Here is a 72089-nt window from a genome sequence, read left to right on the forward strand (position 1 = left end):
ATAAGTAAAGGGCCGGCTAGCTTGACCGTTAAAGGGTGCTGTAACCCCCAAAGTACACTCCAGTCCAAACCAAAAAAAAAATATTTTCTGTGTTTGTGGATTGTGTGCGCAGTAGCCGCACGTGCATCAACAAAGTAGTGCCAAGAGTGCGCCTGTGTCATAAGTAAAGGGCCGGCTGGCTTGACCATTAAAGGGTGCTGTAACCCCCAAAGTACACTCCAGTCCAAACTAAAAAAAAATTATTTTCTGTGTTTGTGAATTGTGTGCGCAGTAGCCGCACGTGCATCAACAAAGTAGTGCCAAGCGTGCGCCTGTGTCATAAGTAAAGGGCCGGCTGGCTTGACCGTTAAAGGGTGCTGTAACCCCCAAAGTACACTCCAGTCCAAACCAAAAAAAAATTATTTTCTGTGTTTGTGAATTGTGTGCGCAGTAGCCGCACGTGCATCAACAAAGTAGTGCCAAGCGTGCGCCTGTGTCATAAGTAAAGGGCCGGCTGGCTTGACCGTTAAAGTGTGCTGTAACCCCCAAAGTACACTCCAGTCCGAACTAAAAAAAAAATTATTTTCTGTGTTTGTGAATTGTGTGTGCAGTAGCCGCACGTGCATCAACAAAGTAGTGCCAAGCGTGCGCCTGTGTCATAAGTAAAGGGCCGGCTGGCTTGACCGTTAAGGGTGCTGTAACCCCCGAAAGTACACTCCAGTCCAAACCAAAAAAAAAATACTTTCTGTGTTTGTGACTTGTGTGCACTGTGGCTGCACGTGCATCAACAAAGGAGCAGCGCGAAGCGTGCGCCTGTGTTCCATAAGTAAAGAGCCGGCTGGCTCATTTCTTAAAGGGTGGTGTAACCCACAAAGTGCACTACTCTCCAGCAAAAATAAAAAAATATTTTCTGTGTTTGTGTGCGCTTTAGCCGCACGTATATATCAATATAACATAAATGGAGGACCAAACTTTCTCCGATAAAAATAAAATAGGGAAAGATCAAGAACCACTTCCTCCTAGTGCTGTTGCTGCTGCTGGGAGTTGTTCATCATCCCAGAGAGGAAGTAGGAACATCACTACTTTTACTAAACAATTGACCCTCCAACAGTCCCTAGCGATGAGGATGAAGTACGACAGCAGTCATCCTGAAGCAAAACGTATAACTGAGGCCTTGACTGCTATGTTGGTGTTAGACGTGCGTCCGGTATCCGCCATTAGTGCAGTGGGATTTAGACAATTGATGGAGGTAGTGTGTCCCCGGTTCCAAATCCCGTCTAGATTCCACCTGCATCCTCAAAGCAGCAGCAACAAGCGTGCGTCTGTCTGTTAAAGGGTGGTGACACCCTCAAAGTGTGCTACACAAACAATAAAAATATTGTTCTTTTTTTTCTGTCTTTGTGAAATGTGTGGGCTGTAGCCGCACCTGCATCCTCAAAGCAGCAGCGACAAGCGTGCGTCTGTCTGTTAAAGGGTGGTGACACCCTCAAAGTGTGCTACACAAACAATAAAAATATTCTTCTTTTTTCTGTCTTTGTGAATTGTGTGTGCTGTAGCCGCACTTGCATCCTCAAAGCAGCAGCGACAAGCGTGCGTCTGTCTGTTAAAGGGTGGTGTAACCTCAAAGTGCTCCAAAAACTAAAAAACTATTTTTTTAATGTGTTTGTGACTTGTGTGCGATGTAGCCGCACGTGCATCAACATAGTAGCAGCGCCAAGTGTGCGCCTGTGTCATAAGTCAAGGGCTGGTTTGGACATCTGGTCCGGACTGAAGGACGTGCCAACAATTTCTGACAAGTCTACTGTCACTGCATATGATACTGTCCTCAAAGCAGCAGCGACAAGCGTGCGTCTGTCTGTTAAAGGGTGGTGACACCCTCAAAGTGTGCTACACAAACAATAAAAATATTGTTCTTTTTTTTCTGTCTTTGTGAATTGTGTGGGCTGTAGCCGCACTTGCATCCTCAAAGCAGGAGCGACAAGCGTGCGTCTGTCTGTTAAAGGGTGGTGTAACCCTCAAAGTGCTCCAAAAAATAAAAAACTATTTTTTTAATGTGTTTGTGACTTGTGTGCGATGTAGCCGCACGTGCATCAACATAGTAGCAGTGCCAAGCGTGCGCCTGTGTCATAAGTCAAGGGCTGGTTTGGACATCTGGTCCAGACTGAAGGACGTGCCAACAATTTCTGACAAGTCTACTGTCACTGCATATGATACTGTCCTCAAAGCAGCAGCGACAAGCGTGCGTCTGTCTGTTAAAGGGTGGTGACACCCTCAAAGTGTGCTACACAAACAATAAAAATATTGTTCTTTTTTTTTCTGTCTTTGTGAATTGTATGGGCTGTAGCCGCACTTGCATCCTCAAAGCAGCAGCGACAAGCGTGCGTCTGTCTGTTAAAGGGTGGTGTAACTCTCAAAGTGCTCCAAAAAATAAAAAACTATTTTTTTAACGTGTTTGTGACTTGTGTGCGATGTAGCCGCACTTGCATCCTCAAAGCAGCAGTGACAAGCGTGCGTCTGTCTGTTAAAGGGTGGTGACACCCTCAAAGTGTGCTACACAAACAATAAAAATATTCTTCTTTTTTTTTCTGTCTTTGTGAAATGTGTGGGCTGTAGCCGCACCTGCATCCTTAAAGCAGCAGCGACAAGCGTGCGTCTGTCTGTTAAAGGGTGGTGACACCCTCAAAGTGTGCTACACAAACAATTAAAATATTGTTCTTTTTTTTCGGTCTTTGTGAAATGTGTGGGCTGTAGCCGCACTTGCATCCTCAAAGCAGCAGCGACAAGCGTGCGTCTGTCTGTTTAAGGATTACATCGGTGACAGCATCCAAGTAGGCATGTCAGACAGTCCGTACCTGTACTGGCAGGAAAAAGAAGCAATTTGGAGGTCCCTGTACAAACTGGCTCTATTTTACCTGAGTTGCCCCCCCTCCAGTGTGTACTCCGAAAGAGTGTTTGGTGCAGCCGGGAACCTTGTCAGCGAAAGGCGTAGGAGGTTGCTTCCACAAAATGTGGAGAAGATGTTCATAAAATGAATTATCAACTCTTCCAGGGAGACCAGCCTCCAGAACGTACAGAGGGACCTGTGGTTCCAGCAGGGACGAATTAATACTCTGTGAGGATGAGGATGTACACACTGAAGAGGGTGAGGAATCGGTGGATGAGGAGGATGAGGATGACATCTTGCCTCCGTAGAGCCAGTTTGTGCAGGGACAGATTAATTGCCAGCTTGTTTTGTGGGGGCCCAAACGAACCAATCATTTCAGCCACAGTTGTGTGGCAGACCCTGGCGCTGAAATGATTGGTTTGTTAGTGTGCATGTCCTGTTTATACAACATAAGGGTGGGTGGGAGGGCCCAAGGACAATTCCACCTTGCACCTCTTTTTTTTCTTTGCATTATGTACAGTTTGGGGCCTAGTTTTTCAAACTACCATTCTGTCTGCCTCTGCAGTTTCATGCCTAGATGGGTCACGTGTTTGTGCCGCCCACTCGTGTCGCTTAGCATAGTCATCCAGCTACCTCGGTGCAACCTTTTGGACATAAAAACACTATTGTGAGGTGTGAGGTGTTCAGAATAGACTGGAAATGAGTGGAAATTAAGGTTATTGAGGTTAATAATAGCATAGGAGCAGAAAAACCTACAAATTCTGTGATTTTAGCTGTTTTTATGCTTTTTTTCAAAAAAATACAGATCCAAAACACAAAACCCAGAACCCAAAACACGGAAGGGTGGTTTTGGCAAAACCAATCCAGATCCAAAACACGAAGAAAGATCCAGATCCAAAACCAAAACACAAAACACGAAAAGTGGCCGGTGCACACCCCTAGTAAATATACATGGTTTTATGGATGTAACAGCGCATGCGCAGCACTGATTACAGTTGCGGTAAGGTAGAGTAGAGAGGGAAAAGTATCTATTTCCTGAAAAGCTGTCATCACAAAAATTACAGCTTTTTGAAATAGTTATGTAGAGGAGGAATGATGAATTCCTTCTGTAATTAGGTAGAACTCCATGTGAGTTCTACCTAATTACCTCAAGGGAAGTTTTAGTTATGGTGAATAGGCCCACCAGTATGAGGGAGAAGAGAATAGAAGAGAGATAGTGGGGAATACATGTAGAAAGATTTGTCAAGGAAGATTGAGAAGAGAGACAGGTAAAATTAGGCTATTCATCAAATTCCAAAAATTATGTATTTTCGGAATTTGATGGTGTTACTATATGCCACTCTCAGGAGGCGTATAGCGGGTTACACTTACCTGCTGTCAGCTGGGCAGGTCCTCCTCCGGCTCGCTCTGTCGCTCCCTTGTTCCTCCTCCGGCTCCGGCTGCTGCTCTGACTGTGTTCTCCCAGCAGAACACAGTAAAGTTTAAAAAAATATTAATAATAATATTTATTTTTAACTTTACTGTTTTCTCATCTTCAGACGGGAGGTCGGGGTCCGTGTTTGCAGCGGCCAGATAGGTGGGGGACAGGGAGGTGAGCAGAGGGAAGGAAGGGGTTACAGAATTACCGCAGCTGTAGGTAGTGCTGTGCATGCGCTGATTTTGTGAATGTAACGGTGCATGCACAGCACTGATTACAGCTGCGGTAAGTTAGAGCAGGGAGGGAAAAGTATCTATTTCCTGAAAAGCTGTCATTGCAAAAATGACAGCTTTTCGGAATAGATAGTGATGGAGAGGAGGAATGATGAATTTCTCCGGTAATTAGGTAGGACTCCATGCGAGTTCTAAACCTAATTACCTCCATCTACTTTTTAGTTATGATGAATAGGCCCCATAGTCCAGATTTTACTATCACTTAGATTTTCCCTTCACTTATATATTGGGGTACTCTGTACAACATTGCCTTATAGTTCTTTTTCTACTTTATTCTCTTTTTTTTTACTGAAAGTTCATGTAAATCCAGTTATAATTGATGTATATGTATGATAGCTGTAACTCAGCAGCATTGCTATGGTTACTGTGACATCATACACCTATCCTGTGACATCACAGACAGTGCCTCCTCCTGTAACATTCTGTCTGCAGTTGCTGCAGATTACAGTCACTGGCCAGGAAGGAGGAAGGTAAGTCCTACATAGCAGGGTATGATGGAGGTGGGTAAGTCCTACATAGCAGGGTATGATGGAGGTGGGTAAGGAAAGCAGGGTGCAGTGTATTAGGGTGAAAGATAGGATAATATAGAACAGGGAATATATGTACAAGGAAACATAATTAGGATAAGTACAGGAAGGAATAACACATTTAGGAATGAATATTCATAATGTAGTATTAGAGAAATCAAGAGGGCAGTATGGATGATAAACACACATAAAGTAGCTGGTAGAACAGGAACTTATAGCATGGACGAGGAGACAGGAGAACTATCCACGTGAGACAGTAACAGAGGACGGTGCAGAGTGAGGAGGGCTGGCAGAGGGATCACTAGTAATACAATGGGATGTGAGGGGGGACAGGGTGATGGAGTGAGAGACAGACAGGGGAAGATAAATGTATTTGTATCGGTGGGGTGTGGGGGTGTGATGAGAGCACAGTATAAAACATAGAGACTCAGGTGGGGGAGAGTGGACAATGTAAAACATGTAGATGGGTAGATGGGGGCCAGCACATATAGATGTGGGGGCACAATGCAAAAACATAAATGGGGGAATTAAAAACCGAAGCACAATACAGGATACACAGATTGGGGGGAGGGGGACACAATATTGGACATACAGGATAGGGGTGCATAAAGCAGGACATACAGATTGGGAGCATATGGGGCATCTGATAGGCCTTTATAAGGACCACATGAGAAGCACCTGTACCTGGGGAGACTATTTTTCTCTGTTCGCTCCCCCTAAGCCACTGATCTGTCTTCTCCTCTCTTTCCCCTAACTCTACTCAACAACTGCTGATCTTTGGTAAGTATTGGAAAATATTGAACCTCTCCCTTTATCTATTAATACACCTCTTAATGCCCAGAGGGAAGGGCAATCCTGAAGCCATGGTTCCCCATAGGTTTCCTCCACAGGGGTTTTTTCCTCTCCTGAGTGCTGAAGGATGACTCTTCGTGAGTCCAGAGGTTGCCCAAGTATGTGGCTGTTATGCCATTATGATCACCATCATTCACCTATCTCTCCAGCTCACACCCCTGCATCTCTCTGGCTCACATCCCTGTGTCTCTCCAGCTCACACTCCTGCGTCCCTCCACTTCACACCCCTGCGTCCCTCCACCTCGCACCCCTGCGTCCCTCCACCTCGCACCCCTGCGTCTCTCCACCTCAAATCCCTGCATCTCTCCCCTCTCCGGCTCACACCTCTGCATATCTCAATTTCACACCTCTGTGTCTCCCCAGCTCACACCCCTGTGTCTTTTTAGCTCACACCCTGCGTTTCTTTAGTTCACGTCCCAGGGCGTCCCAGGCAGGGTGCGACCCTTCTGGGTGCTTCGAGAATAGCTAGGGTCGGCGCGTCCCAGGCAAGGTGCAACCATGCTGGGTGCTACGAGAGTAGCTAAAGCTTATGCGTCCCAGGCAGGGTGCAGCCACTCTGGGTGCTGCGAGACTAGCTAGGGCCGGCGCATCCCAGGCAGGGTGCGGCCACTCTGGGTGCTGTGAGACTAGCTAGGGCCGGCACGTCTTTCCAGCGTACACTTCTGCGTTTCTTCAGCTCACACACCTTCATCTCTCCAGCTCAGGCCCCTGCATCTCTCCAGCTTAGCCCTCTGCATCTCTCCAGTTCACACTTCTGTGTCATAATAAATTGTTTTTATAGATTAACAAATGATAAAAAATGTTTTATGTATTCATTGACAGAGTCTCTATTCTTTACTACCACTTTCACAGAGTTCACAAATTACTACTGATATGATTGATATTCTACTGTGCTGCTGGTGCTCCTGAGCTGATATATAACAGCCAGACACATTTATATTCTATATTTAGCAGCCTTGTGGGTTCATTTAATAAGTGTCAGGTTGTACCTACACTTTTGTTCATGCTTATACCCGATATATATAAGATCAGTGCCCTTTTACTTATCGGACATAAACAGGAACAGAATTGTCGGATTGTAAAATTCGCAAATAAACCCCTTGAACAGAGATACAGTGTAGAAGTTGTCCAAAGCAACCAATCAGCTTCTGTCATTTATCTAGCACAATATTTGAAAAGACAGTTAAAAGCTGATTGGTTGCTTTGGATAAGTGAACCATTTTATCTCTCTCCAAGGCTTGATGCATCTCCCCGACAGTTTGACGTCCCTCTGTCACTTAATTAGCAAGTTCAAATATTATTATTAACAATGTCATTGTCCTGGGAAATTCACAGTATAAAATAATGTAAACATAATAATAATAATAATTTTATTTATACAGCTCTGTTCTTCAATAGGTCTCAAGGAGCTTAAATAGGGGTTTCCATCTTCAGATAACTTTGCTTTATGATTCAGGGGCCTATTCATCATCACTTTATTTAAACAAAAGCTGGTGCAAATTAACATTTTCACCTACTTTTGTAAAATTAAGTGTCAGGGCCATTCATCATTGCTGTAACGCAGAAGATATCACTCATATCTCGTGGTTACAAATCTGCCCCTATAATTTCCACAGTCCCCATACTATAATATGGGGATATAGAAATTATGTCATTCATCAAGTTTCGAAAATGCATTTTTTTTCTGAATTTTACAGTGAAGCTGTATGTCACCCAGAGATGGCGTACAGCCCCCGAATCTCTTCACAAGTTGCAGTGTACGTGGCAACTTATGCAGCAGAGGGATCTTTTCAGATCCCTCCCTGCTGTGTCCCCACTGCCTCCGGCTCAGTGCACACTCCGCTGGCTGCCGCTGCTGCCCCCCTCCCTGCTGCCCAGCAAACTGCGGCCGGGCAGGTAGTCAAGCGGTACAAGATAGCAGTGAGTGCCCAGAGTCTGCTCATCTGTGCCCACCCTACTTCCTGCCCACAGCCTTCATTCCCCACTGCACACAGCATCTCACCTGGATGAAGACCCTGCAGGACACTCCTCCAGCTGGCACACACCAAGCAGCAGCCGCAGACAGGAGCCAGGACCCCGCCGGCTATTATCATCCCTCCCCGCTGTCTTCGATTCTCCAGCACCACCTCAGTCCCTTCTTCCCTACGTCCTTGGTACCCGCAGCCTGCATGCCGAATTAAACACTGGCAGGCTAGGAAGAGAGGGCTATGGTCACACTGGTAGGGGGGTACAGTGATGGGACTGTGGGGACACTGGCAGGGGGATACGGGAGAGAGGGCTGTGGGACTCTAAGAAGCTCCCCTCCACTGCTTCTGTCCGGCGTCCGCAGCGGCTCCTCTCCTCGGTGGATCACCAACATTGGTCTATCCTCCCCTCCAAGCTCCCCAACACACATTATGGCCACTTGAACAGCATAGCACACACTCTGGCCTCATAACACTTGCTGTGTAATGAAATGTGTATTTAAAGTGTATATATATATATATATATATATATGTTCTTATATAATATATATATTTTAAATACACCATTCACTGTACTGCAAGTGTGTAGTCAGACTAATCAGCTCATGCGCAGTGTGATGTAGTCCTTACAGACACCTCAGCTGCAGAGGAAAAGGATCATTTTTATGAAAAGCTGAATTCGGAAAAATAGCTCTTCGGAAGTGATACTTTTCTCAAAGAGGCATGATGATAAGTGATAATTATGTAATGATGAATGCCTCCAAAAAAATTTTTAAACTCGCAGCGAGTTTAAAACATAATTATCACAAGTGATCATTATGTAATGATAAATAGGCCCCTATGAACCATATCCCAGTAGTAATTATCCAACAACGCCATCGGCCACAATTCAGCAACATCTAGGATCAGCATTAGGAAGTATCCTATTTACTGAATTTGGGGAATGTTACCATCTTTCATTTTTATAGAAGGTATCCTTTATTTTAGTTAAAATCAAGTTGTTTTTTTACAATTTCCTTCCCCATGTCTACTCTTCTAGGGTAGGGACAAGTGATTCCAGGAATAGGCCGCTTAGTCCTTACATAAGCCCATGATTTCACAACTATCTATAGCAAGATAATTAGGTTATAACTCACATCAATTTGGTGTGTGGTGCAAAGGTATAAAGTGTTGAATTTATATAAATTCAGATAGTCTGAGGGTATGTGAAAGACATTTTGGTTGGTGGTCTTCCAAAGAAAGCAACTGATCTTGTTTGGCAAAACCAACAGGAAGACCAAGACCTGATCGGATCCAGCAATAGGATCCACTAGGGAGTTCACAGTGTCACATCTGAGGTTAGGAGTTGGTTGGAACAGGCGTAGGAGGCTCAAGAGGAGACTTTGGAGGCGTGGATAAAACTAGTTGGCTTGAGCCAGGACTTCCTCATGTATGATATGAGGAGTAATATTAACTGTAGAGGATGATGGGTCCAAAGGCGAGGAGGGTAAAGTAAATGTCTATTGAGGAGCAGGTTGGAATGGGAACTAAATACAGTATATAATGCTGAAGAGATGGGCAGAATCGGCTTTCAAACTGGATCTGTTTGAGACCGATATTGATAAATTGAAGAACTTGATTGGTTTGATACCGATGTTGATGAATTGAAGAATCTGATGGGTAAGAGACCGATGTTGATTAATTGCAGTACTGGATCAGTTTTGGACCGATGATAATTTGCAGTACTGGGTCGGTTAGGAACTGATGATGGAAGTATGGAAGTATCGTAGGGGACCGATGGTTGGATGTATCGGCTGGAACCGATAGAGGTTAATGTTAACAAGTGTCTGTGGTAAAACTAGACTGGAATGTTAGATGGACTAGGAGACTCAATAACCAGACTTGGAACTGGAATATAACGGACTGGGACCTGGGAGCTCAGCACAGAGCTGTAACTTCAGCAGAAGCGACGATGTACAGGCAGCAGAGGCCAGTTAAGAAAATTTAATTTATAGGGGAGGATCCCCAGGGATTGGACATTGGCATAGAGAGCCCTGACGGGCCCAGGTAAAGATGAGGCATGGCCTAATCGTGGGAGACACGGCAAAAAAAAAAGCACGCATTTGCAGCGCCGCAAAGGGAGGGGGCGCTATAAGCCTCTCAGCCCGGCGCAAAGCCAGGGGGTGTGCGATCAGTGTGATCGCTCCCCCCACAGGCATAGGAGACTGCTGTGGCTGCTTCTCAGCAGCTGTGAGCAGTCTCCCACTGCAGCTCAGTACACGCTGTGTGCTGGGCTGCTGTGAGGGGGGTGGGGGCAGCGCCGGACCCGGGCCCCTGCCGGGTCCCTCAGGAAACCCTGGCCCTGGTAAATAGTACCCGCTTCCCCCCCCCCCCTCTTGGCGCCCCTGGGATTGGATCCTGAGTTTGGTCTGATGCGGATGTAGACGAGGTGGGAAGAGAGGGAGCAGGTGTTGATGGCGGGGTAGCAGGATCATGATGGTGAAGTGAATGAAAATAGAGTAATTGGAGGGGTGGGAGATGGAAGCCGATTAGTGGAAGGGAGGCAAGGAGAGGAGAGAGGAGGAGGTGGAGGATACTAGAAGGGGGAGGATAGAGGTGAGAACAGGGGTAGAATAAAAGATAATGTTGATAATGAGTGAAGGGGGATTAGAAGAAATGTTTAGTAGCCATTCATGTACACTTACCTCTCCGACGTCTTCGGGCGCTGTCTGTCCCCTCCGCAATGCCTGTATGCAGCAACTATACAGACATATTGAGAGCCTGATTTGCCTGCTCCTCACTGTGCATACGCCGGCGTCCAAGAGCAGCTGGTCAGACCTTCTGCAATGGATGCTGGCGCCGGGTGCCGGAGAGCAAGGAAGTATGCAGCTTCTCTGCTCTGTACAGCTTGCGGTACAGATTACGCCATCCTCAGATGGTGAATCTGTACCACAGCTGAGCTTTACGTTCCTTCATGAATCACACTCACCATACAGAAGTATGGTGATGCGATGCAGGCCTGGAGCATGGGTGCCTGTGGAGAAGTAATACACTTCTCCATGGTAAACTAGGTCCATGAGTAGCACAAAGTAGAGAAGACCCCAGATTTCAGCTACACAGGGCTCTTCTCTACTTCATGAATAGACCCCATAATATAATTACATTTATTGTCAACATTATACACATTTTTATTTACGTTTTTATTATAGGGCAGTTATAATAGGCACACACTAGTTAAGTCTACAGTAGGTGGTGAAGCAACAGATAATTAATGAATATGAAAGTTAGGCCTCTGTATTGTATGTTAAAATGTACCTGGCACCTATTCACATTCACAGTAACTGCAAGCATTGTGTGGCCTAAATTTCAGGATACAGGATGTCACCAGATACTAGAATTGTTGCCTGAAATGTGTCTATATGTACACAACCGTTATACTACTGTATAACACGGTGTTTTCCAAACTCTAGGGTCTATTTATCAAGCAGTGAAAAGAGTAGAGAAGTGGACCAGTGGACCAGTGGAGAAGTTGCCCATAGCAACCAATCAGCTTTGAAGTAGGGGTGAGTGGTTTCGGTTTTGCTCGGATTTACTCGGATCTTTAAACGGCATTTTATTGGCTATCGCCTATCATGTGTTTTGGATAGCCAATATAATAAATCCGAATTTGCGGTAAAGTGGCGATAAGAACCAAGTAAATCCAAGTAAAACCGAGCCTGCACATCCCTACTTTGAAGTAGCATTTATCAAGTACAGTCTATAAAATAATAGGTAGGAGCTGATTGGCCGCTATGGGCAACTTCTCCACTGGTCCACTTCTCCACGCTTTTCACTGCTTGATAAATAGTCCCTAGAGTTTAAATAAATAGTTTGATAAATAGACCCTAGAGTCCTCACAGCTCACTTAGCAGGGGCGTATTTATAATGGGTGCAGGGTGTGCGGTGCACACGGGCCCCTGTGTCCAGGGGTGCCAATACCGCACACGCTGCACCCATATTATACATACCACTCTGGAGTCGGCGCCGGTGTCAGCGCTGTAAAAAACTCCTGGAAACTGGCCACCGCAGCCATTTTCCCGCATTTTGCGCATGCAAAGTATGGAACACACTGGCAAAATGGCTGTGCCATTTTCCCGGTGTCCTACACATGTGCTGTAGACTCTGGGCACAGACTAGTGCCCAGAGTCTACCACTGCGGCGCTGCGCTCAGTGCGCTGCTGGCTGCCAGAGAGAGAGGAGGGGGCCCCGGGCGGAGACTGCACACGGGTCCCCTCCTCTCTTGTGCAGGTGTATTTACTAATGTTTTTAGAAGTGGAGATGTTGCCCATAGCAACCAATCAGATTGACTTAGTACCAACCAATGGAGGTGTGATGCAGCATTGCATCATTGTGACTCCTCCCCCACTACACAATGCCTCTATTACTGGCATTGTGTAGTAAAGGGCGGATCCACAATGACGCAATGCAGTGCAAATTGATTCATTGGCTACCCAGACCGCCAGCATCACTCGGGAAGGGGGCTAGAATAATTGCACAACTTATGAAATAGATGCATTTTGTATACACAGTCTTAACCTACCAGCTGATCTGCATTTTATGAAAATTGCTCATGACTCAATAAGCCATTATAAGGCTTGTACAAGATGTTTCATTGTACTTAAATATTTATTTATTTATTTATAGTTGAGATTTTTTTTTTTTGATGTCCAAAATGTTAACGTTTGAGAGAGAGAATTTTTATAGTAAAAGAATGCAGGCACTATTTATCAAACCCTATCAATGCGATAAAACATCTATCAGAGCCATTTCTTTGCTCTTTTTATTCGACCTGTTATCACAATCGAATGGTCCTCCTGCAAGGGAGACATTATTTGTCAAGTAGTGTGGCAGTAATATCACTGCTGCCCTACTTGGTTACTGCTGCTCCCTTCAGCCCTGTTACACTATGCAGCCTCTGGCAGCATGCCTTCCGTACACAGGGCCTGATTCAGACACGCTCGCGAGCGCTGAGCGATCGCAAGCGGGTCAATGGTGGCCCAGTGTGCATGCACACGACGGAGCCGGCTCCGTTGTGCGCATGCGTGAGACCCGGATAGCAACGGGCAAACCGTCGCTCCAGGTCTCGTACCAAAGGGGGCATGCTGTCGATGTTGAGTGACAGCATGCCCCCTTTGGTGGGTGTGCCGGGGGCGTGGCTGCCCAGACAGAGGCGTTCCCTACCACAAGGGTCTCGTCGCAAGCCCAATGGTCGCGATGGTCTTGACCATCGTGACCATCTTCCTGGCCTCTCGCTATAGCTATGTGTGGTCACCCATAGCTATACGAGGCCGCTCTAAAAATCAAGAAGGACGGCCCTGATTCAGAGCGAGCGCTCTGTCAGAGCGTCCGGTTCTGAATCAGGGCCACAGACCCCCCCCTGGTGGTATATTGCGCACAGAACTATGGGTTCCAACTGGTGGTGCTGGATACATAGTAGTACTTGCGTAAGGTGCCTGAAATTATTTTAGGCTAGTAGGCTTTTACATATCTGTGGCAATTTTCAATTAAATTATTATTATTATTAGTGCTTTTTGTATGACAAAAAGATACCAATACTACTACCAATAAAAATAATAATAATAGGTACTGACACTCTCCTAAAGTTACACTTTAATACAAGATCTATATGAGCCTCCATAGGCTGGACAAATCTTGACACTCACTTTGTTCACTTCCGAAATTATTTCACAGATTTTTTTCTTGTTTGTGACACTAGTTAGAAGAATTATAAATTATACCAAAAGAAGGTGCCGGTACAGTGTAATGCTGGGTCCACACTGGCAGATATATTGGCCAATCAATTAATCGGCCAATATATCTCGTGTATATCGGCCAGTGTGTACCAGCGAAATGTCTGTGAATCAGTGGCGGATCTAGACTTTACTTTTATGGGGGGTGGTTTAAGAAATATTACTGACTCCTCCCCTCTCTATTAGTTACTCCTCCCACTTACAGATCTGCCCCTCCCACTGTCAACAAATGTAAAAAATAAAACAGAATATTCATTAACAAGAAAAATATTATTTCTTGTAAATATTATGCACCAGAGACAGCCCCCAGTAATAACATGCTCCAGCCCCCCCAATATATGCTCCACACCCCTCCCCCCTAACATAATATGCTCCAGACCCCCCTTGTAATAATATGCTCCACACACCAGACCCTCTCCCCCGCCCAACCCCGCACAGTAATAATATGCTCCAGACCCTCCGTACCATGCTACGTTGTTGATAATTGCGCAAGTGGATGGGCTTTGTGTACGGGTGGGGGGTATTGCCCCCCCCGGATCCGCCACTGCTGTGGATGACGACGTTCATAGACATATCGCGTTGGCTATGCTGCACAGCTGATGCCAAATATATCTGCAGATATATTGGGGCAACATGCTGTGTGTACGGACGGTCAGACGACCGTCCGTACACTTAAATCAGAGGTCACGGGGAGGGGGCGTGACAGATGATGGTTATTCAGTGTGTATGAACAACCATCATCTGCAGATATATCTGTTAGGTGTGTACCCAGCTTAAGTTGAACACCAAACGTTTATTACCAGCTATTTATATAGCGCACACATATTCCGCAGCGCTTTACAGAGAATATTTGGCCATTCACATCAGTCCCTGCCCCAGTAGAGTTTACAATCAGTTAAAAACGTTTCGGCCAATCCAATTAGGTATGAATTGCGAGTAGCGAGTTTGTTTCATGAAACTCGACGGCTGAATGCGCGCACCCGAGAATTCTCCAATTTAATTAAAAATGCCTATTCGCGGTACTCGCAGCGGAGGTTTGCAAAATGACTGCCAAATGCGATGTGAGAGAAGTGCATGAAAAAGTGGGGATCCCCTCCTGGACCCCCCAAAATTTATAATTTCGTTAGCAGGACCGTAAAGAAGGTTGTTTGTGGGCATTAGGAAAGTACTGAAGGTTTTTAATTAGTGTCAAACGTGCTTTTTTTAAAAAAAAGGAAAAATAAAATTATAAAAAGCTAATTTTTTTCATTTAATCTCAAACGAATTAAACGAAAAATGCAAAAAAAAAAGTAGGAAAAAGTTATTTTGGGGTACTATGAGGGCACTTTGAAATTTAAAAAAAAAAAGTGATAAAAAAATACAATATTTTTAAATTGAAAAATTATTTTAATTACATTTGGGGTGTCTAAACTAACGAAAAAGTTGAGTTTGGGATAATTTGAGGTGAACTTTTTTTTTACCCCCAAAAATTACATGTAATCATTACACTAATTAAGCTAATTGGATACTTCCAATGACCTAATTATTCATTTGGGGGGTGTCCAAGGAGTTCAGCACGGTGTCTCGACATTTTAACCTTAAAATTCAGGGAGGTGTGAATGGAAAAATACGAATTCAGTCTAGTTCAGTGCGAGTCACTAATTAGATTGCAAAATTAATTTGCTATGTGAATTCACAAAGAAAATAGCAACTCGCACCTAATTAGATTGAAGCCTTTGATTATGATGATGATTATTATTATTATTATTATTAATAATAATAATAATAATAATAATAATAATAATAATAATAACACAATAATGTTGCCAGTCTTGGCACCAGATGGCGCTGTTACCCTAACTATACCTCGGCTTGTCTACACGCCCCTGCCACACTCTGTTGTAGAAGACGGAATGACGTCACTTCGCGCTGTGATTGGCTGAATTTAAAAAATACACTGCGCGGGAAGGGGAAGTCCAACAGCTGCCGTGCTTGATTGACCGACACCGGAGACAGTGGTCCGGGAGTTACGGGCCCGGAGCGGGCAGAGGCTGAGCCACCCGAGCAGCAGCAGCAGCAAGCGGTCCAGACATGATGAAGCCGGCGTAAGTGCATGGGGTCACCCGGAGCCCTGCTCCTAGCCCATGGGGTGTCATGGATGGGACTGCAGCTTTCAGGGGGCTCAGCTATGGGTGCGGGACCTGGAGAAGGTGCCTGTGGATTCTGGGGAGGGGGGCGCTGTTTTTGATGCGGTTGGGTGGGGGGCTCTGACGGAGATAGAGGAAATCATAGGTTGGGGGACAGGTATCCAGGGAGCTGCAGGTGCCTGGGCATGGCAGCGTGATGTCCTGCAGAAGCACCTACAATCCCATTTGAATGAAAACTGTTTGGTTGCAGTCATCTGTGAAGTAAATCTTATTTATTTAAAACTCAATTTGTGAGTCATGGAGATGCCCCCCACCTCCCCTAACTAGTGGCCCAGGCTGGAGCAGGTTAATGCCACCTCAGTGCCAGCATTAGGTAATGGATCTTCATGTCACCTGGTGGGGCAGATGGAGCAGGTTAATGCCACTTCAGTGCCAGCATTAGGTAATGGATCTGCATGTCACCTGGTGGGGCAGATGGAGCAGGTTAATGCCACTTCAGTGCCAGCATTAGGTAATGGATCTGCATGTCACCTGGTGGGGCAGATGGAGCAGGTTAGTGCCACCTCAGTGCCAGCATTAGGTAATGGATCTTCATGTCACCTGGTGGGGCAGAGGGAGCAGGTTAATGCCACTTCAGTGCCAGCATTAGGTAATGGATCTGCATTTCACCTGGTGGGGCAGATGGAGCTTTTAGGAAGATATTGTAGTGATTGTCTTATCCAGCTCATTTCTGCTACTATGTATCTCATATCGCATTGTAGCCACTAGTGTTACTCCAATGTAAGCTTTGACGCAGGGGATGGATTGTTGGGTTCTAGGAAAATACTGAGTGGCATGAGGTTTTATTTAGTTTTTTTTTCAGATTTGAGTTTATTTTGGCTATTTGCAGTACAAGATTAACTTCTGCTATTGTTAAGTGTTCTTAATCCTTTCTAAACAACTTTGGCCTGTATTCAATTGCCGGCAAAAATCCCAGACTTTTCTCCGTCATCGCCAGTTTTGCCTCCGGAAAAGTGTTGTGCTCGTCCCAACGATTCGCCCTGTTCAATTGCAAAGGATGCAAAAACGCGTCTCGGCGCAAAGTCCTGTCAGATTTCGGGAAATCAACCTGACACCCCCAAAAAGATGCGCTGACATGGGGGATCACTATGGATGCCCCTGAATAGCCCTGCTGAAGGTATTTGGGGTACTTAAATGGTCTCAATAGGTGCTATTTAGTGTATTTGCATATGGGATGAAGAATAGCATTTAGCAATATTTTTTCCTCAAAATAACTAGTCCCTGCAAATTTGGGGTACCTGAAATGGGGGCTAGCATATTTAAAAGTTACTAAAGTGAAGTTTTAAAAATCATGGATAAACCACCTGCTGCAAAGAAAAAAACACCTGGGGCATACTTGGGGACCCCCCTGGAGTCTATTTTGCTAGTTTGTTTGTCCCCCAACTTTACACTTTTTTGCTTTGATGCAGTTTATCTTTGGGCGACTGCCCTAACACTGCATGGGGGTTCCCGCAACTTAGCACCCCAAAACTGTACTTTTTTTCCGCCTCCATTCAGATGCGAATCTTTTCCGCCTAACTGACTGCATTGACTTTCCGCTTAGGCGAAAAGTCATTGCAGTTGAATTGGGCGGAAAGTTTCTGACAGGCGAAATTATGTCATTGGCGAAAACTTTTTGCTGAGAACGGTTTTTCGCCTGCAAATGAATAATCTGTCTGGAGAACTGTTATGGGCCTAATTATTAAAATATCAAGTACTCCCCTGGAAACTGGCAGTCCTTATAACCGCAAATTGCAGCGATAAGGAATATTTTGGGGGTTATTTACCATTGTGAAGTTGCCGAGACATGGGCTCAGATAAGAGCACGTCCCTGCGATCAATAAGACTTAAACTGATAACCTACACTATCCCTTTATATCTTGGTTCAGCCACAGCAGTCCATGTGCAGAGAACATAACTTACACTGGCTATAGCAGTCACTCCAAACCACCGGAAAGGGACCACAAGATCTCACTCCAGCCTGACTTCCTCCATAGGAAATGGCATAGCTTAAGTTGCGCTCCCATAGAAAACTATGGGGATGATTGTTGATTGAAAAACAAGGGAAATCCCTTTATAGCTCAGATCTGTCTGTGTGAAACTAACTTCTTACATGCGGCAACATATGTTATTGCGTGTTTTAAGGTCAGAATTAGTTTGATGAATAGACCCCTTTAGGCTGGTTAGTCACTGGCATTAAGGAAACACCAATGACGTAAAGTTTGGAATGAAACCAGACCTTTTTGATGTAATTGATGGTATGCCATTAACCCTCTTGTGAGTAAACTGAGCAGGAAGGGTCTTGAAGGTGCCAACATGTTTCCTCTGCTCCTGATGGAAATGAATTGTGGGCATTTGAAGCAATAGTGATTAAAAACATTGTTTTATATGGGATAGTTGCAATGGGGTAGATGTATTATAGCAGCACTTAACGTGCCGCTGTAACGCTTCCCGCTTTGCCTCTTTACCGAGCGTTAACTTCCCCCTCCGTCGCTACCCGTTAGAGACCACAGCGCATCAGCCTAGTACTGATGCGCTGTGTCTCTTCTACAAGATAGCAGCGCCGATAATGACAAAGGCACATAGCGCCTCTGTCATTTACCGCCCAGACCCCTGATCATACATCGGGGAGAAGCGGTGTCAGCGCACATAACGTGCGCTTATACTGCTTCTGGGCTTCATACATCTACCCCATTGTATCCTGCCAACCACACATCCATTCATTTGATTCTCAGCAACTGGGTCTATCCATGAGCTGTCAGATTTAGGCTTGATTTTTTTTTTCTTTTTTTTTTTTTAATGGGGGGGTGCATCTCAGCCAAAAGGGAACCAATGAATGGTATTTTTCTATGTAATTCATGAACTGATTGTTCATCACAACCTTTGTCTAAATCTAGTTTCAATAGGTGGAAGTGATTTTGCACTTTAACATGACAGAAGGACAGTAAATTTGACATCGCCATATCCCCCAAAGTAATGACAGATCTGCATGTTAACTTCTCATTTTAGTAACTGTTAATGGACCTTTCTAATCAAGGAAATCTTTCAATCTAAACAATGTATTTAATTGGCTTCTTATGTAAAGAGAACTTTTAGTACATGCAGAAAATTTGTCTTGTCTGTAATGAGTTTTGTTTTCACAATCAAATACTGTAATGTGTCTGGATCAAAGGTCCTTATGTTTTAAAACCTCCAAGACTATCGATCTGGTGTGGAGCAATATATTTACTGTGTAACAGACTGGCAAATCCTTTGCATCTATTTCCAGTAGAGGAATTTTGGCAGACTGCCCATTCTCTGATGCGCACACAAAGCATTTGTCTCTGAACTGTAAAGTAAACCTATCTTGTGTGCAATAGATGGTTTATGAAGTGGTATACTGTTCAGAGCACACTCCTACACCCCTGTCGTTAGAGGTAATGAAGGTATTTGTTTTGTAACCAGTTGTCTCATGGCACAGGAATGTGCTGTCTATGGGTGTATACAGGGAAAAATCCTTTACGGCTCTTTTGATTTGACTTAAAACATGTTCCAAGTCAGTTTTTGCACAAGAAAAAGCAGTGTCCTGGATATTCAGCGGAGGCTTTGCCTGTTCTTGTGGCACACAGTTGCTCTCATACTTGATACTTGTCAATGGTCCATGTTTGCAGGCTTTTACTGGTACTTTATCACGTCTTATCCTTTAGAGCAAAGGAAATGACTCCATACCTCTTTTACCAGGGAGGTATAGTTTCTGGTTGCAGACAAAATGGGGGATATGCAGGTGCACACTATAATCACTAAGAATTCCAATGATCAAATGTTTATAATAAACCCCAACAACTGACATGGTTTTTAAAGTAAGGTTTCTTAGTACATGTTTGGCCAAAGATGTTTGCCCATCTACCACATCACGGTGAACCTTATAAGGTGTCCCTAACGTTCTTAATACTGACACTTTAATGTGTCAGTATTAGGGATGTTAAGGACCCACCTTATAAGGTTCACTGTGACTTGGTAGGTGGGCAAACATCTTTGGCCAAACAGTTTCTAATTGAGCAGTGTAGCTTTCTGTATGAGTGTCTTAACATTTGTAGCAAAGTCGCATCTGTACACTCGGGACAAATTTGAGACCAATTGTATAGTTTAACTGTCACTTGATGAACTACATGACGCTTAAGCTGTTGATACACTGGACGATTGTTTAGATCTGGTTGATGCACAACTGTTCCAAACGATTATCTGTCAGTGTATGCACACAAATGATCATTCAGTTTGATCCTTGTTGCCAAATCTGTGCAGTGAACTGCCATTTATGTCCATACATCGCTCAGTAAATCGAGGCTCGGGGATATTGTTGAATCTTGTAGTGTACAGGTTCTCAAACTCTGTCCTCAGGAACCCAGACAGTGCATGTTTTCCAGGTGGTCTCACATAATCACAAGTGAAATAATTAGCTCCACCTGTGAATCTTTTAAAATGTGTCAGTGGGTAATGAATACACCTGTGCACCTGCTGGGTGACCTGGAAAATGTGAACGTGACCTGTGTGGGTTCCTGAGTACCGAGTTTGAGAACCACTGCTGTAGTGTAAGGGCAGCATGAGTATCAAGACTCATTCAGCCTTTCGCCCACAACTACTTGTCTATTTCTGTTTTAATTGCTGAAGCTAAATTAAAAAACATATTGGCTTGTGATGGTCTATGGCAGTGTTTCCCAACCTTGCTCTTCAAGGCACACTTAAGGGGGCGATTAATTTGTTTTACTGCACCCTAGCTCCCATCTAAAGTGACGGGAGATTGAGGGGCGATCTTCAATTGTCTTTGGGTTTAGCCATGTAAAGTGGCTAAACTCGTCTAAAGTCCTGGTTACGGCGCCCAAAACCAGGACTTATCGCACATTTTCTGCTCGCCACCTCAGGAGGGTGCGAGCAGAAACGTCAGCGCCGGCGGCTATCTCGTCCGAAAGGATCAGCAATTGAATTGCTTTATCGAGTTCCCACTAGGGAGAGACTCTGTCGAAAGTATTTGAATTTCCCTAACAGTCCAGGGGCTCCATTCAATTTAGCGCAATTCTGGATAGCCCCTGGAGGGAGCTCCTGGAGCTTTTCAATTCAGCGCGCTGTTTAGTTTGGCAGTTTTGTCGGAGAATGCCGGCTTTAGTGACTCAAGTGCCGGCCGCAATGCTGTTGGCGCTGTGCTAAGCCAGAAAACAGCCTCGCGACCTGCACTTTATTCGGATTTCTCCTAATCTCAGGAGGGTGCAAGAAGAAATCCTTTTAGTCAGGCCAAACTGCGCTGAATTGAATAGCTCCAGGAGCTCCCTCCCGGGGCTATTCAGTATCTTGCTGAACCCAGCCCCAGGTTTTTAGGACATGCATGCTTGAGCACAGATGGCTAAGTCAAAATAACTGAGGTTAAGTCATCTGTGCTCAAGTATGGCTGTCCTTAAAACCTTGACTATTAGTGTTCCTTGAGGACTGAGGTTGGTAAACACTGGTCTACTGGATTGGAATTTGACACATATTTTTATTTTTTTTACCTGCTCTCATTTTTAACGTATTTCTTGATTTATAGGTGTCTATTTAACAAGACCCTGCGGTATCGGTTATTCTATATCGCTGTATAATACAGCGATGTCCTGCTGCAATTTAACAAGCCAGGGCTCCCAAATCCTGCTTCTCAAGGAGGGTTTCTTTCTCAATGGCAGCTTAACAATGCAAGAGAAGGGCTAAAGGGATATTCACAGCTATCATCCATGCCATTGCATTGTGACTGTACCCAGAGGGGATCCAGCACAGCCGGTCAGGCTTCCCTGGGTCCTAATCGCCAGATATAGTTAATCCTGAGATTGTGTCATCTGGAGTCTGCTAAATTAGTGTGGATGCCATCCTCTGGAGACGTTTGGGGTCGGAAATATGTACCAGTGCTCTTTACCTCTTGGTAGTGAAGCAAAGATAAACCTCTATTTGCCCAAGTGGCCCTGATGTGTAGATCTTGTTGATCTTTTTATCAGTCAACCTTGGTGTGTCTCTCGTCAGTGGAACCTGTCATTTTGGCTCCTCTTTGGACTTGTGCTCACAATGTGGTTCTAAGCCATAGTGCTTATGCTGAAGAGCTGTGGTGGATGTTATTGGTAAACTCCATATTTGTTTGCGTTTCTCAAACTTGTCAGCTTCTCTCACTAAAGTCCTTGGCACATGGTATTCCTAATCTATCTAATGAGCGATCTGGAGATTTCACCTCACCTAACCTGGGCAAGGGAGTTTGAAGACATAAGCTGAGCCTTTGCATCATGCAATGATCAAACAGGATATACTTTGCAGTGCGTCTTAAGGCCCCTACACACTAGATGATATTTTGAAACATTTGACCGATTCCGACGCATCGGAAAAACAAATAATCGTCAAGTGTGTATGCCGGTGGTTCCCAAATTTTTTTCTAATCTAGAGTATCAGCATATTTTCCACGGCACCCCTGGGCCAAAAATTTTAATGAGAAATGCAGCAAAAATTAAATTAAGTAAAGTGTGCTTATGTCACCCTGAGGTTCAGTTATGTGCTGGTGCACAGGGCTGTGCTTCTTTTTGTCTTTTTTTTTTTTTCGATAAGCAAACCAGTGCTAATGACTGCCCATCATACTGACTAAAAATGATTTCGTCTGGTACTGGACCACCAACCCGAAGCACCCCTGCAAGTGCCCTGATGCACCCAGTTTGGGAACCACTGGTGTATGCCACTTCAGCTGCGTCGTTTGTCACAACTTTTGTACATGCAGGAAGATCTCTCAATCTCTTTAACAAATCCCCACAGATTGTGTAGTGTGTCTATCAAACGACCAGACAATATGGTTACATTATATAGTTAACAATCTATTGTTTGGTCGTTTTAGATTGCACAATGTGTATGCACTAGATCGTTTGACCGGGAGCTCATGGGAAATCATTGACTATAGTGTTCACTCTAAGAAGACTGGACCTAGAGAAAGGGCACATTGGCGCGCGCTTCCGAAAAGGTGGTGTGGCCAATGAAAAGGGGCCTGTCTTTATGAAGCGTGCCCATTTTCGCCAGTCTTAAGGGCATGCCCGGCACTTAGAGAGGCCGGCAGCCGCCAAGTGCTGCTGTCACTGTGAATGGATCCAGTGGTGCATCCATTCACTGGCGGTGACCGCTGCACCGCCGTTTTCCCCACCCACGGGACACTGCAGCCCGCGGGAGGGGACAAAACCCACAGGCTGTTCCAAACTACCCTTGTGCACACCACCGTCTTGTAGTGAATGGGAAATGGAGAGGGTTGCAGAAGTACGCACTATTATAATACTGTGACGTATGTCGGCTAGAATGTGCATATCAGTAAATGTAGGTAACCTCTTTCTATTCAGCGTATTAAGCAGGTTGAAGTGTTCTTATGTAATATTTAGATCTTTACAAATACATCTGTAGAGGCCTAGTAATGCCGTCACACATGGACAAGTGCCCTTAGGTATTTCCTATGTCGAAATCTGTCGGTAAGCATAACGTCATAGAGGGCGATTGAATTGTTTTCACCCACAGTTGTGACTAATAGTCGGCCGATAGAGCCATTCAATTGTTACTCCATATGGCAGCGAATAGCTGCAGGTGGACACATTTCTGTTGGCACCCTCCTGAGATGGCGAGCAGGAATGTGCAATAAATCTGTGGTTTGGGCATCTTACCTGCAGTGTGGGCACACTAACCAGGACTTGAGTGGTTTTATGTGTGACATATGTGATAAGGCACGGGCGCCAAAATCAATTGAATTTCGCACCCTGATCTCATATCATTTTAGACGGATCAGGTGCAATAAATGAATTCTCTTCCCCATAGAGCTAATCTCATGGGGAATGATGGCAATGGGCTTGATTCAAATGAATGCAAATTAAATGGCACCCGGAGGGAGCTCCCAGAGCTATTCAATTCAGCGTGCTGTTAGGTCGGAGAATGCCTGTTCTCTCTCCTTGAACAGGGTGTTAAGTCGCGAAAATGGGCATTCTCAGACTAAACTGCTGGGTGCGTTGCTGTTTTCGTGGCGCTAAGGGCAGAAAACAGCATCGCGCCTGTACTTTAGTTGGATTTCTGCACGCACCGAAATCCTTAACAGCGCGCTGAGTTCAATAGCTTCGGGAGTTTATCCCATTTAGCCCATTCTTGATTTGGTGTTTTCTTGTGTTTCATATTAACTTTGTTCCACTTTATACTAAAGTACTTATTTGTTCATTGTGTTATAGAAATTGTGCTTCAGTTTTCATATAGTGTCACTTTTTTTTTTTTTTATATATATATATATATATATATATATATATATATATATATATATCTATATATATATATATATCTATCATTTAAATACCTATTGTTTTTGTCTGTGTAGCAGAAGCAGAGCTCCATGGAGACCGCCTCCCAAGAAGCCAAACACCGGTCAGAAGGAGCCAGTTGGAGTAAGATTTTCTTTTAATCTTATAGATAGTGTACATAATTTTCGGCCCCTCCATCTACAAAACTTTAGGACTCCCTAGTCAGAGCCCCTATGCCTGTTACATGCAGCCATTTTTCCTGAGGCTCTGCTAAGCTATTAATCACTGAATGGAGGAGAAAGTGTGAGTGGGAAAACTAGTCACCAGAAAAATGGCAGAATGTAGCAGTCCCCTGTGCCTATGGCTGTGGGGAGGGGGGAACGTTAGCAAAATAATTCAAAATATTACAAGTTTTTTTTTTTTGTTTTTTTTTCTGTTTACTAGCAGAGGCTTTATCGTTGGTGCACTTGGGAGCTAATAGTTTCCTGCCCCGGTCATCTCTGCCTTTGACCCGGTCATACTCAATATTACTACGTTTTGCAGTTTTGCTAATGAGTGTCTCACTGATCACTAAAATAGGTTTGAAGACCCAGATTCCCAAACTGATCGGTTCTGATGTGACTGTTTCCCCAGGTTTACTGTAGGGTGCGACCCCTCAGCCCCCCAGACCAGGAATGCTGCATTGAGGTGATCAATGAGACCACTGTTCAACTGCACCCTCCAGACGGCTGTAAAGTCACCAGGAACGGAGAATATAAAGAGGTGAGAGCGTAATCGATGTTGGATGTGTAACAGTTCTAAATAGCTTTACCATGCCCTCATATGAGGTATTGCATACAGCCTATAAATGATGTAGTTTGTAGGTACTCTATTAATCTTTCATCAGTTGATTAAGCTTTATTCCCTACCATTCTTTCTAATGTGAGATGTTCTCAACTGACATGACCGCACTATTTCACCGATAGTTATATTATTTATAACAGATGGTAACAAATTGTGTACTATTTGTAACAAGCATGCCTTGTTCCTAGATATGAGTTTTTCTATGTGTATCTTTATACATGTGCATAAACTTAAATTCCAAACCTATATTATCAAATGATATTTGGTTACTGACCCCCTTAATAAAACAATATGAATAGTTGAGACTTTATTTGAGCTACTATCTATTGACAATATTTATCTTCCTGCATTGTAACAGCAGCCACTTAAAAATATTTGCTGCCTTCGTAGTCTGAAAAGTCCCATTACAGCAACCAGATATCAAGGGATTATAATCTTAAAAAAAACCTGTTTACCTGTGTCTTGCAGAAACATTATATTTGCTGACATACCCGTTTGTATTTGCCAAGTTATACTGATTATTTTCCTTTAATCCTGCTGTAGACCCAGTATTCCTTTAAACAAGTCTTTGGGATGCTGGTAACACAAAAAGACCTATTTGATGATGTTGCTAAGCCCTTGGTGGAAGATCTCATTCGTGGTAAAAATGGTAAGGGTGTTTTTTTTTTTTGTTTGTTTTTTTGTGGGTGGCCACATTCCCTTCAATATCCAATACTAGCTGGTTGCCCGGGATTTTAAGAATGTTTGTTTGCACATCATCCTCCAACCAACCTCTCCTTAGGCAAGCCTCACGAAAAGTGTGACAAACTTCCCCATCAACAGTCCTAAGGTCTTCAAAGGAAGTAGGACTTGTAACGGTGTAAAGCAAACTTCGGAGATAGAAGCATTCAAAATTTGTAGGCTGTACAGTGTAAACACGGCCAAGAGCTTCTGTTGCTCTGATACCAGGATGACCATCTACAGCGATTCCCTATTTTCTGCGTAGAAAAACTGTGTGAAGCATTACATGTGTAAGATTTTGGCAGCTCACAGTACAGCAGGGTCCTTGCAAAGTTATCATTTTGACACAGTTGGAAGAAGGAAGTGAATGTTGCCTAATTTGGTAGAGTCAGAGAGCTGAGAATGCTGGCAAGGCCTGCTAAAGCTCTCTTCGATAATAAAACATTAAGATCATGACAACACAAAATGTTTGCTCCGAGGCCCTACCTATATGCCGTGAGGCCTCACAATGATCGTCCAGCAAAAATTGTGGTTTTAAATTAATTAAAAATGAACAGTAATTTCGATTTTAAAAAAATGTTAGTTTCCTCCGCCGTGTTTTAATACGCTCGTATGTAAAATGTCTCTATATTTGCTTGTAAACTGTGAATTTGTATAGAAAGACAGAAGGACAAATTTACGCTTTTATATAGTAGACAATGTACTGCTGTTCCTGAGTTCTGAGCTTTTTGCTTTTTTTTTTTTTCCTGTTAGGATTGCTCTTTACCTATGGAGTGACCGGCAGTGGGAAGACTTACACAATGACTGGATCTCCTGGGCAAGGAGGACTTTTACCTCGATGTCTCAACATGATCTTTAACAGCATCAGTGCCTTCCAGGCCAAGAGATACGTAAGTCTTCAGTACCCAGTAAGGCAGGGCTTCACAATTTTTTTCGAAAGTGTAGGAGCCAGTTCACTGTCCCTATCTCCCTTGTGTTTATATAGTTTGTTTGGCTCTCTGACATTAAATTGCTTTATAAATTGGAAAGATATTTTTTTTAGTAGCAGGTACTTTTTTATTTTTTTAGAAAAAAAAATAAAAATGTATGTTTAATGTAGCCTGAATATGATCACTTCACCCAGCGGCCATATGACATGCAAGTACGTTCTATTTGATCTTGTATTTCCTGTCATCTGCAGGTATTTAGGACTGATGATAAGAATGGTATAGAAGTACAGAATGAGGTAGATGCTCTATTAGAGCGCCAGAAGAGAGAGGCGCAGCCACAGGTTATCTCCAGGACGCCTCTCAGCAGGTAGGTTATACTGCTATATGTATATGACCCTTTCCCCTGTCCCAATTAGTGTCACTCATACATGTGTGTCCTGCAGGCATAGAATAGAACCTGAATTTGCAGATATGATTAATATAGAAGATCACTGCAAAGTGGAGGATGTGGATGAAGACAGTGTGTACAGCATCTTTGTGTCCTACATAGAAATCTACAATAACTATATCTATGATCTTCTGGAGGAGTCGCCTATAGATCCCATTAAACCAAAGTGAGTGAACAGCTTGAATGCGGAGCCTAAACTACTTCCACGTTTTGTTTTAATAACAAAAGCGCCTTTCTGTTTTAAGATATAATACAAGGTGATGGTTTTGAAGCGCTTGGCTTTTTTTTTTACATGGTTTACTGTATGCTTGTATAGTGTGGTAAAAGTAACCTCTCCCCTGCTGCTTTCTGAGGGGCTATTTTATGTGTTTGTTATTCTGACCCATACTTCTACAGTTATTTAAAGTGTTGCAACATAGATTGTAACTTGTTGCTATTCCTTCATCAGGTGGAACACGCCGGGAAAGAATGCAGAGTTTATGTATGTTTACATTACATAGCTTGTGCCTTATTACCCAGATTTCTGCCTGATTCTAGTGTTGTACATCATCATCATCATCTTTCTGCTCTTCCATCCATCTAATTTATACATGTGGCATAATCCTGCATGTTTGCTTTGCTCAGCAAGCTTTTATATAAAGTGTGTATATGCACCAGCTTATCGTGCCACAATCTTCTAGTATCCCAATCCCTCTGACTCCACCCCCTATTTTTAAATGTTTTAGACCACCACAATCTAGGATCTTACGTGAGGACCAGAACCACAACATGTACATTGCCGGTTGCACAGAAGTTGAAGTTAAAACCACAGAAGAAGCCTTTGATGTCTTTTGGAGAGGTGAGAGCCTTAGTTTAAGTGGAAATGCTGATCCTAGAGAGATGTTCTTCATTTTTGACGTCTGTATGAGAATGACCAATGTATCTTTCTTTGTCACGGTCCATAGGGCTCCACAGGGAGACCTTGGGGTGTAGGTGGTGGTTGAGGACCGGGCACCACGCAATTAAAGCTCTAGCTCACGGATGCATCGGTCCATCCCCTATACGCTGCCCCCGAGGCACCTCAGTTTCATCAGTGCCTGGCCGGCGTTGGGTCACCTTTATGCAGTGGGCTGCTTTGGAAGCCCAAATACATTTTTATTTTTATTTTTTTTAATTCTTCAGAGTCCATAGGGGATCCACAGGGATGACCTTGGGGTATAGCTGGATCTGGATACATGGGCACCACGCAGTTAAAGCTTTAGCTCCCAGGATGCACTGAGTCCATCCTCCTCTAGACCCCGTGCCACAGGCACCTCAGTTTAAGTTGGTGCCCGGCCGGAGTCGGGTCACCGTTTGCGCAGGGGGAGCTGATTAGCAGCCCCATAGCTTTATTTTAGTTGTTTGTTTTTTTTTATTTATTTTTACTTTTGAACTCATCAGAACGACAGTGTTGGACTGTCCAGTGGACGTCCAAGCTGCCGCCCCTCCACACCGCGACGCCAGTACAGATCTGGGGATCACGGTGGGCTGCCAGGACTGCTGCCAGATCGACGGGGACAGGTAAGGACCCGCGTGTTCATGCAGTTTTATTGTCTCTGGGGACAGACCGGAGGCACTGGCAGTGTCGGCGCCGCGGCCTCCTCTATCTATCTATCTATATATATATATATATATATATATATATATATATATATATATATATATATATATATTTATTGTATATGTAGAGGGGCACTCGCTATTCCAGTGCGATAATGCCGGGGTGCCTTCCTTAAAATAATGTAGAGATGCGAAATCTGTTTAAAAAAACAGCAACAGGCGGCACTCCACGGACTTTATAGAGTGCCGCCTGTTGCTGTTTTTTAAACAGATTTCGCATATATATATATAATTTATTGTGTGTATAAAAAATATCCCGCACTCACAGACCACCAGGGATTTTAGGCGGCAAGCGGGAGCCGGAGGTTAAGCGCCAGCCTTCCCTGTTTAGCAGCACCTCAGCTCAGCAAGCCTTTCTGCTCGGGTCTGGTGTCACTGAGCTGCTCTCCTTCTACGGCCACTCCCTCTCGCAGCCATCTTTTCTCATAGTGGCAGCGCAGACATCTCATGCTTCACATGGACCGGTGCCCCTGTATATCTCTCCCCTGCAGGGACAGTGTATGCATCACTATAGCTCTCCCAGACTCTGAATCTGGGCAGGTTGATTGTAGTGTCAAGGTGCAGTGAGTGTTACTTCTGCATGGTATGTGACTTTTGTTAGCGCTGACTCTGTGTTCTTTTCTAAATAACTGTCAGTCTATGCCTATCCTTTTCCTTCTATAGCCCTGACAGGTGTGTGTGGGAAGGGCTTTTCTTTGATCTCACTTATATAAATTCATGTATTTGTGAGGTATGTCACATACAGTTGTGTGCTACACGCTTCCATATCCACGGAGCTGCGTGTTGCATGCTCGAGGGTCCCCCAGTTGTGTGCTGTTGGACTTCCAGATAGCTAGATAGATATAATATCTATCTCACAGCCATGTCTGACAAGGAAATTGAGAGCTCCGCTGCTCCCACTCTGCTCTCCTGCAGGGGTTGGTAAGGAGGATTTATCACAGGATGGGCTGTGTGTGAGGTGCCATCAGTTGCCTTGTCCCTCCAAACCCCCAACTTGCTTGAAATCAATCTATTCTCTGTAAGGGGCTGTAGCCTGTCCGTCTATGGCTATGTCCTGGGTGGATAAGGCCATTGAGAGCTGGGCCAATGTGCTGGAAGATACCTTTTCTGAGGTTCAGAAAGCTTTAGTAAGACAGATGAGAGATGCCGCTTCCTATATTGGTGAGGCGGCTTTGGATGCCAGTCTACTGACCTCCAGAGTCTTGGCCACAGCTGTGTCTGCTCGCCGCTCTTTGTGGTTACGCTCTTGGAGGGCGGATGCGAATTCCAAGAAGGGCCTGGAGGCCTTGCCCTTCAATGTAGAGATATTGTTTGGCCCCAGACCTGGACAAAATTGTAGACACCCTGGCAAAGTGTAAGTCGGCTTTTCTGTGCCTTCTAAGGCTAGAACCTCCTGCTTTTTCGGTCTTTTCGTTCTCAAGGGCCAGTCCTTCCCGAGGCAATCGGCGGCCAAGGCCGCCTCTAAACCTAAGAAGCAAGCTTGGCGTGCTAGACATCCTACTTCCAAGCCGGAGGATAAAACTTCCGCCTGTTGGGACGGGCCTTCCTCTGGGGGATCCCGGAGTGGGAGGCAGACTACTTCAATTCGCCCAGTGCAGGTGCAACACCACCGCGGATGTTTGGGTACGAGAAGTGGTCTCTCAGGGGTACGTCCTCTAGTGTGCACTCTAGGTCCGGCAGCAGGCAGGACACCGGAGCTAGGAAACTTCTGCGCGCGGCCGAAAAGGGGGCGTGCCCGGCACTTACGAACATGCCGGGCAGCCCCCAAGCGCTGTGGTCACTGAATGTATGCCGGGCGCATGCTCTCACTTCCGGGCCGTTGGACAGTGGAAGAAGCAATTCTCCCGATCAATATTCTGGAACTTCGGGCCGTGTACAGGGCCTTCCAGTTGTCAAGTCACGTTCTTCAGGGAAAAGCCATGTTCAGTCCGACAACGTCACCATGGTGGCGTACATCAACTATCAAGGGGGCACTCGCAGTCGAGCAGCGATGACAGAGGTACTTATTCGCCCTCTCTGGATTTCACAAGAGGGTATGGCCAGCCAACAAACAAACTTTGGCTAGATGGCTTCGTTTGGCTATTTCTGAGGCTTATGTCACGAACTGAGATGCCTCTGGCTCGAGGGTGGGGTATAGGGGGAAGGACCGATGCAACCTGGGAGCTGAAGCTTTAACTGCATGATGCCCGGTCCTCAACCACCACCTACGCCCCAAGGTCTCCCTGTGGACCCTATGGACTTCGAAGAAACACTTAAAGGTAAGTTTTACCAAAAGTCTCATTGTTTGTAGGAAACTAGGGTCGATGTCTCAATGAGTTGCTACTTATCTTAATGGGGACTGGTTTTGGTTGAGTATTTAGAATCAAATATTAGGGGGGGGAGGCGGCTTGCAAGGTGGATATATCAAATAGAGCTGCGGCAACTCTAACCTGCTACAAGAGTTTGTTCCTTCCAGACTTAACAATATTTAGTGCTTCATTAGAATGTCCATGATTTAAAGTGATGGTCATAAGAAGGCCACTTCTGCCTTGAACACCTGATTTACATGTACAGCCTATTTGTTGGCAAAGTTAGCATTTAATGCTTTATTTCTACTTCAGGGTCCATAGGGTGACCTTGGGGTATAGCTGGATCCTCGGGCACCACAGAGTTAAAGCTTTTAGCTGCTCCCAGGATGCACTTGGGTCCAACCTCCCCTATACCCCGAGCCACAGGCACCTCAGTTTAAGATGGTGCCCGGCCGGAGTCGGGTCACCCTGCGGGGGGGGGCTGCAGGAGCAGCCCCCTAAAGCTTTTTATTTAACTAGGTTAAATTTATTTTTACATTAGTTCTTTTTCCAGAACGGCAGCGCTGGGCTGTCTGTAAGACGCCCACGCTGCCGCTCCTTCTCCCTGCTGGCGCCGCGACGCCAGCACTGAACTGGGGATCGCGGCGGGGGAAGCCAGAGTCTGTACTAGCGGGACTCTGGCTTCCCCCGAGACTGCTGCCGGAAGACGCCGGGGAGATCAGGTAAGCCGCGCACCGCTGATTAGCGGCGGTGCGCGGGTAATGCGTTTTTATATGCAGTCCCATGCCCCCGGTCTAGGGGACAGACCGGGGGCGCTAGCGGTGGCGGCGGGCCCCCCCTCCATCGGAGGCATACCCCGCCAGACCACTAGACCACCAGGGTAATTAAGCGGCAAGCGGGATGCCGCAACCTTGGGGGTTAAATATGCTAGCCAGGGGAGGAAGCCTTCCCTGTCAGCGGCTCCTCCCCTCAGCTCAGCGCGCCTTTCAGCTCGGAGTCTGGCGTCGCTGAGCTGCAGCTACTCGGGCCACTCCTCCTCTGAGGTCTCCAGCGGCCATTTTCTTACTGGCAGCGTGGATACTCTCAGGGAGCACGCGGACCGGTCCCCCTGTGTACCTCTCCCCCGACAAGGACAGTGTACACAGCACTATAGCCCTCCCAGACACTGAATCTGGGAGGTTGATTGTAGTGGAAAGGTGCAGTGAGTATATCTTCCTGCATGGTATGTGACTTTTGCTAGTGCTGCCTGTCTGTGTCTTTTTTCTACTTACTGTCAGCCTGTACCTATCCCTTTCCTTCTCCTACAAGCCCTACAGGTGTGCGGAGGAAGGGTGTTTCTACTGACCATCTATATAGATCACGTATTTGTGAGGTCCGTCACATACAGTTGTGTGCTACACGGTGCCATATTGTGAGCTGTTGTTCAGCACACTGGTGAGGGCGCACGTTTTCTTCCTAAGTCATGTCTGAGGAGGAGATTGAGCACTCCGGGGCTCCGGCATTGTTCTCCTGCAGGCGCTGTTCTGCAGGAGTGGATAGGGAGGATTTGTCACAGGACGGCCTGTGCGGACGGTGCCAGGCGGTCCCTGGTACGTCTAAACCTCCCATGTTGCAGGAGCCACCATGGGCGATGTTTTCCCAGGTGCTGGTGTCCATCGCGGACCGTCTGTCGGTCCCAACTGCCGCCCCTACTAGGGCGTTGCCCCAGCCTGCCATCCCCCATTCCCCGGGTGTCCCACAATTATTGCAGACTCCCCCGGGGTCTCAGCCTGTTGGTCCCTATGCGGGGTTGCCAATGTATATTCAGTCCACCCCTGTGGCACAGCCGGCTGTGGTGCCGTTTCAGGCTCCTGTGACAGCTCCTCCACCCTGGGTGGATGCGCTTTCCCACACTGTCCAAGATTTGGCGGCAGCATCTTCGGCTTTTCAGTCGATGTTGCGCAGTGACGTGCCCTCCAGGGCGTCTAAACGCTCAGTCATGGCACAGGCTGCGCATCTTTCGGATTCTGAGGGGTCCTCGGATGATGGTGAGGTGCAGGATGACTCAGCCTCAGATGCCTCAGTCCAGGAGGTAGACACTAAGTCTTCCATCAATGTGCGGGCTCTGGTTAAGGCGGTGCGGGCTATTCTTCTGATTGAGGATGAGGCACCCGCTCCCAAGTCAAGGTATCCTAGTTTTAAAAAAGCTAAGGTTACTTCTACAGCGTTCCCCTTGTCTGATCAGTTGACTGATCACATGGCGGTGGCCTGGCAGACGCCCAGTAAGGGTTTCCTGCCACAGATACGCTTGGCGTCCAATTATCCATTCCCGGAAGCGCATTGTAAGAAATGGGAAACTCCGCCTGCAGTCGATTCCCATGTAACACGCCTCATCAGGAGTGCTACTTTGCCATTGCCGTCTATATCCTCGCTGAAGGATCCTACGGACAGGAAGGTGGAGACTTGTCTAAAGTCTATTTATTCTCTCTCAGGGGCTGTAGCCCGGCCGTCCATGGCCATCTCCTGGGTGGCCAAGGCCATTGAGGGGTGGGCCAACGCCTTGGAGGACACGTTTACGGATGAATCTCCGGACGTCCAGAGGGCGTTGTTAGGACAGATGAGAGATGCCGCCTCCTACATTGGAGAAGCATCTTTGGATGCTAGCCTGTTGACCTCTAGGGTTTCGGCGGCAGCAGTGTCTGCTCGTAGATCCTTGTGGTTGCGGTCTTGGAGAGCAGACGCGGTTTCAAAGAAAGGCTTGGAGGCCTTACCTTTTAATGGGGAATTACTATTTGGTCCGGACCTGGACAAAATAGTAGATACCCTGGCAAAATCCAAGTCAGCCTTCCTCCCTTCAGCTACTACACCTGCTAAGGTCCGGAGCTCGGCGTTTCGTTCCTTTCGGGTTCAGGGCAAGGCAAAGGGTCAGTCCTTCCCGAGGCAGTCCGCACCCAAGACCGCCTCAAAGCCAAAGAAGCAAGCCTGGAGTGCTAGGCGCCCTTCTTCCAAGCCAGAAGATAAGCCTTCTGCGTGATGGGACGGGCCTCCCTCTGGGGGACCCCAGAGTGGGAGGCCGACTTCTTCAATTCGCCCAGTGCTGGCACAATACCACCACGGATGCCTGGGTGCGAGAAGTGGTCTCCCAGGGGTACGCCCTGTCTTTTCGGCACAGGCCGCCTTGCCAGTTTTTTTGCACAAGTCCTTCTCAGGACAAAACCAAGGCCTTGCAGGTTCAGGAAGCCATAGAGGCCTTGCTGACGGCGGGGGTCATTATACCCGTACCACAGTCTCAACGTGGGATGGGGTATTACTCTACGCTGTTTCTGGTGCAGAAACCCAATGGCTCTCATCGCCCCATCCTCAATTTGAAGTCCCTGAACAGGTTTCTCAGGGTTCCCAAATTCAGGATGGAAACTTTGCGTTCCATCATACTGGCGATGGAACCGGGGGATTATATGGTCTCCCTGGATATCCAGGACGCCTACCTCCATGTGCCTATAGCAACATCGCACCAACGGTTTCTGCGGTTTGCTATTCTCCACAACCGATACCAATTCAGGGCTCTACCCTTTGGTCTCTCCACGGCACCAAGGGTATTTACCAAGGTGATGGCGGTCATGGCGGCTCACCTTCGGAGCCAGGGGATACGGTTGCTACCGTATCTAGACGACCTCCTCTTGCTGGCAAGCTCCCCGGAGGTACTGATCCAGCATCTCCACCTGACGGTCGCTTGTCTACAGGCGCACGGCTGGTTGATCAACTGGAAGAAATCCTCCCTCATCCCATCACAACGGATGGTTCATTTGGGGGCCCTGCTGGACTCTCGTCAGCAACGGATTTTTCTGACTCCAGAGAAGGTCTCCTCCTTTACAGCTGCGGATTCACAGTTGTCTGAGCAGTGGCAGAGTGTCGGTGCACTCAGCGATGAGAGTTTTGGGGTCCATGGCGTCGGCATTCGACATGGTGGAGTTTGCCCAGTTCCATTCCAGGTGCGTCTGTCCCTAGCCTGGTGGCTGCAGACAGCGCATCTCCTGGAGGGGCGCCCCTTTTGGATCCCGGAATGGGTTCTGCTCACGACAGATGCCAGTCTCCGGGGTTGGGGGGCGGTGACAGGCTCCTTGTCACTTCAGGGTCGTTGGTCGGCGGAGGAAGCGATTTCTTCCCATCAACATCCTGGAACTGCGGGCAGTATACAGAGCCCTGCAGTCGTCCGGCACCGCTCTTCACGGAAGGGCCGTTCAGGTGCAGTCAGACAACGCCACCACGGTGGCGTACATCAATCACCAGGGAGGGACTCTCAGTCGAGCTGCGATGTCGGAGGTGTCCCGCGTCCTGGCTTGGGCGGAGCGCTATCTTACAGCTCTCTCGGCAGTTTTCATCCCAGGAGTCCTCAATTGGGAGGCAGACTTCCTCAGCCGTTACGATGTGCATCCCGGGGAATGGTCGCTTCATCCAGAGGTATTCCAACTACTCGTGGACAAGTGGGGGCTGCCAGAGCTGGACCTGATGGCGTCCCGTCACAATCACAAGCTGCCTGTGTACGGGTCAAGGACAAGGGACGCAGGCGCAAGTCTGATAGACGCGCTGTCGGTGAAATGGCTGTTTCAACTGGCTTACTTGTTCCCTCCGATATCTCTGCTGCCTCGGGTCCTACGCAAGTTCGAACAGGACGGAGGCACACTGATCCTGGTGGCCCAGAAGGCCGTGGTACTCCGATCTGCGGAGCCTGTCCATCGACACTCCGTACCTCCTACCTCAACGGCGGGACCTGTTGTCTCAGGGGCCCTGTCTTCAACCGGATCTGGGTCGACTATCTTTGACGGCGTGGCTCTTGAGACAGCCGTCCTGAGGTCTCGGGGCTTTCTAGCTCCGTTATTACCACCATGCTGAGGGCGCGCAAGCCTGCTTCCGCGAGGATCTATCACAGAGTGTGGCACACTTACTTTCAGTGGTGCGAGGCCAGAAACTATGATCCCCAGGTGTTCCGGGTTTCGCGTATTCTGGCTTTCCTTCAGTCGGGTTTGGATTTAGGATTACGTCTTTCTTCGCTGAAGGTACACGTGTCTGCTCTGTCGGTGTGGTTCCAGCGCAGGATCGCTGTTATGCAGGACGTACACACCTTTTTCCAGGGTGTTTTGAGAATCCAGCCTCCCTTTGTGCCACCTGTGGGATTTGGCGGTGGTTCTTAGGGCCTTACAGGGTCCTCCTTTTGAGCCCTTGGAGTCAGTGGAGCTCAAGTGGCTAACTTTTAAAACTGTTTTCCTCTTGGCAATTGCTTCTGCCAGGAGGGTTTCAGATTTGGGGGCGCTTTCTTGTCGTCCCCCTTTTCTGATTTTTCATCAGGACAGAGCGGTGCTTCGCACTCGTCCTGATTTCCTGCCTAAGGTGGTTTCCAGGTTCCACATTTATCAGGAAATTGTTGTACCAGCCTTTCAGTCACCTGATCTTTCGGCTGGGGAGACTTCCTTAGACGTTGTAAGGGCACTCCAGGTTTATGTGGACCGGACTAGTTCTGTGAGGAAGTCGGATTCTTTGTTTATCCTCTTTGGTTTTCACAAGAGGGGTTGGCCTGCCAACAAACAGACTCTAGCCCGTTGGCTTCGTTCTGTTATTATTGAGGCTTATATGCAGGAGGGTTTACCTGTTCCAGCCTCTGTTAAGGCTTATTCCACTCGGTCCGTGGGCCCTTCTTGGGCTGCTAGCCGTGGCGCCTCTGCTGTTCAGCTCTGTAAGGCGGCCACCTGGTCTTCCATTCAGACCTTTTTGAGGTTCTATGCGTTTGACACCTTTGCCTCTCAGGATGCATCCTTTGGGCGCCGGGTTCTCCTATCCGCACAGGAGCGTCCCCGCCCTTAGTTGGACTGCTTTGGGACATCCCCAAGGTCACCCTGTGGACCCCTATGGACCCTGAAGTAGAAAACAAGAGAGATGGTAAGAACTTACATTTGTTATCTGTTTCTACGAAGTCCATAGGGTCCACAGGGCACCCGCCCTGACGCACCTGGCTTCATATGGGCTCTGTGACTGGTCACCGGTTTTCCGTCTCCCATTTCTGTGAGTATGGTTCTTGTGTGTTCCAGTCTTCCTTCTCTCTGTTTCGTCTCCTCCTCCGGCCTGGGCTGCTTACCAACTGAGGTGCCTGTGGCTCGGGGGCGGGGTATAGGGGAGGTTGGACCCAAGTGCATCCTGGGAGCAGCTAAAAGCTTTAACTCCGTGGTGCCCGAGGATCCAGGATCCAGCTATACCCCAAGGTCACCCTGTGGACCCTATGGACTTCGTAGAAACAGAGATAACAAAGGTAAGTCCTTACCATATCTCTTGTTTTTGATCTAAGTTGTGAATGAGGAAGGACTACATATCTATTTTCCAGGTCAGAAGAGGAGGAGAATCGCCAACACGCAGCTGAACCGCGAGTCCAGCCGATCCCACAGTGTGTTCATGATTAAACTGGCCCAAGCCCCACTTGATGCCGATGGGGATAATGTCCTGCAGGTAGCTGCCATTTTTGTGTTAACTTGGATAATACTAACTGTTCTCTATGGTGAATGTGTTGCACAATGCTACAACTTGGGGGCATTATGTTAACAGGTTAATTTTTCAAAAACTGCAAAAGCTCAATTTTTTTTTTTTTTACACGTAATTAAGCTTAGAAAGTTTTAACAAATATTTCACCAGAGTTCCACGGTTGTGACCCCCTTCATCGCCCCACCCCCACACCTTTCCAATAGATGTTCATAGGCCCCAACTGTTTTATCACACTTTAGCAGGAATGTGGTCCCCTCTGCTCACTCAGGGCATGCGCCACAGAGTGCTGGTGACCCAATCATCAGTCCTTTTTTAAATGTGGCTTTTGCAGGAGAAGGAGCAAATCACCGTGAGCCAGCTCTCCCTTGTAGATTTGGCTGGAAGTGAAAGAACAAATCGCACAAAGGCTGAAGGCAACAGACTACGGGAAGCAGGTAAGGTCTGAACAGTTACATTGCTTTTTAGTTTTGGAGAATTACTTATTGGACATGTGGAAAAAAAAGAAGCAAACACTTAAGCTGCATACACATAACGATTTTTTTAATGATTATCGTTAAACGATATCGTTTAACGATAATTGATGGCAAAAATCGTTCACTTTCTCAGTCAAACGATGAACGATTATCGTTCATGCGCGTTCACGTTTGTAGTTTGTCGTTCAGTCAGACTTGTCAACTCAACGATTTTCATTAAGGGAATATGCAAAAATCGTTTGTAGTTCATAAAAATCGTTCATGACATTTAGTAAATGAACAACTTTAGTAAACGATTTTAGTAAATTTTTTCAAGGGAAAAAATCGTTTACTCAAATCGTTCATTAAAAAAATCGTTGTGTGTGTATGCAGCTTTACTCTTACGTTATGTCATGGAACATTGTCACTTACTACAGGGAACATTAACCAGTCACTGATGACCTTACGAACCTGTATAGAAATTCTACGGGAGAACCAGATGTGTGGTACCAATAAGGTGAGGAGCTCCTATGAATCAGAATTGCTATGTAGTAAGGGGTGTATAAAATAAATATGATATATATAATCTCATCATTATATACAACTATGTTGCAGCTCACTGTCACTGCTTACTTAATTCCAACTATATTTTTATTTATTCCAATGTTGTGTCAGTTAAAAGGTATTTATACACTATATTACTTCAGCACATTTTCCTCACCAGGACGTCTTTAGTATCTCTGCTATTGGACCTTCATCATTTGTTTTGATTTAAGTGTTCTGCTCCTTAATTTGTGGTGCCCTCTACTGGCCATCCTCTGTAATGGTTAGTGGTGTAAAAGGGAGGAAAGCAACACAAAGACAATGCTGTTTTTCCCTGCTGGGTGCCTGCTATGCCCTAGTCTATCCCTGTTTGGGCTGTTGACGCTGAGAAATGATCTCCTAGGCAGAATTCTACAGTAATTAGCTAAACAAATAGTGAAAGTTCTAATAAGGCTGAAGTAAGGGTCAAGGGAGAATATTTGCAAATTTTGGTATGGAAAACCCCTTTAGTAGTCCTAATTTGTCTGTTTCCCAGATGGTGCCTTACCGAGACTCCAAATTAACTCACCTCTTCAAGAACTACTTTGATGGAGAAGGGAAAGTTCGAATGATAGTGTGTGTGAACCCCAAGGCTGATGATCACGAGGAGAGTCTGGTGAGTAGTCAGGGCAATATTCTGTGTAAAGTCCCCAGGAGGGGGTTCCATTATAATGTGTCTGGAAATGTTATGTATTACAGCAAGTTATGCGGTTTGCTGAGATGACTCAGGAAGTTGAAGTTGCGCGACCTGTGGACAAACCAATCTGTGGCCTCACCCCTGGGCGCCGCTACAGGAACCAAGCCTTCAAAGACGAGCTTACTCGTAGGCTTGAGGATCGTGGCGGTCCTGTAAATGGAGGCAAGTGCAGAGATACCTTTTTGATACTGTTGTCTGTCTGATTTTCTCCTCCCTCTGAATTTCTTACTTCTGTTTCTCATAGAGCCTGATGACCAGTCAGTAGTGGAGGTGCTTATTCAAAGTTTCCCTCCCATCTCATCCTGTGAGCTGCTGGATGCCAACGATGATCAGACTCTTCCACGGCTTATTGATGCCCTGGAGAAACGACGCAGGATCCGCCAGATGATGGCTGAAGAATTCAACAAAAATGGTTGGTTGTAATTCAAGACCTCACTTTGTGACCCTTATTCTGCTTTAGTCCTTACAGCCTCTCATGCTTTGCCTGTGTGCTAGATGAGCTCTGACATCACTAACAATTCAGATCCTAAACGCAGTGCCATTGACCTCCTACTAACAGCAATTATCTTCTCCTATCTCTCTTCTTCTCTCTGCACTTGCTTGGGTGCCTTCTGCTCACAATGAACAATATCCCCCAAAAAATGCAGAGGCACTCCAAGACTTGTAAATAAATCAAGCTTGTATTGTACACATATAATTCTAGATTTGTCGGACACTGACACTCCTCAAGTAGGGGCAGAGGCTAAGTCTAGTATTTACATTCCAGGCTTCATACGGGCAGTCCGTGCGGCCATGTTAATTACTGATGACAACTTACCTGCAGCGCCTACTCATGTTTATTTTAAAGGGGTTAAAGGAGCTGCAGCAGTATTCCCTCTATCTGGTCAGCTAGTTGATCACATGGAGGAGGCCTGGAAATCTCCGGAAAAAGATTTCAACCTCACAAGCGTCTGGCTCGTACATATCCCTTTGCGGAAGATTACTTCACTAAATGGTAGTCTCCGCCTCAGGTGGATTCTCACGTGACGCGCTTAGTAAAGAGCGCAACTTTGCCAATGCCGTCTATGTCTTCCCTGACGGATACTACAGACCGTAAAGTGGAGGTGTGCCTAAAGTCTATCTATTCCCTTGCTGGAGGAGCATCTAGACCGGCTATGGCTGTCTGCTGGGTGGCTCAGGCTATGGAAAGGTGGGCGGACGCTTTGGAAGCATCATTTGCTTCTGAGGGTACCAGCGAACAGGTTGTGTTAGTGGGTAACCTTCGGGATTCCGCTACGTATATTAACGAAGCAGCTTTGGATTTGAGCCTGCTTACTTCTAGGATTTCTGCGGCGGCTGTGGCCGCTCGACGCTCCTTGTGGTTATGTTCTTGGAGGGCCTACGCTGAATCCAAGAAAGGCTTGGAATGCTTACCCTACAATGGGCAGGTCCTGTTTGGACCAGCTTTGGATAAAATAGTGGACACGTTGGCAGCTGCCAAATCGGCATGTCTACCTTCAGCCCCGACTCCGTCTGGGTCTAAAAATCCGTCCTTTCGGCCCTATCGCCCTCCGGGAAAACCTAGGGTTCAGTTTTTTTCCGAGTCCTTCAGGTCCCAAAAAGACCGCTAAGACCAAGAAGCAAGTTTGCAGTACCAGACGTCCAGCTGCCAAGCCGGACGACAAACCCTCAGCCTGACGGGTTGGGCCTCCCCTTGGGGGATCCCAAGGTGGGAGGCAGACTTCTGCAATACGCCCAGTGTTGGTTCAAAACCACCACAGACACTTGGGTAAGGGAGGTGGTATCTCAGGGATATGCCCTCTCCTTCCGCAGAAGGCCTCATCATCAGTTCTTTGTAACAGCACGTCCTTCAGAGTCGGTGCGTTCTATGCTTCAGATGGGAGTAATAGAACCTGTTCCGTTATCCCTGAGAGGGACCGGATATTACTCCAACCTTTTTCTGGTTCAAAAGCCAAATGGATCATACCGACCTATACTCAACCTCAAGTCCCTGAACAAGTTTTTAAGGGTCACTCGGTTCCGAATGGAGACTCTGCGTTCTAGCTATGCAGCCTGGGGATTTTATGGTGTCCCTGGATATTCAGGATGCTTACCTGCATATCCCCATTGCCAGGGTTCATCAGCGTTACCTCAGATTTACAGTGTCGGACCTCCATTACCAGTTTCAGGCTCTACCGTTTGGCCTTTCCACGGCTCCTCGGGTGTTCACAAAAGTAATGGCGGTCATGACAGCACACCTGCGGTTGCAGGGAGTTCGCCTGTTACCTTACTTGGACGACCTTCTGTTGTTGGCAGGGTCGCCACAAGTCCTTTGCAGTCATCTACAACTGACAATATCAGTATTGCAGGCTCACGGCTGGATAGGGGACTGGAAGAAATCCTCTCTAATTCCTTCTCAGAGAATGGTCCATCTCGGGGCATTGTTGGACTCTCAGCAACAGAGGATGATCTTGACGGAGGAAAAGAGAGTCCTGTTGCAGTCCAAGATAAGCAATGTTCTAAGCAGTCGCCTAGTGTCTCTTCTCTCAGCGATGAAGTTACTGGGGTCCATGGTGTCAACGTTCGACATGGTGTAGTATGCCCAGTTCCATTCCAGGCCTCTACAAATGTTGATCCTGTCCAGATGGGACAGAAATCTCCGTCGAATAAAGACACAGATGATCAGGCTCACTCCGGAAGTGCGCCTGTCTTTGACGTGGTGGTTACAAAAGTCTCATCTCAGCAGGGGACGTCCGTTTTGGATTTCGGATTGGGTCCTTCTAACATTGGATGCCTGCCTTCGGGGCTGGGGCGCTGTGACAGGCCCACACGTCTTCCAGGGCAGGTGGACGTCAGAGGAATCGGACCTGCCAATCAATATATTGGAAATTCGAGCAGTGTTCAGGGCGCTGCAGCATGCAAGACCGTTCCTGCTGGGGAAACCTGTGCAGGTTCAGTCAGACAACGCCACCACTGTGGCTTACCTAAATCGTCAGGGAGGAACTCGAAGCCAAGCGGCTCTAAGGGAGGTGTCCCGTATTCTGACTTGGTCAGAAGGCAATCTGCCGGCCATTTCGGCCATCTTCATTCCGGGTGTGCTCAACTGGGAGGCGGACTTCCTCAGCCGCCACGATGTACACCCGGGGGAATGGTCTCTTCACCAGGAGGTGTTCCAACTCCTGGTGGACAAGTGGGGTCTTCCCGAAATAGACCTCATGGCCTCCAGACACAACCGCAAGATATGGGCGTACGGATCCCGAACAAGAGACGCAGGAGCTCTCCTGGGGGAACGCTCTGTCGGCACGATGGAACTTCCAATTCGCGTACCTGTTTCCTCCGTTCTCCCTGCTGCCTCGAGTAATTCGAAAGTTCAGGCAGGAAGGAGGCAAGATCCTGCTGGTGGCCCAGAAGGAGTTGGTACTCGGATCTCCAGTGTCTATCCATCGACACTCCTTGGCTGTTACCTCAGAGGCCGGACCTATTGTCTCAGGGTCCTTGTCTCTACCCGGACCTGAGTCGGCTATCTTTGACGGCGTGGCTCTTGAGACTTCCCTTTTGAGGTCCAAGGGTTTCTCTAGAGCGGTGGTAAATACCATGTTACATGCTCGTAAGCCGGCTTCAGATAGAATTTACCACAGGGTGTGGCATACCTATTTTGAGTGGTGTCGCCCTAAAGCGTACGATCCTCACGAGTTTAGAATATCGAGAGTGTTGGCTTTCCTTCAGGCAGGCTTGGATTTAGGTCTACGCCTTGCTTCACTGAAGGTGCATGTTTCTGCCCTGTCTGTTTTGTTTCAACGAAGGATTGCTACGCGGCCTGATATCCGTACCTTTATGCAGGGTGTCCTTCGCATCCAGCCTCCCTATGTCCATCCGGTAGCTCCATGGGATCTGGCTGTGGTCCTGAAGGCGCTACAGGATCCTCCATTTGAACCTTTGGGTTCGGTGGATCTGAAATGGCTTATGGCAAAAAGTGTTCCTTTTGGCTATTGCTTCAGCCAGAAGGGTGTCGGATTTGGGGGCTCTTTCGTGTCGTCCCCTTTTCTAATTTTTCATTCGGATAGGGCGGTACTTCGTACCCGTCCTGAATTCCTTCCTAAAGTGGTGTCTAGTTTCCACATTAACAAGGAAATTGTGGTCCCAACCTTTAATTCATCTGATCTCTCAGCTGGTGAGGCGGCTTTGGATGTGGTACGGGCTCTGCGGATTTACGTGGACCGTACCAGTTCTTTGAGAAAATCGGACTCTTTGTTTGTCCTATATGGATTTCATAAGAGGGGTTGGCCTGCCAATAAACAGACTTTGGCACGCTGGATCTGCATGGCGATCTGAGGCATACACTCATGAAGGACTTCCAGTGCCACCCTCTGTGAAAGCTCATTCTACAAGATCTGTGGGACCTTCGTGGGCAGCTCGACGTGGCGCCTCAGCTCTTCAGCTTTGTAAGGTGGCCACGTGGTCCTCTGTCCATACTTTCGTCAAGCATTACGCCTTTGACACATTTTGCTTCTCAGGATGCTTCCTTCGGGCGGCGGATTCTCCTCTCGGTACAGGAGCGGCCCCTCCCTTGAATGATACTGCTTTGGGACATCCCCAATGTATCCCTGTGGATCTCTAAGGACCCTGAGGTAGAAAACAGGAGATATGGTAAGAACTTGCCTTCGCTATCTCCGTTTCTACGAAGTCCTTAGGTTCCACAGGGCGCCCGCCCTGACGCCCTGTGCTTCCGTAGGGTGGTGTTCTGGTCACCAGTTTCTGTCTCCCTTTTCTATGAGAATGTGAATCTTGTGTGTTCCAGACTTTCTTCTTCCTTTTTCCTCTCTCCCGGCCTATGGTGCCTTGGCCTGGGGGCGGGGTATAGGAGGGGGCCCGATGCATCCTGGGAAGGACATCTTTAACTCTGTGGTGCCCATGGCTGGAGCCAAGCCCTATACCCCAAGGTATCCCTGTGGACCCTAAGGACTTCGTAGAAACGGAGATAACAAAGGTAAGTTCTTACCATATCTCCTGTTATTTCTACCTCTGGGTCCATAGGGCTCCACAGGAGACCTTGGGATACAGGCGATGGCGGAGACATCGGGCACCCCACAGTTAAACTTGTCATCCCAGGATGCATCGGGGACCCTCTCCTATACCCCGCCCCCAGGCCAAGGCACCTTCAGTTTCTTCAAGAGCGGTCAGCTCGGACAGTCCAGCAGGCGTCCGTGCTTCCGCTCTGCCGGCGCCGAGATGCCTGTATTGATCCGGGGATTTCGGCGGGATTCTGGGGGGTCCGATTTCTGGACTGTGGCCGGAATCGACGGGGACACAGGTAAGCAGCAGGCGTCTGCGGTGGGTTTAGCCTCTGGGTCGGGGACTCCCTGGGGATGGCAGAGCGTGGAGCCGGGCACTAAGCCTGTGCTGCCACTAGACCACCAGGAATGTCAGGCTGGAGTTTTTCAGAATGCTACAGCGTCCCGGGGGTTAATGGCAGGCCAGGGGAGGGCACCTTCCCTGTAGCACAGCCGGCTCCTCCCCCACTGCTCTCAGCGCCTTTTCTCTGCGGTCTGGTGGGCTGGGACAGCGCTCCTCCGTTTCTGCCTCCTCTGCTCTCTCCGGCAGCAATTTTCTAATGGGCTTAACGCTGGTCTCCGTGGCGGTATGGAACCAGGTCCCCCCTGCAGACCTCTCCTTCTGTAAGGTCCGTGTATTAGCACTATTCCTACCAGACTTTAGGTCTGCGTAGTTGATAGTAATGCCAGAAGTGCAGGTGGATACAATTTAGAGCGAGACGTAATTTCGCCAGGCAGAAAAGAATCGCTGTATTCAATTTCAAAGACTTTCTGCCCAGGTGGAAAGTCAATGCAATGTAATAGGCTAAAAACTTTCGCCTGTGAATTGCAGACGGAAAAATTTGCAGTATTGGAGTTTGGGGGTGCAACGTTGCGGGAACCCCCGTGCAGGCTTAAGACAGTCCCCAAAAGGTAAACTGTGTAAAAAAAAAAACAAAAAAAACTTTACAAGACCCCAAAAAACTTAACTTTTACTTTAGCAACTTTGTAAATATGCTACCCCCTCTTTCAGGTACCCCAAATTTGCTGAGACTGGTTATTTTCACAAAAAAAACTTCTAAATGCTGTTCTTCACCCCTTATGTAAAGACGCAAAACTGCACCTATTGAGACCATTTAAAAACCCCAAATACCTTCAGCAAATCGGGGGGTATCCAAAGTGAACCCCCATGTCAGTGCATCTTTTGGGGGGTGTCAGACTGATTCCCCAAAATCTGACAGGACTTTCCGCCCGTTTCAGTTTCGCAGGGTCCCATTTTCGCGTCCTTTCAAATTGAATACTCAGGGAGGCGAACGATACTTTTTCGCCTATATCGCCTGTTTTGCGTGCGGAAAAGTATCGCGGGTGCGACTCAAATTGAATGTGGGCCGATTATCATATAAGGTTGTCCATCTAATTTGTCTTTCACAATGAAACCCCTGGCTGAGATGACGGAGCTCCCAAGTTTGTTCAGGACCTTTCCTTACATGGTATCTCATGACCTTATTCTGCCTTGTTCTGACTAGCCTGGCGGCTTCCTGATGTGGTTTCTTGTTCTTAACACTACAAAGTATGAAACGCTGACCTTCCTCCTAAGATGCATTCTTCTCTTAAACCAGAGGTCTTCAACCTTTACCCTCCAGCTGCTGTGGAACTACGCATGCCCTGCCACTGTTACTGATATAATGGCATGCTAAAACTGTGATCTGTAGTTCCACAGCAGCTGGAGAGAAATCAATTATCTGGCACTATCCAGTGAATCTCAAATACCTATACTAAATGTTTAATATTTACTCTTGATACATATTGATAGCTCATGGCTGTATAGTCTCTGCTCACTTAGAAGCCTCCTGCTCCAATCTATCCAGCATGTTCTCCCTATACTAGCATTCTTTTCTGGTCTCCTGAATAACTGGTAATTAAGAGACACCAACCACCCATCTAAGTACAGTGGAGAAGTATCATTTTGCTTCACTCTAGATCATGGAAACTGGTCTGATAAGAAAAAACATTCAAAGTCGTCTATTATATAAATTGTGTTGAGATGCTATATAAACTAATATACGTTGTCCCAGCTAGTTTGGACAAAATGAACACCAGTATCTCTTTTTGCTGGAGGTTGTAACCCAACAGGATCACCTCAACTGCTACATTTGTTATGTTTACAAATGTCTATCTTTAAAAAAATAAAAATGTACCACCCCCCCCACCACCCAAATCAGTCTTCTCACTGGTCTGCCATTTTCTTTGCAATTGAATATAAACACATCTAACGTGACCCTGTTTTCCCAGCTGCCACATTCAGAGCCATGCTGCAAGACCTTAATGGCTTAGTAAACGCCAAAGAGACCATTGCCCAGGGGAAGATGACTGAGAAGGAGAGAACAATAATGTCTCAGAAATCTGAAATCGAGCGGATGGAGAAGAAGATCAAAACTCTAGAGTACAAGGTGACTATCCAATCACCAGCAACCTTTCACTCATCAGCTTGCTTCCAAAGGAGTTCTGAAATTGTCCATTTGCTTCCACCGTTATAGATTGATATCTTGGAGAAGACGACGACTATTTATGAGGAGGAAAAGCGTACCTTGCAGCATGACCTGGAGAACCAGAATCAAAAACTGCAGCGGCAGCTATCGGACAAAAGGCGGCTGGAGGCACGGCTGCAGGGAGCGGTGAATGAGAACGCAATGAAGTGGGAGAAAGAGTGTGTAAGTGCCTATACACAGGGCAGGTGACCCAGTAACTTGTCTTCATTTAACTGTACGAAATAGAATACTTTGCTGCTGACATTAATGCCTGAGATATAAAAAGGGACCTTAGGAAAATGGTTCCAGACGAAACTATCCTGAAAATGTTCTAAGTTTCCCTATTTGCCCCTTACAGGAGAGGCGCGTGGCTGCCAAACAGATAGAGATGCAGAACAAGCTGTGGGTGAAAGATGAGAAGCTGAAACAGCTCAAAGCAATTGTAACAGAGACCAAAGGCGAGAGGCCACAGAGGCCATCTAGAGAAAAGGACCGGGAGCCGAAGGTTCCCATCAGATCAATCTCTCCTTCTCCTGTACCTGTATGTGTCACATGGTGTTTACAAGGTGTTGGGTGGTGAAGGAGTTATGAGCATGCCCCTTATTTGGGAGACTTTAGCATGTGGAGGGGGGAATTGTCACCTTATGTCTGGCTGTTTGTGTGGGACACTGGGTTTCTCTGCCAATCAACATTTTGAACATCTGGTTCTACTGATTTCATATTTGTTTCTCTTCTATGGAACAACAGTTGTTAACACACACACACACACACACACACACCGAGCGTTATTGTGTAGCGTACCATGTTGAATACAGTCCATGACCTTTATCAGATCAGACAGTGACTCGCTGCTACAGTGTCCTTTTATAGGTACAAGAACTATTCTGTATCTGCAGAGGTGAGTAGTGCATTCAGCACTGCCCAAAATATCCCGAAACTGCAGTGTAACTACAGAGGCTCAGACTCCTTCAGCTGGTCATTACATTTTCATGCTGGATTTTTAGTCTTGCAAGTCTTTCTTTTTCGCATTCAGATGTTTGTTCTGTTTTTTGGTTTCTATAGCTCCCTGGTAACCCTGTTTCCCAGACGCCCCAGAGCGTTCCCACCCATACTGCGCTTCAACTGCACAGGCGTTCAAACTCCTGCAGCAGCATATCCGTGGCCTCCTGCGTGTCACACTGGGAGCAGAAAACACCACAGCGCAACCCAGAGAGCAGGATGGGCCCTCACCGCAAGCGGTGGGAGCCTGAGGCAGCTAGGAAGTGTAATACAGCAGAGAACAGGCCAGGTTATCACGAATCCAACTTCCAGACAGAGCTAGAAGAGGTTCAGCGTCTCAGGGTTAGTGAGTCAGTGCCTCTGGAACAGTGACAAATGCTTGCTGGTCAGTAGAGGCGCATTTGCTTTTTAAAACAGACATCTGTGATGGCTGCAACGCTGCTTTCATGTGCTCAATCTTTATATTCCTGCTACATAGCAGTAACTAAACGTGATGTAACCGGTCTTATCCTGTGACAACATCACAAGAAGCAGCAGTCATCAAGGTTTGCTTTGTTGCTGTAAAGAAATGGATTTGTGAAATTGCAGTCAGTATATCGGAACAGTAGTCCTGGAAAGGAATTGGGTGTCCATGGATAAAATACCAAATTGTAAGTGTCTATAGTTGTCAGTACAGTCAAACCACTTATGATTTTATCCAGTACAAGTCATCCTTTACATAGATTTGCTTGCTGTTCATAAATCCATTTCATCTCCAGTCCGTTAATTAGTAGTTTATATTATATACCACCTCTTTTCAAGCTTGCCATATGGTGACCATTTGATAGCATGTTGTGACACCTGACAAATCTGTTTAATTTTTGTATCTCTCCTTGGAAATGACAGACCAACCTTAATGGCTTTTCTAGGTTTTGGCACTTTTTGTCCACATTGTATCATGTTATCACTTGAGCCCAATATGTTTTGCGCAGTGGTGTGACTGGGCGTGTTTGCTGCACTACTGTAGGTCTGTTTGTCTTAATTGCTATGTAGTTTAGTGAGCTGTAGATAGTTTCCGCTCCTGCAGAGGGTTCTAGTACACTGCACTGCTGATGACTAGTGCGACCTGCAGAGGGCTCTAGTACACTGCACTGCTGATGACTAGTGCGACCTGCAGAGGGCTCTAGTACACTGCACTGCCAATGACTGGTGCGACCTGTAGAGGGCTCTAGTACACACTGCACTGCCAATGACTGGTGCGACCTGTAGAGGGCTCTAGTACACACTGCACTGCCAATGACTGGTGCGACCTGTAGAGGGCTCTAGTACACTGCACTGCCAATGACTGGTGCGACCTGTAGAGGGCTCTAGTACACTGCACTGCCAATGACTGGTGCGACCTGTAGAGGGCTCTAGTACACTGCACTGCCAATGACTGGTGCGACCTGTAGAGGGCTCTAGTACACTGCACTGCCAATGACTGGTGCGACCTGTAGAGGGCTCTAGTACACACTGCACTGCCAATGACTGGTGCGACCTGTAGAGGGCTCTAGTATACTGCACTGCCAATGACTGGTGCGACAGGTGTAACAGTGATTTTAGGGTATTCTGTAACCACTTTGCATTCTGCGAGGTGTCTGCAATCCCATTGACTTGCACTTAGATTGTGAACACTGTTTGCAGTAAAAGTGCTACTTTCCGCCTTGTGGTCGTGCAACTATAACTGCTCTTCAGAACTTTCAGCAATTATGTTTGTGGGACATATATATATATATATATATATATATATATATATATATATATATATGTATATGTAATCTCGTGAGCTGTTAGTGTTGATAGGCTGGAAATTTCTACTTTACCATTCAGTTCCCACTAGAACTTCCTTGTCATCTACGTACCTGTATACAGGGAGGAGACTGTGTTAAAGCTTCTGCATTGTGCATGTTGCTTTGCTTTGTGACTGGCTTTAAGTTGCAGGAATTGGGCTGTAGAGCTTTTTAAATGCAGAGCTGCATAAGAGCCGCAGTCTTGCTTTACTTCAATGAATGAAATGCTGCATGCCAATTCTGTTACTATAAATGCTAGTTTGACAGTGCTGCTCAATAGGCCTGGTAACCTTAGATTCTTAAAGGACCTATATTAGAGGAGGAGGGAGGAATCCTTTAGGAAACACCAGTCACCCAACACTGAGGAGGCAGACGTTTTTGGGCTGAAACAGTAATTCATGATATTGCGACATGTTCACTAGTCTGCGGTTACACAAATGACCAGTATTTCTGTGCTGCTAATTTCTAGTGCGTTAGATTGCATTATTATAAATATCTCTTCCTCCCACAAAATGAGTTTCCACCATGCTTAGATGACTGGTACAGATGATTGCAGCTTGCAGGGGTTTTGTGCTCATTAAAAATCACTTGTACTGTGGGATTCCTAAATCTACTAAGATTTAGGCATTTAAGGCCTCTATGTTCAGTGTATCAACAGCATGCCACCACATGAGTGCTGATTTTATGTCCCTTCATTAAATGCCCTAAAGGATTAGTTATATTCCCTAGGTACAGATGAGGATCTGAGACTCCTAATGAATATACCAGGCCTATTGACTGCTACTGTCTGCACACTGAGTAATTTGGTCACTGATTCTTGTTTGTCTTGATTTGATTTCTGGTCCTGCTCAGACTGTTCCCCCGGTGCATGCCAGGCACCGTCGCTCTCGCTCGGCAGGGGCGGAGAGATGGGTAGACCATAAGCCGCCTGGTAATGTGGAGACTGACACCGTCATGCAGCCTCAGGTCCCCAACGCCATCAAAGTAGTGGTTGCCAGTGAAAAGGCGCTGGCAAAGTGTGACAAGTACATGCTGACACACCAGCAGCTGGCCTCGGATGGGGAGATTGAGACTAAGCTTATTAAGGTAACAGAGCCCATGTTTGGGGGGGAGGCGGACCGTGGGCATTTACCCTTCACTGTTAGACACAGGGCAGGATTTTCTAATAGATCCTAAAGCTTCTTGTTAGCTTTGATGTTTCCTGTACAATTATGCCAGTCCTGTGTACATGTCTTGCCATACCTATAAATATTTAACATTTTGCTGCATTAGTCAAAATTAATAGAAGAGAATCCTTTACTGCCCGCTACTCCTGATTGTCACATTGTCGGTGAGCACATGTGGTGTATTTCAATTAAGTCTCCTAATATCTGGGTAAATACGGATTCATCGCATTTCTAGGGTGACGTGTTCCGGACTCGAGGTGGTGGTCAGTCTGTTCAGTTCACGGACATTGAAACACTGCGGCAAGAATCCCCCCCAGGTAGTAGGTAAGTTGTGGTCTCTCTCAACCACAAAGGCCAAACTTGCACATGTTAGTGAAACAAATAAGGAAATACATTTTCATTTTATTTTTATAGCCGCAAACGTAGATCCTCAGGATCTAATCAGCCTCCACAGGCCGAGACCACACAATCAGAATGGACAGATGTTGAAACCAGGGTAAGTATGATGCTTGCAGACTAGCTCTATAGCATGCTACCTTCAGGGCTTGGAGATTCCATGTATACACAGTAATGATTTTTGACACCAAAGTCACTGATAAAACAAAGTAGAATATTTATCACCACAACCTTTTGCATATTAAATATAACAAAAAATTCATATACAAAGGGCCATATTCAATTAGACGCGAAAAGCCTAAATCGGCGAAAAAGTTTTGCCTGTTTGTGTCTTATCTCCAAATTCAATTCTAGGACCAATTCGCCTAAGGGGAAACTCAATACACTGAAACAAAGTGGGGGGACAAGGATAAAAAGTAGCGAAATGGGTTTCTTGGGGGGCTGTATGGATGAGGCAGGATTTTAGGATTGCAGGTGCTTGCAGAAGGTGGATTTTTCACATGTTTTTAAAAGTACACTTTAGAAACACAAATATGCTAGCACCCTTTTTCAAGTACCCCACATTTGACAGGGCTATTTTCCACAATTTTTATAATTTTTCACCACTTCTAGAAATATGCTTCTAGAAAGCATTTAATGCAAATTAAGGGCACAAAGTACTTTTATTAGGACTAATAGTACACATCTGTAATGATTTCCAGTGTTGTCTTATTGGGGTAATCAGTCTGTACCCCAAATCTGTTCAGTACTTTCCACCTGTTATGCATTCACCTATCTGCGTTTTCGCCTGTTCTGCAACTGAATAGGGTGACTCATGGGGACGCGCATGCTGCAAATTCGTGTCTCAGACAGGCGAATGCAGCAAAAAGTTTCTGACCTTTTTGTGTTTAATTGAATGCGGCCAAAGCTGGAACTTGGGTCAAACAGTGGTATCAAACCCATAAGCACAAATGAAGGGTGGTTTCCTGCCAAGCGTTTTGTTACAGGTTATTTGCAGGTGCTGACTATTCTCCTTCTTGCCTTTGCATTTACAGTGTTCTGTTGCTGTGGAAATGAGACCTGGATCCAACTTGGGGCCTAGTTACCAACATCATGCTATTCCGAAGTATGTCACTATTACATCCTTATTTTCTTCTTCCTGACTAATTTCATTTTATCCCAGAGACAATATCACAGTGCTAAATCAGGTCATTTTTATGGAATTTGAAATAAAGCACAAAACAGATTACGTCATTGTAGAATGGCATAAAAAAATACAGGACATATACATGGATCTTGGCTATGTACATGGTTGAATAATAGACTTAACATTTGTAAGTGGTAAAATGGAAAATTTGTCAGACCTAGTGAAACATAATAAATATCCACCATATATATATCTAGTCGGTTGTAAGAAAAAAAGAGAGAGAGACTGTCAGGGGAAAAAAAGTAAATGAGGAAACCCCTTTCACAATCCAAATATTATTTGAGGAGAGTTTAATAGTTCAGGGTACGAGTTATTAAACCATAATGGAGATTATTCGTCTTAATCAGACCTTTCAAATGAAGTGTGGGCAAAACGCCAGACTTATACAGTCTGACTAATGTTGGCCATACATGCTACAATTATCGGGGCGATCCGCCTGATATCGGCGGATCGCCCCGATAATTGTAGCATGTGTGCGGGCGACCGAGGGTTAAATATTGCTCGGTTGGGCATGCTGGATTGTCCAGCATGCCCGTCCGATGCAATATTTACCCGGTAACCATCGGCCGCATCGGGCAGTGTATGCCCAGCGCGGCCGACAGACAGACATTTTCCTGTGTTCCTTCCTACGGAAGGAACAGGGAAATGTCTCCTCCCCCGGGGACGGAGCGCGGATGTCGGGCTATACACTGTGAGATTTCTCTCAGTGTATGCCGGCGACATCTGCGGCTGGCAGCCGGCCAGATAAAATGTCTGTCGGTCTGACAGACATTTTATCTGGCTGTGTATGCCCAGCATAAGTAAAGTAGGGAAACTAGAAGCAGTAGAAATTGCAAAGGAAAAAGAGGTGGCCCCACCCTCTCTGCTATACAAACCAATCCGAGTGTGATTCCCATCAGAGGCCCATCCTGATAGGTGGGCCAATTGAGAAGCCATATAGCACAAATGGAGAGTGGGGAGGCCTAAACCATTAGAAGCCTTAAATCTATATAGAGTTTTTAAGGCCACTCAAGCAGTCTCCCCATTATAAAAGATCATCTAATGTTCTCGATCCCTGAAAACTTAATTGGGGATATATACTGGAGAATGCTGTAGAAGATACTATTATTTGGGTTGAATTTTTCATTTTAATAAGTTTAATGTGTCCCATAACTGTAAGGGTCAGTTTCTTCCAAGTAAGCATACATCTTTTATCCGGTTCATAGGCTTGAGTTGAGTTTAGCCTTCAGTTGCTTATATGAAGCTTGCAGTGCTATACAGCAAAGGGGAATGTTAGTGATCTCTGTGATATGTGATCTCCCACAGTTCTCCATGCATTGTACACATAACAGGCATGTATATATTGTTTAGTTGGAAGGGGAAATGGATCTGGTGCAGAGGTTTAAGGCCTGGAAAGCAAACATGGGCTCTAGGAAATTTGTTGGTGCTTTTACCATTCTCGAGAGGTCACAGACGTGGGAAGTGTGGTAGTGGTCAGTGTTTCTCACCCATGCTATCTGACACTGGGTTACAGCACTTGGCTATGTGTAAGTGTGTTATGCAGCCCTCCAGCAGGCAGTGCTTTCTCATAACTGCCCTCGTGCAGATCTTCCTTGTGCACCTCTGTACTTTACAGGCACTGAATTGGGGCAGCAATAAACCTTGTAGACCTTTTTACACCGTGAGATGAATGACATTTGTTATCCTTGTGGCATAGCCTGTTTTCCTCATTGCCCCTAGAAGCTGTGATTTAATACTTTTGTGTTTTCTTTCCTCTCAGGCGCAGAAAACCTTAAGCAGCCTTTAAAAGCTGATGCTAGTCTCTGTTCCTCTGCATCACTCCACACTTGTGTGTAATATATGTACATAAAACACAGAACACCGTTTAGTGACATCCCGTCTGTGTGAAGGACTCAAGCTGTTACGCTGCCTGCCGACCCAATGTTTTATTCCTGGCAGGCTTTATAAATTGTTTTACACTATTTTGCTGTGTGTATTTTATGCATCCTTCCCTAAGGTCCAATGCGATATCCTAGCACCAGTTGCTTTGAGGGTATTGACCTAAACTGTATTCTCCTTTCTAAATTTGATTATGAAAGGGTTTTTATTATGTATATTTTTTTTCTTTTCATTTTTGTTTATACTGTTTAGAAAACAACTGCTGCTATTCTTTAAGTAGCATTAATGCACTTTACCAAAGCTTTTCATCTTGACACACTATTTAATCTGTCCCAATTATAGTACAGGAAGTGAATATATAGACATTTACTAACCTCAATGAGAGCTAAGAACCAGTTTGCAATGTACTGGCTGGTTTAAGGGCTTTAATAAACTTTCAAAAGCTGTCATGACATTTTCTGGCCTTCATAGGTTTGGTTTTGTGTTTCACAGCTGAGGGAAGACCAATCAAGTGTGTGTTCCGTACATTGATTTAAAAGTATTTTACATCTCCAAATAAAAAAAAAAAGATATCAAGGCCACATGTGGCTGAATCCAGGTTATGTTCTATCGATTTGCCAAGTAACTTGGACCAATGTTTTTAAGCCGAATCACAGTACTTTCCATTGGAAATGAGAGAGGCTACACTTCAGCCTTGAATACCCTCCTACCCCAGGGAATATAGGACTCCTGAGATCTCCAACTTGGTGTCTTTGTTGCTTACACCAAGTGTATGTTTATATTTCTTATTACCCTGCTTGATGGTGATATTCACCTACTGTCACATGTTTTGATATGTCCTCCAATCCCACTTTCATTGCAAGTTTTTAAACTAGTGATACAGACCTATATGGATTTGCACTGTTTGTGTATCACTTGTTTAAAATGTTTTAATAATGATGACCTGATTTAACACAAACTAAGGTGAATACTCCAAGCTGCACTCACACTTTTACACCAGTACGGATTTGACTGATTAATAACTTCAAAGGTTTGTCCGAGGACTGTCAACAAAATTTACCCTCAAGGTGTGAAACGTGTTGGTTATTATCTGGGATGCTGACATTTGTGGAATTGAAGATTAAATGTTTAGAATTGGAGCCGGGATGTTGACCACATGAATACCATGACAATGAAAGTTATTTGTAGGGCACTCACATGCTATGCCCAATTGCCCATCAATATGAATTCATAGTTATATGCCTATGAGGCTGATTCACGCTCTATAATGCAAAAAGCACACAAGATCTGTAAATCATGGTAGCCTATAATAGAACGGTAATAAAGCTGTGTCTTTTTGTAAACCCTTCAGGTGTTTTGGACTTTTTTAGTTTATTCTCCAGTTAATGTGTCTTATCATAATAGAGCTGAGTAAATGTAGTTTTGTTTTTGAGCATCATTATCCATGTTTCTTTGCTCTGTGACCACTGGTCTATTCTGTGCTGATATTCTATCCTGGAATTTGCTTCAGCGGCACCAGGCAGGAGCTGAGGTGACAAAGTTGTCACCAATGACACAAATAATCCCAGTGGGTTTGAAAGGCAAATTGTTGCTACATGGGTGGTCGGATTAGCTGCGGGTAGGAATAGGCTGAAGTAGTTAAAATGGTTTATGATCAAAGAGTATTTTGAGCTAAATACACCACTGTGTGGATGCTAAATATATCATTTATTCCCAGACAGCCCAAATTCAGGTTCAGGAGACACTGACCCTCTGCTGTCTACCACTGCGGCACTGACAACACTGTACAGTAAATTCAGAGTGATGCCCCTGCCAAGTTCTGTTACTGGACTGTCCGGGCTGTAGAGACCAATGCTTGGAATGCAAAACCTTTTTGTCTCCCACATTATAATAGGACTATGGCCCATATTCAAGTAGACTCAAAGTCTGAATCCGTGGAAAAGTATCACGAATGGCGACATTTCGCCAGGTGGAAACTTTACACAGTATTCAGTAGCAAAGACTTTTACCGTACGCGGAATGTCAGTGCAATGTAATAGGCGGAAAAGATTTTTCCTTTGAAAGTAGGCTGAAAAAAGTGCAGAATTGCGGATTTGGGGTGCAAAGGTGGGGAAACCACTCAGCACCCTTGGGACAGCCCCCCAAAGCATAACTGTGTAAAAAAAAGGAACACCCCCAAAAATGACAGAGAGGGGATGAAAATGTACAAACCTAAAAAGTAGCGAAATAGATTTATTTTTTTTTAGGGGTCTGCAAGTATGAGGGAGGTGTCTTTTTTTGGTTGCAGGTGCTTGCTGAAGGTGTGTGTTTTTTTTTTTTGTTTTTTTTTTACAATTTGTAAAACCACAATTTAGCGACTTAACTATGCGTGCATCCATTTTCCAGTATCCCAAATTTAACAGGACTAATTTTCATTAAAAAAAAAAAAAGGCAAAATGCGATTCTTCACCACTTGTGCAAAGACACTATTTTGAAGCAATTGATAGCACTTAAGTACCCCAAATAGGTTCTGTAAGCCTAATTGGGGGAATCTATATTGATCCCCAATGTTAGTGTATATTTTGGGGGGGGGGGGGGGCGGGCATCTGGCTCATTACCCCATTTTTTACAGCATTTTCTGCTTGTTTGTGTTTCACCGGGACGTGTTTACGCGTCCTACACTTTCTATATATAGTAAGCTGAGGTCTACCTGGGGACCCTATGGACTTCGAAGAAAGGGTTAACAAAGGTAAGGATTTACCATAACTAATTTTTAAGATGAAAATAAGTAGTCCTGTCAAAATCTGGGTACTTGAAAATGGGTGCAAGCAAATTTTAAAGTCTCAAGTGAAGTTGTGAAAAACGCACCTGGTGCGATCACCTGACCCATCCTTGCAGACCCCCAAGAAGTGTCTCTTGCTAGTTTTTATGCTTGTACCCCCACGTTGTGCTTTTTCACCCCCAAATCTAAAGTACTTTTTTGGGGTCTGTCCCAAGGGTTCTGAGTGGTTTCCCCACGTTTGCACCTCAACATGTTTGCTTTTCTCCTGCTATTCTCAGGCGAATCTTTTTTGCCTATTACATTGCATTGACTTTCCGTGTAAGCGAAAAACCGTATGGAATTGAATTTGGAGACCAGTTCTGACCACGCAAAAAGCCGCCATTGATACTTTTTCGCGGAAAAAATAGCGCTTCGCTTCTAATTGAATAGGGACCATAGTTCAGCTGATTGGCAAATGGTTTATACAAGAGGGATAAGGGGAGACGCCGTATCCAATCTTAGAAGCAGATTGGTTTGTACTTTCTCTGTCACTTTTTAAATACAGCCTGTTTAAATGGAAGTTTGAAGCTGATTGGTACTTTTCCTCCAAGGTTTGATACATCTGCTAAAGTGGGATAGATCTGCTTTTCATTTTGAGATGTTACCCACCTTCTGTAGTAAATATGGTTGCTGTACAACATCACAGTTGGTGTATTTTGCCTCTAGTGTAAGTGACCCCTTAAATTCAAATTTCCATGCATCTTGCAACAGCCACAGGCAGTTATTATCCTTCCCATGCATCATTTTGCTTGCCTTCCCTTTTGCTAATGTATCCAAATGGCTGTGCCATCTTATCTTGTGTTCTGTGCTTGAGCACATTTTATTATGTTATTTGCTTAGATTAGTTTTGATTTGTGTCTTTCGAGCGTATTCTTAGCACTTTCTTGGAATACTTGCTGTCATTTGTTTTCTTGAGAAAAAAATTGTTCCTGAAGAAAGATAGATATATGTTTGTAACTTTAGTTATTAGTGCTCACTAAGGCTGCATAGATGTAGGCTGTTAGATGAAAAGTGTCAGATTATAAGTGTAATTACAATTTGATAACTAAGTCGGAGTTACGCCGGAGTTAAACTGGAGGAAAACTGAGGGAAAACAAACTCAAAACCAGATCACTTTCTGACCGACAACAAGCAACTTATTTATGTGAATTACCAAAATCACCATCTTCTGCTGTATGCATATCCAGGAAACTCCTTACTGCACTCACTGCTTGGACATGGCAAGTGCTCCCCTGTCTGTGTGCTGCTCTTGTTGATTGATCTTTGTTGATCATAACACTTTGGACTGGATCGGCTCTGTACATTGTAATTTTGCCCTCATACTACATAAATTCTTGTTTGTATTGCCTTTTCCCATTGCGTCACATCTATCCACTTTAATCATTTGTTTAATAACTAATTCCTGCACCCACTACTCACACACCTCTTTATATGTCACTTTTGGAGCTGCACTCATACATTAGCAGCACTGATCTTTTATCTCTTTTTGAACAGTTAACTTTAATCCACACAGCCTCTATATCACACAGCCTCCACTCCAGTTTTCATCTCACTTATTACCTCGTCCACAGCATGAACACTCTTACTTCAAACACCCCCCTTAAACAGTGCCCACATAATTCTCTACTTTATCCATCCCTATCCTCCCCCTCTTGTCTCCTCCGCTTGCTGTTCCCCCTTTTTTCTCTCATCAGTCTGCTTTCCAACCCTCTGCTTCTTTCCCTGCCTTGCCTGTTCCTCCATTCTCAACCACCTCCTCCCTCCATGGCCTTGCTACCCCACCCCTATGCCCACCTGGTTCTGCCTGTCACCTCCAGGGCTACCAAGAGAAATTCTGGGCCCGGGTACTGCAACATCCTGTGGGACCACAGCATGTTGGGCATGGCTGCACCCATTTGTGGGTGGGTCTAGCATGTGAGACGCACCCACTCATTGGAGCATGGCATAGCATCCAGCAGCTGGGATTAAAGTAGTCACTACTGTATTAGGATGGCGGGACAGTCCCATAATATATCCATTTTTTATCAGCATGTATTTAGATGCTAAAATGTAACACACAATAATTAAAGTGCTACAACTTTATTTTGTACATCTCATGTAAATAACACATAAAATCTATTTTCTGTAACAGACAGATGAATGAAGGACTTAATCTTGACATATCAGGTCATCTTAAACACATACATACCGCAGCACATATCCTAACCCACTGCTCCATGCTCCTTCCTCACTATCTACCCCATCTGTATTGCCCCTGTCTGTCTGCCCTTCCCCTTTAGAATGTTAGCTCTCACGAGCAGGGCCCTTGTCCCTCATGTGCTTCTCCTCCCCCTACTTATAGTATCATTTACTCCTAACTCCCCACAATGACACCTAACACCTGGTTGCTCATGTCCTGCTGCTTGTGTTATGCAGCTATGTTTATAAACTATGTCCTTGTCCTACATTGTTTTGTATTACTGTTAACTGTTTTTCTTGTGTGCTCATCTATGTACTGTGTAAGGCGCTGCGGAATCTTTGTGGCGCCATATAAATAAAGGCTAATAATAATATTGCCTTTTTGTGTTTAGAGCTTGTTTGAGGCTCAATTTTGCATGTGATATAAATGGATTTCACTGGTCGTTATCACCAGTCTAATCTATTAGTCACATCAATTTCTCATTTACCAAAATTCAGCCTAAAATCTAGAAGCTTTTGTTTTGCTGCTGTTCTGATTGGGATGTAGTTAGCAGACCGGCGAAAAGCCAGCATTACACACCGATTCCATGTAGTTAGACTTGCAGATGGGATGCCGCCGGTCTGAATCCTGACTCTGGAGGTCCGACACTGGACTTAGGAATCGAAGTACCGACTCCTATCTTATCTTAATCCTGACCTCGGAACACACCGTCGCCAGCCCGAACCAGGTTGGTGTGGGGAGTGTTAGCTGTGTGGGGGGGGGAGGTGTAAGTATACTTACCAGACCCCTGTTGGGATACCAGCCATCGGAATGCCACTGTCGGTATTTTGACAGGAGACATCCTGACTCCAGGTATTACATACTGATTCCGTTCTGATTTACTGCTGGCTGTAGATTAAACCACTCACTTTTGTTAATAGTTTGGCTCTTGTGAAGCTAAGTGTTTGTGTTCTTATGTATTGTTACATATCCCTTTTTTTTTTTTTTTTAATACATAAAATCAGTGGCACTAACTCATGATTATATGCAATAGAAATATATAAAATGTTTTTGTTCTGTTGCAAGCTTGTATCAGAGTGCATTGATTAGTGCCAGGGCCAGGAATGTATCCTCATGCTTTATTGTTTATGTACAAAGATAGAAGCTTAATCCCGACCTCTGGATGAGCTGAGGCCAGCTAATTACTATGGCTGGATATACAAAGGGGCCTGCAGGTCACATGCTGCCCATACCACTGTCTGCTCTGTGTTATGATGAGTCTTAGCTAATTATGGGGCAGGTTTCCAGTCTGGGTCTGTAGATAGCATAGTTATTTACACAGGCTTTACACTGCCAGCTTCTGAGTTACAGACCTATCCAGGAATGATATATTCAGCAGTGTTTACACTAACGCTCTAGTTGTGTTTCAGTCACATGGCAGAGCTTTAATGCAATACATGGTCATTTATTTTATGGCTGTAAAAATAAGCAGTACAGTACATGTAACAGTGCCTGCAAGTCCTGTGCCTGCATTGTATTCACACAAGCTCCTGCTAACTGAGACATTTTCTATAGACTGGTGTGTTCTACCTTGCTGCCCATGTGCATAACACATGTATGTATCCCTGATGGGTTTATAAAAATTTTATTTTTGATTGAATATTAAAAGCAGCATACATGTAAAAGGGGTATTTAAGGTTAGCGGTACTTATTTCATACCTTAAATGGAATGTGTGGGTGGAGCTTAATTACACAATTTGCATATCAAGTGGATGTGAAAAGGTGTAGGATGCTGCAGACCACTTTCTCAGGTCTCTGATCGGACTTTACCAAGGTGGGTTGATCACCTCCCACGCCACTGTTGGGATAGCCAGAATCATTCTGATTTGTTATTTTTTTTGCCGTTGTTACCTGCCTTGGTGTGTAAGCATTGTTTTATCCTTTGATGGCTTGAACCATTGATTGTGTGCTCATGCACAATGGACAGACATAGCGGGGCTGATTCTGAGTTGCATGAAGCCATGGTTGCATCTTTATGCTAATTCCGGGGTTTTTGTGAATACTGAGATGCCCACTTGCAGCGGTGCATATATACCTTGTTGCATCATTGGAACGCCACAGACCGGGCATCCAATTCTGTACTGTCTCTGAGCGCTTACAATCGGTATGCATGCGCAGACTTAAAGCATCGGCCAATTGCCTGCTGAATGGACACTGCGCTCCTCAGAATCGGGACCACTGGGCGCTTGCGCACAAAGGAACTCTGCTATGGACCCAGTGTAAGCAGCATCTTCACAAAGCATCTGGAACTCCCCATGAGAGCAAAGCGGGCGATGGTTGCAACCATTACACGCACACAATGACAGAAAATGTTGCCATCAGATCAGGAGCCGATATGGTTGCCATTTCTGTTTCCGATGGCCATCGCTACTTCACAGGCCCGTGTGTGGCTTGCTTTCTGTCCAAGGGGGTCTGGGTGTTCTCCCACTTTCCAGTAATCCTGGAAATGCAGCTGGAGATTGGGCCCCATGAGGTGGGTACACATTAGACGGTATGTCGCACTGTCTGGCGGATCGGGCCAACATTGGCATGTATGTACTATGTCGGCCCATGCACGCTCACGCAGGGTTGTTCGTCGAATCGACAGATCTGCCGTAAATGCTGCTCAATCAGTCAATGTGAAGAACGACCCCAGGCATTTGGATGCGGCTGGTGAACGACCTATCGTGAAGGTCATGTGGTGTGTACGGACCGCATGATATGTCTTCACCAAACTGAGTGTCAATCCTTTCTCCAGTTATTTCCACTTACTGCTTGGCAGTAGGCTATGCACACAAGCTATTGTATTGTGAGAGGATTATCGCACCTAAAACCAAAGGAGTGCACTGGTAGAAGGTAAAGAAGGAGCTCTCCTAAATGGAGCGCTCTGCAATAGCAGACTTACTGGTGCCCTCATAGCATCTAGGTAACGTCTAACATGTATATTATAACGCCTCCTATTTTTTTTCAGCTTTTGTATAATGTAAATATAATGTTCAAGAGGTAAAGCATTTCCTATCAGCAGCAAAGAGGAGTAATAATGATCATGTAACATGACCGTGGGGGCTCTGTATCATTCCTGGAGAGAGGCGTATCATATTTTACAGAACGAATACTTCCAGCGCTGTTAAACACATTCTTTACTTATTGTGATAATATTTTGACAGCAGCTCATCAATTTAAAGAGTGTCATTTGTATTTAATGCTTTGCAGAGGAAGCTGTTAATATAAAATCTTAACTATTTTTTTGTACAGCTGACATGATTCTACTATATTTATTATGTATACACCAATCTGTTATAATTCTACATTTTTGGTGTAAAGCTTATTTATGGTTTTTTTTGTTTGTTTTTTTGTTTTAAATGCCTTCTGTATTTTTATTTTTTGGGGGGATACAGTTTGGTTCTATGTATTTTATGTCATATTTACATAATATGGGTGCTAGATTTTGTTGTACCAGTTTATAATATTCACCATCTGGACCAGTAGCCTTGTGTTCGCTTAGGCCAATATTTTGGCATTCATTACTGTTTTTGTGGTATCCTTGATAAGAATATTTATTTCTGTTTTGCTTTGGAAGATGAGCATCCATGATGCAGTTAAGAGTAGTATGTATGGTATTGGGCCTGTATCTCAGCTGCTTTGGTAGGTTGTTGGTTTATCGCTGGGTTTTTGATGTTTATTTTTCCAAGGTCTTGTTATTTGAAAAAATCCCAATTTTATTTTCCATTCTATACGATTTGTCATATAATTTAAAGCAAAGGTTCCCAAACGCGGTCCTCAAGGCACCCTAACAGTCCAGGTTTTAAGGATATCCATGCTTGACCACAGGTGGCTTAAATTAAATTGACTGAGTTAATAATTAACGAGATGTGCTCAACCATGGATATCTCTAAACCCTGAACTGTTGGGGTGCCTTGATGACCGCGTTTAGGAACCTCTGATCTAAAGCATTTTATTAGGGTTGAATGAAAGCTATCCAATAGTATTTTTTTCCTGGAGAGTCTGTAAATATCAACCTAATGACCACATCCCATTTTTTCACTGTCGACATTCGGGTTAAGCACAAGGTTGACTGATTAGCAATAGAAGAACAATACTTACTGGAACACTGGAGGATAACAGGTCTGACCCGGAAGTGACTGTCACATGACCACCGGGACCAGGGAGCTGCAGTAGAGCTGCTGCAGGTAAGTAACCCCTGCGCCATCAGGAATGATATTACAAAAGTAGACACATCGTACCACACCCTCTCACAATCAAAATATTGGTGTGAGATATTAGGAGTATAAATGTTTATTATACAGCTTTCAGACCTAAAGTCCTGGCTCGGACCTAGGACACAGCATGGGTTGAAGCCAGGTGACCGGTCAACCCGGATCGGTCTGTCAGACATATGCCAGACCCGGGTTGATGAGCGTTCATGTGCAAAAACATGGTTTTCAGCTGCATCTTTTCAGAGCGATTTGTGTTATATAGGAGTCTATGTACTAAGCCTTGGAGAGAGAGAAAGTATCAACCAAATAGCTACTTAATTGTGCAAAGACCCCGTTTTAAAACTTTAAAGGAATATTATTTAAAGTGTAGGTCTTAATCAAATTGTGCATCCTGTATACAGGGGTTTACACAACGGGCATCACTAATGGAGGGAACATTTCTCTGCTCTTACTGAAGCTGTTATTCTCCGTACACTGCAGTATGCGCTCTGTTACCAGTTATAGGGGCCTATGTATTAATAATTGCAGCAGTATCGAGATTAACGATCGAACTCGTTGGGCATATTTTCATTTTTAATAAAAAATATCCTGGCTATATGTACTACCGGGAACTCATAGGGACAGCGTGAGTTATATCCCCAGTATTTAGTGAAAGACTTCTCTGGGGGAAGCTGACACTGGGCATGCGCACAGCGTCAGCTTCCGAGGCTGCACCGCGACTCCCCATAGACAAAGTAGTTTATACCATCTTCAGATGGTGTGAACTACCAGTGCTAAACGCCGGAGTTTAGTACATAGGGGTCAGATCGTAGTTCCCATTGATAATAATGCTTTGCAGGAGATTTCTGTAAAAATTCCTGCATTGTGCTATTAGTACATAGGATGGATACATAAAATTAGTACATAAAAGACTGCAGTTTCTGTATAATCGGCTGGATACATAGGCCCCATACAGAAATGTTCTCGAGTATTTTATAGAGGATATTTACAGTATCTCCTACATGATGTCACCCTATTAGACTTACTGACTCCTCCTAAGTCTGAGGCATCTCTATACCATTGTTTTTGGGAGTGTTGTGCTATTAACCCCTGCATGTCTTTTCCTCACAGCTTCAGGAGCTAAAGTCCACCTCTGGTATAGCGCATGAGGTAAATCCCTCTAATAAAATCTCCTGGTGTTTGTAATTAGGGTTCCCCCTAATATGTTCAATTATCTTTGAGGTTATTAACATGCAAAACAAAATGTAGTTATTTCATATACCTGAGCTAAATAACCAATACTTTAGAGCTACCATATGTACAATTTCTAATATTACTTTATTAATAACTTGAGACAATTTTTGCTAATGAGAACTTGGTTATACAACTATTTGTGTATTTCACCAGTTGTCTTACAAAGCAGGAAAGGCTTTAGAATGTGAGTTAGAATCCTCTGATACTTCTGCTGCATGTTGATCATATGTATGAAGACAACCTTTAAAATAAAGTAAAATGTTAATCGGAGCATGTAGGCTGCATCCTAATGGCCATTGCCTGCCAGCTTCTCTCTGAACAATGTCTCCCTGCAGTTTTCAGGCACATAGCAACCACAGCGCTCTACAGAGCAAAGACTTTCCTCCCTATAAGCCAGCAGGACAATGCAAAGGCACTGGGAGAAATCTTTCCAGTTGAGATTGCAAATAGTCACTGTGTGATCCTGATGCTTATTGCACCGGTTCCAAACCAGGCACCATTGTTCATGTGCCCTATCGAATACATTTATCACCTCCTGTGAGGACTATATGGTTACAGTGCCACCCCCACCCCCTTCCCCCAATGTGAAAAATAAATCACATATTCTAAGTGACTAAAGTCGTAAACTTCCTTAAGCCAGTACAAAGTGAGACTTACCCATAAATCTCTTATCCCCACAAATTCTATAATGCACCACAAATGATTGCACAGCGTTTGTTACGAATACCCCTTTTCCATTAGAATGGCGGGTCGCGCACAGGATTTTGTACACGCATGCGGCCCAGCTGATACCCCATACAGGCATACAGCCCAACCGTCACTAATGGTGGGTCGATGATGCCATCAGCATCACATGTGGAGCCGGCGCTTGGTGATGATCTCATCTCCGAGTGCGACTCTCTTCCTATACAGAGAACGGGACCCGGGTCGCATCGACCAGGGTTACCCATTCACACTGCTTCACGAGCCGGGTTGAACACTCGTTCAACCCTTCTCGTGACAAGGGTTGAAATGCCGGGTCATGCGACCCGGCTTATTTCAACCCTGCCCTTTCACTCTGCACAAGAACCCGGGTTGCTGCACGCTCACATGCTCAATAGCAGCCAGTTCAAATACTGACACCAGAAGCCCGGATTGGGAAGATCCCGACAGGAGAGGTAAGTACCCTCTCCCTACCCTAACCCTCCCTCAGTGGTGCCTAACACTAAATTCCCCCCCCCCTCCCCACCAAGGGTGTCTAATCCTAACCCCACTGTCTGTATGTTCGGGATGCCAACGCCGGTATCCTCATCCAATTTGGGATAGCAGCATCGGCTTTTTGCCAGCAGTCAGGATTCTAGCATCGGTATATCGGTTCCCGGACTCCCATCTGCCAGTATTTTAACTAGATCCTGTTTCAAAGCAATATTGTAATGGGAGTACGTCGCTCTAGGGGAATATGGATCGTGTCCTTAGCAGCTCCTCATAAAGAGTTATCCCTGCCTCTATTTTGGTTGAATAACATATATAATGTGGTGTGCTCTGGGGCACTGATATATATGGAGTGCTATTTCGATCCCATTGCCTCTGTATTATGTCAGTTGCAATAATGTAAGACTGAAATTTCCACACTAGTTGTGAGGACAAATGGTGAATAGTCCTTGTGTGTAGCGGTTAGGACCTGATTGCTGGTCTATGAGAGGGGTGTTTTTTTGAAGCACCAATCTATACACACACAGGCCCTCATTCAGAGGCGGTCGCAAGAAGCGAGCACTCATTCTGAATGAGGGCGGCCACTTCATTTTTGAAGTGCGGCCTCCTGGTCGTGGTAACCCACAGCTTAACGACCGACCAGGTTGATGGTCGCGATGGTAATCACCATCGTGGCTTACGACGAGACCCTAAGGTTGGGTCTCGGCACTCGTAAGCTTCCTGCTCTGTTTGAGCAGGAAGCTCCCCCACTGCCATCATTGATTGTCAGTTCGGCCGCCCAGAAAACGGTAGGCGTTCGCATGGGAACGCCTCCGTTTGTACTGCCACCCCGGCCCGCCTACCAAATGGGGCGAGCTGTCGATCAACATCGACAGCCGCCCCTTTGGTAACGAGCTGCGGACGCATGCGCAGGACTAACCATTGAGTCGGTTGCGAGCGCATGGCGCTTGCGACCGACTCTGAATGAGGTCCATAGTCCCAAAGTACTGTTTTAGAGTGATGTCCTAAGAAATGCTCATAAAATACTGTGAGGGTGTTCATAAGTGGTCCCAAAATTGTTAAACACAGTAAGCTGTAGGGTGGTTGTTCTTGTACACAACAATGGCCCTCTTCATCTTTTATCCACCTCAAATACAACATTATGCACAGTATCAGGAAACAGGAACTTGGCAGAACATTAGTTGCAGGATAGGTAAGATGGTAGGTACGTACTTACCCGGATCTCTCCCTGCTGGTCCAGTCAGTTCCGGTGCTTCATGAGGTGGTGTAGGTTTATTTATTCATGTGTGGTGTGGTGAGTCCTGCAGTGTTAAACAAATAGGAATAGTCCAATAATACTTAAGCAGGCTGTAAGTGACTCTTTGCTAATAAAAGTCCACTGCTGTTTGAAGTTGAAAGTGGTTAGTGAATAGAGGAAGTCACCCAACGCGTTTCATCCAGTTCTGGACTCTTTAATTTTCTTTTAATTTTTTTTTCCCTTGCTCTGTGTGAGACTGCCCGATGTTTTAAAGTAGCAATCATTTAAAAGGCAAAACCAAGTTGATTTTGCCTGTTAAATGACTACCCGATGTTTTAAAGTAATAGTCTCACACACAACACGCCAATGTCTGCAGTCTGCACCCCTTTACATTTACCCCAGTGTCTAATTTATAGTCAAATACATTATTTTCAGTAAAGTAACTGCATTTGTCTGGATATGAGTTTTGCAGATAAATTGTCAACGCTTGTACAGAGCATTTATCATTGCAATCTGTCTGCATATAAGTTTTGGAGCCTGGTTTATAATCCAATGTTAACTGCACAGAAAAGGCTTTTTCTGGAATGTCTTTTAAAATACCGCTGATGTATATTGACTTTTCCACCAAGCTTCATGATTTAATTTATAACCATATGGGAATCCTGTGATTGGATATGACAGGTAGAAAAGAATGACTGTATTCTGCCCGTCACACAGCAGTGTAAATGCATCTAATGGACAAGTTCAGAGTTAGCCAACATGTGACTCTTCAGCTGTTGTTTGTACATGAGGACCCTGTCTCCAGCTATTCCGCTGTCTGGCTGAAAAGATGGATAGTGCCCATATAGGGACAACATTGACTGTGACACTCAGTACAGCCGGATGGTGTTCACATGTTACTGACGGAAACCTCTGCTGAATAATGTCAGCATCAGAAGAACCTTTGTGCGCTGTAGAATATCAGTATGGGGTATCAGTATGTTGTCCACTGTGTAATCTCAGGGCCTGTGAAAGATCATGAGAATATATGTGGGTGAGTAATAGACTTCTTTTGTGAATGCCAATACTGAAGTTTTCTCTCCTGATATTGGCCACACTAAAATGTGCATCTGGGTTGGTTACGGGATGTTGGCGGTCAGAATCCCAACACTGGCATCCTGACAGGGTTTGGATACAGACACCTGTCAGTCAGTATCCTAACACTCCCTCCCTGCTGCCTAAACCTAGCCTCCACCATTAGTGCCTAAACATAACCTTCCCCCCCCCCCCCCTCTCCCAAGTGCCTAACTCCAGTACTTACGACCGGGGTGCTGGTGTCGGCATTCTGTGCATCTTATTTTCTTACCTGTTTGTGCTGGTGACACATTTTCCCATGTGCGGCTCTGCTTGTCTCCAGCCTCCCTACCATGGCAATGTGTTTTTTTATGACAGTTTTCGATTTGTATATCTTGATTTGGCAATATGAGACATGTGATTAAAAGGGCTGGTAACCATAGGTGATTCGCATTCATTACAGAGACCTTAGGTCTTTTGAGGTATCCGGTCTACTTGCCGACATTCAAGAGGACACCAACACAATGTCTACAGTTTCTGAATGTCAACAGGGTCACTAGGTCGACAACCAATAGGTCAACATGCATATTGGTTGACAAGATTCAAATGTCAACACGTTCAGAATGTCAACATATGTTTGTTTTTTATCATGTTATTTAGGGTTAGGATAAAATAAGCAAAAAACCGTGTCAACATTTTGGTGTCGACATGTTAAATGATGGCTATTTACATCTGTCAACATTTTAAACATGTTGACCTAAATGCATGTCGACATGGTTGTTAAGACGACAACCACTGACTGTCAACATTCTGGTGTCAACATACCGAATATCGACAAGTCATATCACACCTGCCTATTGGTGTTTGTTTGAGAGAGAAATTGGCACACCGTTGTTGCCATGTGGTAGTGACAACTGGAATCTAGTTATTCAGGGAGCAGTATAAATATATATATATATATATATTTTTAACTAAATAAAAATATTTATTTAAAATTAAAAAACCTGTAACTGAAAGGGGTCCTTGGACCATGTACAGTATGTGGTTATCAATGACTGCTAAAGCTTGGAACTAGGCCAGTGCCTACCGTGTCTGTGGTTATCGAATGCCTGATACCTGGAATTAGCACTGTACCTTTTATCACCAGCAGCCGTGAATGGCAACAAAGTGCTGTACCTGTGTCATTATCATCTACCAGGAGTCAGGAACTAGCACATGTCTGTATTCATAAACCGCTAGTAACTGTTATATCTCTGCTTTGTATATTAGATGTTTCAAGCAACGTACTGATTGTTAGCTCATTTGCCCAGGACAATCATTACTTTCTGTTTCACGTCATTATATACTAGCTGGGTTACTTGGCGTTGCCTGGGTTGAAGACTGGTCCCTGAAGTACACCTGCAGACTTATTTGTTTACATTGTCCTCGTGTATAACCCCATTCCGTTGATCTTGATTAATACCCTACTGTTTGCTAATATGCATGCAAACAGTGACGTAAATACTGTGGGTGCAAGGGGGACTGCTGCTATGGTGCCTGAGCTGCCCCTCTGGCCTGCCGCTCCCCCTGCACCTAGTCACACACAAGGTGGGCCGGTCCAGTAACGGCCAACAAGGAGGGCCCGGGCCATGTGACAGTGATGCTGATTTGGTGCCGGCCCACCGATTGGCTCATGACCGGCACCAGATTCAAATTGCACCGTCGCTGTTTGTCCATTTTACTGCCTGGTGGTGTGCCAGCTGTAATTAGCCGGTGGCCTGGCCCCAGGGGCCCCCCCCCCCTTTTAAGTCATCATGATTGCTCAGATTGAGATAAAAATTATACTTTTGTAGCTATCTCACAGGTTTTTGGCAGACTGCCAATTTCAACTGGAGCCAGCCCTGGAACCTGTGGAATTTAAGAGTGTCCCCATTTTTAGGTATTGTGTGACTTTGACAAAGTTCAGACCTATGCAAAAACCTAATATTAGTCAAACTACACCACGTCAAATTTGGCGGCGCTAGGTCCAAAACTATACCCATGCATAAGGGCTAATTATTTCACTTGTGATTCTGAGAGAATACCTGGAAAACATGCACTGTTTGGGGTCCTGCGGACCGAGTTTGAGATATAGATAAATGGTATGTAGCATCACTCCTTCAGTGTACAGTGCTGCATAATATGTTGGCATTTTATAATAAAAATTCAGGTTTTGGGACAGCGCTGAACTCTCACATTAACCGTTCAGGAAAGGACAGGAGCTTTGAGCTTAATACATTGAAATGTGCAGCATTCACTTGGGAAAATATACTTTTATCCACAGCCAGAATAACAGCAGGGTCTGAAGATGCAGCATCGGATCAACTGCCTGTACAACGGACATCTGAGCAACCCTCAGGTTATTTAGGATGGCTGGTGAAATAATGCTGCTAGGGCCAGTGAAGCCGCATCTGAGGACACAGCCACTGGCTTCTGCATGGCCATAAAATGGAAGAATAGTGTCTGTGGATGCTGCATAAAACCCAAGAAGATGGTGGAATTGCAATATAATAGTGATCCTTACTTTTATAGTTGGTTGGTCTAGTAGTTTAACCCCTTTCATACTCAAGAAACTACTACCATACTCAGTATTCCGGTAATGTCCCCATCCCTTTACCTGGAAGGGGGCTTCCTCAAGAACCAGCATCTTAATTCAGTGGATACCTCTATGGCCATAATGGGAACATGGGGTACATACATGAAAAAAAAAAGATAAAATGGTTAAGAACATAATACTGATCAAAGAATAATAAAAATATGATTTAAAATAAAAAGGTTCCAAGCTTTTTTAAGAAGTTCTGTATGGCCAGAAAACAAGGCCAACGCCCCCCTTTTCTGGAAAGTTGCCCGTAGCCACATCCAAATGCCTGCAGCATGGCAATCATACAGTGGCTTGGCAGAGACAGATCTGCAAACATTGGAGATGTACTGTACATAAAAATTTAATTTATGTACATCTTTATATTGGGCCCTATGTTAGGAGCTTGCTGTCTAATCCAGCAGCTATTGCCTGGTGGCAATCCAGAAAACAAGGCCAATGTCCTTGATTGGCCAGGGTCCCTCACAGACTGGGGGGCCCCCACATATAGCTACATCACCAACGTGGGGGCACTACAGTGTTTAATACATTTGTGGATCTGGGAGTATTTACACAGAAGGTAGTCAGCATCTCAGCGGTGGAGATATAGGCAGTCAGACTACTGGCTCCAGAATCCCAACCGCTGACATCCTGACGGTAAGTATTAGGTGAGGGTTAAAGGGGCAAAAGCAGGATTTTGACAAGGGGGTTTCCACACACATACAGATATATAGTGTGTGTGTGTGTATATATATATATATATATATATATATATATATATATATACACATGTGTATGTCAAATGGCTGGCACTCCACATAAATGCAAAATAAATTGCTTGCCTTGGTGCCTTCCTGGAAGTTCAATAGAACACCCACTTACATATATAGAAAGGGAAAGGCGGCACTCACAGGTCTGATCAGACCTGTGAGTGCCGCCTTTCCATCTATCATATATATATATATATATATACACATACATACATTGTGTGTGTGTGTGTATATATATATATATATATATATATTATATATACATATACACACACACTTACCTTGCAGCAGCTGAGGGTTGTAGACTGATAAGGATGGGACCTGGCAGACTGACACCATGTCATTAGGCCCCTCCCCTTAGTGACAAAATGCTACAATCCGCGGGTCATTCAGGAGGGGGCGGAGCCAAATGATGCAATTCTAATGGAATCACGTCATATTGGCTCCGGCTCCTCCCGATTGACCTGCAAATCGCGACACTTTGCCATGACGAGGCTAATGAAGATGGTTCCTGTTCTCCAGTCTGTCAGGAAGGGGTTCTGGGTACTCAGAGACCCCCCCTGAGTGTGCTAATGGGTTAGGTT

The 72089-nt window shown here is 45.3% G+C and overlaps 1 protein-coding gene across 4 annotated transcripts; it reads left to right on the top strand.

Moving 5' to 3' along the window:
* The first annotated feature begins 15579 nt into the window (after positions 1–15579).
* On the top strand, positions 15580–55552 carry KIF23 (kinesin family member 23). Of its 4 annotated transcripts, XM_088452797.1 has the most exons (23): positions 15580–15768; positions 24218–24284; positions 24774–24902; positions 25527–25632; positions 26457–26593; positions 26884–26999; positions 27076–27246; positions 27806–27918; positions 37356–37477; positions 37842–37944; positions 38400–38479; positions 39041–39160; positions 39244–39403; positions 39486–39653; positions 46543–46700; positions 46788–46961; positions 47137–47319; positions 47841–48119; positions 50438–50671; positions 50987–51075; positions 51166–51247; positions 52182–52252; positions 54093–55552. In XM_088452797.1, the coding sequence occupies exons 1-23, from the start codon at positions 15755–15757 to the stop codon at positions 54106–54108; spliced, it is 2892 nt and encodes a 963-aa protein (XP_088308923.1). In that variant the 5' UTR covers positions 15580–15754; the 3' UTR covers positions 54109–55552. The 4 variants fall into 4 exon arrangements, with proteins under 4 accessions (XP_088308923.1, XP_088308924.1, XP_088308925.1 ...); XM_088452798.1 differs by lacking the exon at positions 47841–48119 and having other exon boundaries at positions 15583–15768; XM_088452799.1 differs by lacking the exon at positions 47841–48119 and having other exon boundaries at positions 15584–15768; positions 47137–47283.
* Positions 55553–72089: the final 16537 nt, after the last annotated feature.

Source organism: Taudactylus pleione, unplaced genomic scaffold (genome assembly GCF_031769625.1).
Source record: "Taudactylus pleione unplaced genomic scaffold, aTauple2 ptg000556l, whole genome shotgun sequence".
Classification (NCBI taxonomy): domain Eukaryota; kingdom Metazoa; phylum Chordata; class Amphibia; order Anura; family Myobatrachidae; genus Taudactylus; species Taudactylus pleione.

What these genes read in the sequence shown, in the direction of transcription:
- KIF23 (XM_088452797.1), top strand. An exon ending in AGATGTGTGGTACCAATAAG is followed by an intron (nt 38,480 to 39,040) that starts GTGAGGAGCTCC and finishes TCTGTTTCCCAG; the next exon opens with ATGGTGCCTTACCGAGACTC. An exon ending in TGGCGGTCCTGTAAATGGAG is followed by an intron (nt 39,404 to 39,485) that starts GCAAGTGCAGAG and finishes TGTTTCTCATAG; the next exon opens with AGCCTGATGACCAGTCAGTA.